General features: G+C 43.8%; 1 protein-coding gene across 1 annotated transcript; it reads left to right on the forward strand.

Annotated features, from left to right (window-relative positions):
• Positions 1–27,297: 27,297 nt before the first annotated feature.
• MC2R (melanocortin 2 receptor) lies at positions 27,298–59,474 on the forward strand. The gene is made up of 2 exons (XM_040433915.1): positions 27,298–27,315; positions 58,542–59,474. The coding sequence occupies exons 1-2, from the start codon at positions 27,298–27,300 to the stop codon at positions 59,472–59,474; spliced, it is 951 nt and encodes a 316-aa protein (XP_040289849.1).
• The last annotated feature ends 12,615 nt before the right edge of the window (positions 59,475–72,089 follow it).

Here is a 72,089-nt window from a genome sequence, read left to right on the forward strand (position 1 = left end):
ACCCCTGTGATGATGTCACTACTAGAGCTGGGAGGAGTTCCAACTGCTCTGTTTACTTTTGGTTTCCTTCCTCCCAGCTGTTCCTCATGCGTTTGATTTCCCTCTCTTTATATCACCCCTCCTCCTATTGTAGGGCGTGGATTATAGTTCTCATTTCAGTTGTAGCTCTTGCTTTAGTATCTTCACTTGTAGCTATCAGTTCACTGGACCTGTGTTCTGCTGCAGCAAGCACTCCGGATATTGCCAGCTGTCCTTGGATCCGTCTTCTCTGCGGCTGCAACACCTTCAGCTAAGTGTACAGACATTGTTGTGTACCTGGTTGTTTTCTGACTGGATCTGAGGTGGCCACGGTTCCCTCCATATACTGAGTAGGGCATCGGTGGCCGTGCCCCTTCCACTATTGTAGGGGTTACAGTGGTCATCAGTCTTAGGCACGTGGGCATGCCTCGTTCCGCCATTTGGATCCGGGCATGTGCTTTAGCAGCATAGGGAGAGCTTTGAGGGTCTGACAGGGATGACCCTTTATCCTCCCTAGTTTGGGTCCGGTCAGTAGCTCTTTTACTGTGTATACTATTGTTGCTCACATACAGCCGTGACATTATAATCCACCAAAACCGTCCTTTTTTGACATGGATCCGCTTTCTGGCCTGGTTGACCGCATGCAGGGTCTTTCTTTGGAAGTAGCGGATCTCCGTCAATCTATGACTCAGCTTCAAGCATTGGACTCTGCTCCGACCCATGGAGTCTGTTGCGAGCCAAAGGTCTCACTTCCGGAAACGTTCTCCGGGGGCAGTGAGAATTTTGTTCGCTTCAGAGAGGCATGCAAACTCCATTTTTGCTTGTGTCCCCACTCCTCTGGTAAGGAGGAGCAGAGGGTGAGGATTGTCATCTCCCTGCTCAGGGGTAATGCTCAGACTTGGGCTTTTTCGCTGCCATCAGGGGATCCCTCCCTTCGATCCGTGGAAAGTTTTTTTGTGGCCCTGGGGCAGATTTATGATGACCCGGATCTTGTTGCTCTGGCCGAATCTAACTTACGTGTTTTATGCCAGAACAAACTGTCTGCGGAGCTTTATTGTTCTGAATTTCGGAGATGGGCAGCTGATTCGGGTTGGAATGATGCTGCACTCAGGAGTCAGTTCTGTCATGGTCTCTCAGAGAGATTGAAAGATGCGTTTGCTTTCCATGAGAGACCAATGTCCTTAGAGTCTGCCATGTCATTGGCGGTACGCCTTGACAGGCGTCTAAGAGAAAGAAACGAGACCTCTCTGTCCAGCCATTGTCAGTCTAGGGGCAGTGGTGCGGACTCATTCAGTGTGCAGGGGCCTCATCCTGTCTCGCTCCCCTCTGAGGAGGAGCCAATGCAGCTAGGTCGACTTGCCCCTGATAAAAGAGGATTTAGTCCTCAGAGTATGGTGTGTTTTTGTTGTGGGGGCATAGGTCATTTGGCAAATGTTTGTCCGTTTAGGAGATTCTTGAACTGTACTAAGAGCGATAATAAGAGAAAAACCTCAAAAGGTAAATCATCAAATTCTGCTTCATCTGCTACTTTGGGCAAAGTTGATGTAGGAATTGATGCTTTTCCTCTGACCTGCAGTTCCCGTTTTCTCCTGTCTGCCAGGGTGGCGCTAGAGAGCAAAGTCATTTCTTGTGAGATTTTTGTCGATAGTGGAGCGGCCATCAATCTTATTGACACTCAATTTGTAGCCATGCATGGTTTTCAGGTTTGCACATTAGAAAAGGATATACCTGTTTTTGCTATTGACTCTGCTCCACTCTCGCAGAGATCTCTGAGGGGCATTGTTCACAATATCCGGCTAGCTGTAGGTGACACTCATGTGGAGGATATATCTTGTTTTGTCCTTAACGGATTGCCTTCTCCTCTAGTTTTGGGGTTACCCTGGCTCACTAGACATAACCCCACTATTGATTGGCAAGGAAGGCAAATAAATGAGTGGAGTGACTTTTGTAGAGAGAATTGTCTCACAGCGACTTTTGCAGAGGTGTCTACTAAAACTGTGCCATCATTTCTCTCTGATTTCTCGGACGTGTTTTCCGAGAGCGGTATTCAAGAGCTACCTCCTCACCGGGAGTTTGACTGTCCCATTAACCTCATTCCCGGCGCCAACATAGAAACATAGAAACATAGAATGTGTCGGCAGATAAGAACCATTTGGCCCATCTAGTCTGCCCAATATACTGAATACTATGGATAGCCCCCGGCCCTATCTTATATGAAGGATGGCCTTATGCCTATCCCATGCATGCTTAAACCCCTTCACTGTATTTGCAGCTACAACTTCTGCAGGAAGGCTATTCCATGCATCCACTACTCTCTCAGTAAAGTAATACTTCCTTATATTACTTTTAAACCTTTGCCCCTCTAATTTAAAACTGTGTCCTCTTGTGGTAGTTTTTCTTCTTTTAAATATGCTCTCCTCCTTTACCGAGTTGATTCCCTTTATGTATTTAAAAGTTTCTATCATATCCCCTCTGTCTCTTCTTTCTTCCAAGCTATACATGTTAAGGTCCTTTAACCTTTCCTGGTAAGTTTTATCCTGCAATCCATGTACTAGTTTAGTAGCTCTTCTCTGAACTCTCTCTAGAGTATCTATATCCTTCTGGAGATATGGCCTCCAGTACTGCGCACAATACTCCAAGTGAGGTCTCACCAGTGTTCTGTACAGCGGCATAAGCACTTCACTCTTTCTACTGCTTATACCTCTCCCTATACATCCAAGCATTCTGCTGGCATTTCGTGCTGCTCTATTACATTGTCTTCCCACCTTTAAGTCTTCTGAAATAATTACTCCTAAATCCCTTTCCTCAGATACTGAGGTCAGGACTGTGTCAAATATTCTATATTCTGCCCTTGGGTTTTTACGCCCCAGGTGCATTATCTTGCACTTATCCACATTAAATTTCAGTTTCCAGAGTTCTGACCATTCTTCTAGTTTTCCTAAATCCTTTTCCATTTGGCGTTTCCCTCCAGGAACATCAACCCTGTTACATATCTTTGTGTCATCAGCAAAAAGACAAACCTTACCAGCGAGGCCTTTTGCAATATCACTTATGAAGATATTAAACAAAATCGGTCCCAGTACAGATCCCTGTGGAACCCCACTGGTAACATTACCTTGTTTTGAATGTTCTCCATTGACTACAACCCTCTGTTGTCTGTCACTCAGCCACTGCCTAATCCACTCAACAATATGGGAGTCCATGCTCAATGACTGCAGTTTATTGATAAGTCTTCTATGTGGGACAGTGTCAAAAGCCTTACTAAAATCTAGATATGCGATGTCTACTGCACCTCCACCGTCGATTATTTTATTCACCCAGTCAAAAAAATCTATAAGATTTGTTTGACATGATCTCCCTGAAGTAAACCCATGTTGTTTTTCATCTTGCAATCCATGGAATTTTAGATGTTCCACAATCCTATCCTTTAATAGGGTTTCCATTAATTTGCCTACTATTGATGTCAGACTCACTGGTCTATAGTTGCTCGATTCCTCCCTACTACCTTTCTTGTGAATGGGCACGACATTTGCCAATTTCCAATCTTCCGGGATGACTCCTGTTACTAATGATTGGTTAAATAAATCTGTTAACGGTTTTGCCAGCTCACCACTAAGCTCTTTTAATAATTTTGGGTGTATCTCATCAGGCCCCTGTGACTTATCTGTCTTCACCTTAGACAGCAAACTTAGAACATCTTCCTCTGTAAAGATACATGCATCAAACGATTTAATAGTCATTCTTTCTAGTGGAGGTCCTTCTCCTTTTTCTTTTGTAAAAACTGAACAGAAGTATTCATTAAGGCAGTCGGCTAGCCCTTTATTCTCTTCTACATACCTTCCGTCCTTTGTTTTTAATTTAGTTATTCCTTGTTTTAATTTCCTTTTTTCATTTATATATCTGAAGAATGTCTTACCTTTTTTCATAGACTGAGCTAGTTTTTCTTCTGCCTGCGCTTTAGAAGTTCTTATAACTTGCTTGGCCTCTCTCTGCCTAATCTTGTAGATTTCCTTATCTTCATTGCTCTGGTTTTTTTTATAATTACAAAATGCTAGCTTTTTATTTTTAATGATTTGGGCCACTTCTGCTGAGTACCACAGTGGTCTCTTCCTTTTTTTGCTTTTACTGACAAGTCTAATGCAATTTTCTGTTGCCTTCAATAGTGCACCTTTTAAGTAGTCCCATTTCTCCTGGACTCCATGTAATCCGTTCCAGTCTGATAAGGACTCATTTATGACTAATTTCATTTTTGAAAAGTCTGTTTTTCTAAAATCTAAAACTTTTGTTTTTGTGTGGTGGGACTATTTCACAGTTCTTATATTAAACCACACTGACTGGTGATCACTAGATCCCAAGGTTTCGCCTACAATGACATCATATACCGAATCCCCATTTGTGAATACCAAATCCAAAAAGGCCTCCCTCCGGGTTGGCTCCTCAACCACTTGTTGTAGAGATAACCCCAGTAGGGAATTTAGAATATCTGTACTCCTGGTAGAACTTGCTATTTTGGTTTTCCAGTTTATATCTGGAAGATTGAAATCTCCCATAATGATAACTTCTCCTTTCATTGTCATTTTAGCTATTTCTTCAACTAGTAGATCATCTAGTTCTTTAACTTGACCAGGTGGTCTATATATCACACCTACACGAGTTACTGCATGGTTAGCAAACTGCAACGTAACCCAAACTGACTCTATGTTGGCCTCACCAACTTGTATTAGGTTAGATTTAATGCTATCTTTCACATACAGGGCCACTCCTCCTCCTTTCTTGCCTTCTCTGTCTCTTCTGTATAAAGAGTACCCTGGTATGGTTATGTCCCAGTCATTTCTTTCATTAAACCATGTCTCCGTAACAGCCACTAAATCTACATTCTCAGATGCCATTATTGACCCAAGTTCATTGATTTTTTTACCTAAACTGCGAGCATTTGTAGACAGGACTCTGAGCTTATCATTTCTTAACCTCTGTGCTTCTGACCTGTTCTGGCATTGTTTCGGGGGGCAATTGGACTCTTTTATTTTCACTCTTTTGCCCCCCCTTCCTAGTTTAAATACTCTTTCGCAAATTCTTGGAGTTGTTCACTAAGTACATTTGTTCCTTTGAGAGAAAGATGCAAACCATCTTTTTTGTACAGTTCCTTTCTATTCCAAGTAGAGCTATCATGAGAAACAAAGCCAAATCCTTGCTCTTGACACCATTTACCAAGCCATATGTTGAACTCCTTTATGCGCCTTTGCCTATCATTCTGAACATTATGCACAGGCAGAACTTCAGAAAATGAAATGGTGGATGCAAAATCCTGTACGTCATTACCAAGTGTGATAAAAGATTTTTTCACCTCTGACACTTCATTGCAAGCCAGGTCATTTGTCCCTAGATGGACAAGAACATCCACGTCCCCTTCCTGCTTTGCTTGCTTAACAATATTAATAATACGTCTTCTATCTCTTCTAGCAGTAGCCCCAGGGAGACATCTCACAAAACCATTTTCTTTAAGCTCCACACTTCTTATGATTGAATCACCCAGCAACAGCTGCTTCCTTTGAGACTTCACTTTATCTTTTTTGTTGCATACATTAGACATAGGAGTCGATGGTTTCTCACCCTCTGTGCTTGAGTCCATATCCATGTTGTCCTTACATTCTGAGAGTGCTGCAAATGAATTATGGAGAACCACCGACTGTGGGACATGTCTTCTATCCACCACTCTAAGACTTCCAGAACCTACATTAACCCATCTGCCATTTCTGGGGGTCCTCTGTGGCAGTGGCATTGCAGCAGTCCTAGCTGGAGTTTGTTTAACAGATAATTTAAATATTTCAGCTTTCAAAAATGCAATTTCCTGCTGCAGTAAGGAGAACTGTCTACAGATCTGACAGCATCCGAATCTCCAAAGAGTGGAACATGAAATAAATGCACAACAATTCCTGCACTGAACCAAGTCTGCCATTTTAAAGAGGAGAAAAAAAAAAATAATAATAATTTGTAACTTTAAATCAAACAAATCTTACTTTTTTTTTTTTTTGTATTGTTTCCACCTTCCAGCCTACCTCCTGACTATCTCCTGCAATATCTCTTTACTAGTACTTAATGTAGTACTTGAAGCTAGTACTTGCAGCTAATGAATTAGGCCAGCTAATGAGTCTGTCTCTATATATACACACACTCCTTCCCAAACTCCTCCCCCAGCAACAAATGTAACACCTTAGTGAGCTAGGCTCATTAGCAAACGCACAATAGCAAACAGCTGGCCTAATTCCTTACCTCTTCTCAAGCAATGATCAGCAAAAACAACACAGATGAGCCAGTTGGAGACTCTAAGCCAATCTCTTGCAGTATCTCTTGAATCTCTTCAGTCTCCTGCAATATCTCTTTACTAGTACTTAATGTAGTACTTGAAGCTAGTACTTGCAGCTAATGAATTAGGCCAGCTAATGAGTCTGTCTCTATATATACACACACTCCTTCCCAAACTCCTCCCCCAGCAACAAATGTAACTCCTTAGTGAGCTAGGCTCCTTAGCAAACGCACAATAGCAAACAGCTGACCGAATTCCTTACCTCTTCTCAAGCAATGATCAGCAAAAACAACACAGATGAGCCAGTTGGAGACTCTAAGCCAATCTCTTGCAGTATCTCTTGAATCTCTTCAGTCTCCTGCAATATCTCTTTACTAGTACTTAATGTAGTACTTGAAGCTAGTACTTGCAGCTAATGAATTAGGGCAGCTAATGAGTCTGTCTCTATATATACACACACTCCTTCCCAAACTCCTCCCCCAGCAACAAATGTAACACCTTAGTGAGCTAGGCTCATTAGCAAACGCACAATAGCAAACAGCTGACCGAATTCCTTACCTCTTCTCAAGCAATGATCAGCAAAAACAACACAGATGAGCCAGTTGGAGACTCTAAGCCAATCTCTTGCAGTATCTCTTGAATCTCTTCAGTCTCCTGCAATATCTCTTTACTAGTACTTAATGTAGTACTTGAAGCTAGTACTTGCAGCTAATGAATTAGGCCAGCTAATGAGTCTGTCTCTATATATACACACACTCCTTCCCAAACTCCTCCCCCAGCAACAAATGTAACTCCTTAGTGAGCTAGGCTCCTTAGCAAACGCACAATAGCAAACAGCTGACCGAATTCCTTACCTCTTCTCAAGCAATGATCAGCAAAAACAACACAGATGAGCCAGTTGGAGACTCTAAGCCAATCTCTTGCAGTATCTCTTGAATCTCTTCAGTCTCCTGCAATATCTCTTTACTAGTACTTAATGTAGTACTTGAAGCTAGTACTTGCAGCTAATGAATTAGGGCAGCTAATGAGTCTGTCTCTATATATACACACACTCCTTCCCAAACTCCTCCCCCAGCAACAAATGTAACACCTTAGTGAGCTAGGCTCATTAGCAAACGCACAATAGCAAACAGCTGACCGAATTCCTTACCTCTTCTCAAGCAATGATCAGCAAAAACAACACAGATGAGCCAGTTGGAGACTCTAAGCCAATCTCTTGCAGTATCTCTTGAATCTCTTCAGTCTCCTGCAATATCTCTTTACTAGTACTTAATGTAGTACTTGAAGCTAGTACTTGCAGCTAATGAATTAGCGGCCAAGCTGCCAAAAGCACGCCTCTACAATCTCTCACAACCGGAAAGAATCGCAATGCGAACTTATATCTCCGAGAGTCTCGAGAAGGGGCATATTCGTCCCTCAAAGTCACCTGTGGCCGCAGGTTTTTTTTTTGTTAAAAAAAAAGATGGCTCTCTGAGACCTTGCCTAGATTTTAGGGAGCTGAACCGTATCACGATTCGCGATCCCTATCCCCTTCCTCTTATCCCGGACCTCTTCAACCAAATTGTTGGGGCCAAGGTGTTTTCCAAATTGGATTTGAGAGGCGCGTACAACCTGGTCAGGGTCAGAGAGGGGGATGAATGGAAAACGGCCTTTAATACCCCTAACGGGCATTTCGAGAATCTCGTTATGCCTTTCGGCCTGATGAATGCTCCGGCCGTCTTTCAGCATTTTGTTAATAGTATTTTCTACCATTTAATGGGGAAATTTGTATTGGTGTATCTTGATGATATTTGGATTTTTCCCCCTGATGTTCAGACCCATCAGGATCATCTTTTTCAGGTTCTGCAGATTCTGCGGGAAAATAAATTGTACGCCAAGCTGGAGAAATGTCTTTTTATGGTATCGGAGATTCAATTTCTGGGTTTTCTCCTCTCTGCTTCTGGTTTTCGCATGGATCCGGAGAAGGTCCGTGCTGTACTTGAGTGGGAGCTTCCTGAGAATCAGAAGGCATTGATGCGCTTTCTGGGTTTTGCGAACTATTACAGAAAGTTCATTTTGAATTATTCCTCTGTTGTCCAACCCCTTACTGACATGACAAAAAAGGGGGCGGATTTTTCCTCTTGGTCGGAGGAGGCGCTTGCAGCCTTTTCTAAGATTAAAGAGAGTTTTGCGTCTGCTCCCGTCTTGGTGCATCCCGATGTTTCCTTACCTTTTATTGTTGAGGTGGATGCTTCCGAGGTGGGTGTGGGTGCGGTTTTGTCCCAGGGCCCTTCTCCTGCCAAATGGCGACCCTGTGCCTTTTTCTCTAAAAAAACTCTCCCCGGCAGAGAGAAACTATGATGTGGGAGATAGGGAGTTGTTGGCCATCAAGTTGGCTTTCGAGGAATGGCGCCATTGGTTGGAGGGGGCCAGGCACCCTATCACCGTTTTTACCGACCATAAGAATCTGGCATACTTGGAGTCGGCCAGGCGTATGAATCCGAGACAGGCCAGATGGTCTCTGTTCTTCTCCAGATTCAATTTTGTTGTTACATTCCGACCTGGGATAAAAAATGTGAAGGCTGATGCTCTCTCTCGCTGTTTTCCGGGAGGAGGAAACTCCGAGGACCCGGGTCCCATTTTGGCGGAGGGGGTAGTTGTTTCTGCTCTATATTCCGATTTGGAGGCCGAGGTCCAGGCTGCCCAGACTGAGGCACCTGCCCGTTGTCCTTCTGGGAAGTTGTTCGTGCCTCCTGAGCTACGTCACAAACTCTTTAAGGAGCATCATGATACGGTTCTTGCTGGTCACCCCGGGAGTAGAGCCACGGTAGATCTCATTGCTCGGAGATTTTGGTGGCCGGCTCTTCGTAAGTCGGTGGAGGGTTTTGTGGCTGCTTGTGAGACGTGCGCTTGCGCTAAGGTCCCTCGTTCACGGCCTTCAGGTTCCCTTCTCCCATTACCCATACCTTCCCGTCCTTGGACACACCTGTCCATGGACTTTATCACGGATCTTCCTCGTTCCTCGGGGAAGTCGGTGATCCTGGTGGTGGTGAACCGTTTTAGCAAGATGGCTCATTTCGTACCTTTCCCTGGTTTACCCAATGCTAAAACGTTGGCGCAAGCTTTTGTCGACCATATTGTTAAATTGCACGGCATTCCCTCTGATATTGTTTCCGATAGAGGCACGCAGTTTGTGTCCAGGTTCTGGAAGGCTTTCTGTTCTCGCCTGGGGGTTCGGCTGTCCTTCTCTTCTGCTTTTCACCATGGTCAGACTGAGCGCCTCAATCAGAATCTGGAGACATATTTGCGCTGTTTTGTGGCAGAGAACCAGGAGGATTGGTTTTCATTTCTCCCTCTTGCTGAGTTTGCTCTGAACAACCGTCGTCAGGAATCTTCTGATAAGTCACCATTCTTTGGTGCATATGGGTTCCATCCGCAGTTTGGGACATTCTCGGGAGGGGCTCTTTCTGGTTTACCTGAGGAGGAGAGATTTTCCTCGTCTTTGTCTATCATTTGGCAAAAGATTCAGAGTAATCTTAAAAAGATGAGTGAGAGGTATAGGCGTGTGGCTGAAAAGAGACGTGTGCCTGGTCCGGACCTGAATGTGGGTGATCTGGTGTGGTTGTCTACAAGAAATATTAAACTGAACTTTCCCTCCTGGAAATTGGGTCCCAAGTTTATTGGGCCTTATAAAATCTTGTCAGTCATCAATCCTGTTGCCTTCCGTCTTGATCTTCCACGGGTTTGGAAGATACATAATGTATTTCACAGATCTCTCTTAAAACCATATGTCCAGCCCACGGTACCCTCCTCTTTGCCTCCTCCTCCGATTTTGGTTGATGGCAATCTGGAGTTTGAGGTTTCCAGAATTGTGGACTCTCGCATTGTCCGCGGTTCTCTTCAGTACCTCGTTCATTGGAAGGGTTATGGTCCTGAGGAGAGGATGTGGGTTCCGGTGTCGGACATTAAAGCCACTCGCCTCATCAGGGCATTTCATGGGGCTCATCCTGAGAAGGTGGGTCCTGGGTGTCCGGAGTCCACCCGTTGAGGGGGGGGTACTGTCACTACCAGAGCTTTGGGACGTTCTCACAGCTCTGTTTCTCCACCCCTGTGATGATGTCACTACTAGAGCTGGGAGGAGTTCTCACTGCTCTGTTTACTTTTGGTTTCCTTCCTCCCAGCTGTTCCTCATGCGTTTGATTTCCCTCTCTTTATATCACCCCTCCTCCTATTGTAGGGCGTGGATTATAGTTCTCATTTCAGTTGTAGCTCTTGCTTTAGTATCTTCACTTGTAGCTATCAGTTCACTGGACCTGTGTTCTGCTGCAGCAAGCACTCCGGATATTGCCAGCTGTCCTTGGATCCGTCTTCTCTGCGGCTGCAACACCTTCAGCTAAGTGTACAGACATTGTTGTGTACCTGATTGTTTTCTGACTGGATCTGAGGTGGCCACGGTTCCCTCCATATACTGAGTAGGGCACCGGTGGCCGTGCCCCTTCCACTATTGTAGGGGTTACAGTGGTCATCAGTCTTAGGCATGTGGGCATGCCTCGTTCCGCCATTTGGATCCGGGCATGTGCTTTAGCAGCATAGGGAGAGCTTTGAGGGTCTGACAGGGATCACCCTTTATCCTCCCTAGTTTGGGTCCGGTCAGTAGCTCTTTTACTGTGTATACTATTGTTGCTCACATACAGCCGTGACACTTGGGACCTGTCTGCATCTTTTTTCATGTGCCGTTCTTTATTTAAAACTTCACTTTTATTTATATGTATTCAATAAAACTTTTCTCTAATAACACCAAATATTGTGACAGGCTAAAACTCTCAGTGGCAACAAATTATCTCCCTCTCTTGATCAGAAAACTTCTGCTGTTTATATTCCTTCACAGCAGCGTGCTCAAATCTGTTAATCAGTAGCAGCTTCAGCCTCAAGCGATCCGGCTGTTCCTACCTAGCTATATTGCTATACTTGCTGTAATTTTACTCCTCTTACGGAGCTCCCTGTCTGACTCTCACTGATACTAAAAACACACACACATTTACATCCTGCCTCCCGACATGTTTTGCTGGACACCCAGCGACTTCAGAGGATTGTGCAGGTATATGTGTTGGGGGCGGAGACCATCCTTTAAAGGTTCGGTGTCAAATCATACTGCTTCTTTTGTGTCCATCTCTTCGTCATTGTGTTCGTCACCGGCTCTAGTAGGTTAGAATATCTAGAGGTTACCACCTCTTAGCCGCGTCACTACGTACCTCTCACTCCCTCTCTCAATGTCCGGAGAGGTCCGCTCGTGTGCGCGTCAACTTAGAGACTTCTCTTTTCTCCTTCATTTCTTGGGGAAAACTGCACTTGCTCGTCAACTTAGAACTAGAAGTTTTTGTGGGGTTCGTAGTGCGCATGATTTATGTCTTAGTCCTCACATCTCTTTTAGTGTTCCCTCTTCACCTTATATTTAGTCCACTTATCTGCTCATAGGATCTTTAGTTTGCCTCTTTTTTCTATTTCAACAGTTTAAAGATATGGTGACTTATAATGGATAACATATACCCGCATCCATAGTCACACTTTCTATCATCTAAAATTGTTCTTAGATATAGATCCCAGGTCCTTGATTCGGACTATTCTCTATATACACTCACCTAAAGAATTATTAGGAACACCTGTTCTATTTCTCATTAATGCAATTATCTAGTCAACCAATCACATGGCAGTTGCTTCAATGCATTTAGGGGTGTGGTCCTGGTCAAGACAATCTCCTGAACTCCAAACTGAATGTCAGAATGGGAAAGAAAGGTGATTTAAGCAATTTTGAGCGTGGCATGGTTGTTGGTGCCAGATGGGCCGGTCTGAGTATTTCACAATCTGCTCAGTTACTGGGATTTTCGTGCACAACCATTTCTAGGGTTTACAAAGAATGGTGTGAAAAGGGAAAAACATCCAGTATGCGGCAGTCCTGTGGGCAAAAATGCCTTGTGGATGCTAGAGGTCAGAGGAGAAAGGGCCGACTGATTCAAGCTGATAGAAGAAAATGTTGCCTGGTCTGATGAGTCTCGATTTCTGTTGAGACATTCAAATGGTAGAGTCCGAATTTGGCGTAAACAGAATGAGAACATGTATCCATCCTTTGATGGCTACTTCCAGCAGGATAATGCACCATGTCACAAAGCTCGAATCATTTCAAATTGGTTTCTTGAACATGACAATGAGTTCACTGTACTAAAATGGCCCCCACAGTAACCAGATCTCAACCCAATAGAGCATCTTTGGGATGTGGTGGAACGGGAGCTTCGTGCCCTGGATGTGCATCCCTCAAATCTCCATCAACTGCAAGATGCTATCCTATCAATATGGGCAAACATTTCTAAAGAATGCTATCAGCACCTTGTTGAATCAATGCCACGTAGAATTAAGGCAGTTCTGAAGGCAAAAGGGGGTCCAACACCGTATTAGTATGGTGTTCCTAATAATTCTTTAGGTGAGTGTATATTCCCCTGCTCTATTATACTCCCCTGACTCCCCTGATATATCCCCAGATTCCCCTGATCCCTGATTCCCCTATTGTGCTCCCCTCATACACCCTTACCCCTGTACCCTTGGTATCTAATCCCCCTGTGTTCCCCCAGGATCCCACATATACCCCGCTAGCCTGGTATTACCCCTGATACCCCTTCCGGCTGCTCTGTTTACCCCCGCTGCAGCAGTGTCTGTATTTACCCCTTGTAATTTCCCTGTAGGGATAGTATATTGTTGGGATTGGGTGGACTCCGGATAAAGTGAATGTATGTGTATTATAGTTAGATACTGGGGAGGAATTGGCATTGTGTTAGCGTAGACAGAACTGTATTATTAGTGTGTTATAGTGTGTGTACTTACATTGCTGTGTGTTGCCATAACTATATATACCTATTTCCTTGATATAGATATATATAGTTATAAACATAAATATTCCTTTGTAGTAGTAAGGCGCGGCAGCAATAGTTGTAGTGTATTGTTGGTACTGTATTATTGGTGTATTACGTATGGTATGTTCTGTAAGGATTAATAAATACTGTAATATTTATACCTATTGTGTAACGTGTGGTTACTAGCGGTAGTTAGTAAGGCGCATGCAGCTAGTTTAGTGATTAGTGTAAGGCAATCAGTAGCGATTTGTTGTTAAGTAAGGCATAAATAGGCGGAGTTATCATAAGACGACTCACGCCTATTTATGAATATTAATTATTGAGATTTGCATAAATATCAATAATTAATATCCCCTTTAACAGCGGTGAACTGTATTTCTTATTGATTACATCATAGGGTGCATACAACTTTTTTTTATTACAGTTTTATTGGATGAAACGTGATCTAAAATAAAGATTTGGATCCAAACTATAGACCACTGTATCAAAATTGGAGGTTTTCTTTACAACAGTTCTTCAGTCCACTCACTCTGCACCACAACTCCATTCAAGCGGATGGATCTTGCACCCTGCACAGCTATTGTGAAGGGAAAACCCACTGTCATTCTGAGGGCTACAAACAGTCCCCTGCTGAGGATAATGTTAAGGCATATTCTAGCAAAAGGTTGGACAACCTAGCAGAGCTGCCGATCAGCTCTTCCTGGGTACAATACCTCTATAGAGGGGCTGTTTTCCCATGTAACTGGGGCTCCCATGTCAGCTAAAACCATCATCAATATCTCGCCATTCACACACAACTATATATATATATATATATATATATATATATTATGGTATATATCAAAATGACTGAAACTAAATCCAGAAGCTATTTTAATAATTTATTTTGCTGTCAATTTACTCATTTAAGAATAAGGAGATATAGTGTGAAAAAATAATGTTTTAAAATGTTTTTTTTTCTCTCTGAATAAAATAATTAAAAAAAAGTTCAATATTATTTTGGTAGTCAAACAAATAAAAAAGTTACAACTGTTAAATGACCACGTGTGCTAAATCACAACAAAATGTCTTGTCCTAGTCAACTCATTACGGGGTTAAAGAGGACCTTTCACCACTCCTGACATGCCTATTTTAATAGCTACATGCATTCCCAACCAGTTCTGGAGCCTCTATTCTTATGTTTGTATGTTGTGCCATTCCTTTATTATTTGCACTAAAAGTTATGAATGAATTGTTAGCCTTCAGTAAGGGTACAGAGGGGAGGTAACCAGTTGGGGTGTGTACCTGCACAGTCTGACAATGGCAGCACTGATTGGATAGAGGGAGTATGTGCAGGTACACCCCCCCAACTGGTTGGGAATGCATGTAGCTATTAAAATATGCATGTCAGGAATGGTAAAAGGTCCTCTTTAAAGGGCTTCTACCACCAGAAATACTGTTATGTAGCTGACTGACATTAGCGATGCGCTAATGTCAGCACTACATAACAATATGTTTCTAACATTTGTCCCTGCAGCCGTTTTTGTAAAATAACCACTTTTGTAATATGCTAATGAGCCTGTAGGTGCTATGTGGGCGTAAAATCAGTAAGTGAAGGCCGCTCTCCTGATGCCGGCTTCCTCACTGTGACGTAGTCGGCGCAGGCGCAGTGAGGAATCCAGCACCAGGAGCACATCATTAACTCACTGCGCCTGCGCCAAAACCAGAAGTGAACGGCGCAGGCGCGGGAATTCGTCAACGATGCGGTGGACCATGGCATCAATCAAGAGGAGCTGGGCGGGCAGAACAGAGGACCTGGGCGGGATAAAGCGTGAGTGGACGGAGCCTCTAGGTGCTGATTTTACACCCACATAGCACCTAGAGGCTCATTAGCATATTATAAATGTTAGAAACATACTGTTATGTAGTGCTGACATTAGCGCATCGCTAATGTCAGTCAGCTACATAACAGTAATTCTGGTGGTAGAAGCCCTTTAAGTATCTTCTGTCCAACAGACACTTGTTTTAGTTTCTACATATGCTAGGCTGTCCTTGAATCAACCTCAATCAGCAATGAGGTTTATTTTGTATATATGTAGCTGAGACTGCTTGGGTTATTACCGAGCAACATGGTCATTCTGGGCAATAATGTTGAACACACAATCTGCTGTAAGTTAGTTTTATTTCACTGGGTAATAGTAATGTTATTATCCACAATAAACAAACTCAAAAGAATGGGGTGGTATTAAACAAGCAGGAAGTGCTCAAACCCACATGCAGTTGCGCATATATATAGGGGAGCAAATCCTGCACTTGTGGCCTGTTGCTAATGACGATCCCCAGCAAAAATGCATACAGTGGAGGATGCCCGCAGCGAACCACAAGTACCACAATAGGCATTTTTGCTGGGGATCGTCATTAGCAATGGGCCACAAGTGCAGGATTTGCTCCCCTATATACACTCACCTAAAGAATTATTAGGAACACCATACTAATACGGTGTTGGACCCCCTTTTGCCTTCAGAACTGCCTTAATTCTACGTGGCATTGATTCAACAAGGTGCTGATAGTATTCTTTAGAAATGTTGGCCCATATTGATAGGATAGCATCTTGCAGTTGATGGAGATTTGAGGGATGCACATCCAGGGCACGAAGCTCCCCTTCCACCACATCCCAAAGATGCTCTATTGGGTTGAGATCTGGTGACTGTGGGGGCCATTTTAGTCCAGTGAACTCATTGTCATGTTCAAGAAACCAATTTGAAATGATTCGAGCTTTGTGACATGGTGCATTATCCTGCTGGAAGTAGCCATCAGAGGATAGATACAAGTTTTTATTCTGTTTACGCCAAATTCGGACTCTACCATTTGAATGTCTCAACAGAAATCGAGACTCATCAGACCAGGCAACATTTTTCCAGTCTTCAACAGTCCAATTTTGGTGAGCTCGTGCAAATTGTAGCCTCTTTTTCCTATTTGTAGTGGAGATGAGTGGTACCCGGTGGGGTCTTCTGCTGTTGTAGCCCATCCGCCTCAAGGTTGTGCGTGTTGTGGCTTCACAAATGCTTTGCTGCATACCTCGGTTGTAACGAGTGGTTATTTCAGTCAACGTTGCTCTTCTATCAGCTTGAATCAGTCGGCCCATTCTCATCTGACCTCTAGCATCCACAAGGCATTTTGGCCCACAGGACTGCCGCATACTGGATGTTTTTCCCTTTTCACACCATTCTTTGTAAACCCTAGAAATGGTTGTGCATGAAAATCCCAGTAACTGAGCAGATTGTGAAATACTCAGACCGGCCCATCTGGCACCAACAACCATGCCACGCTCAAAATTGTTTAAATCACCTTTCTTTCTCATTCTGACATTCAGTTTGGAGTTCAGTAGATTGTCTTGACCAGGACCACACCCCTAAATGCATTGAAGCAACTGACAAGTGATTGGTTGACTAGATAATTGCATTAATGAGAAATAGAACAGGTGTTCCTAATAATTCTTTAGGTGAGTGTATATAGATATATAGAGCAGGGGTCACTTCCCTCAACAACCGCACAAAAATATGGTGACATAAAGCACACTTTTTTATTTTATTTTTTCAAGTACTAAAATGTAAGAAAATTTTTGAATGGCTGTAATTTTACTGACCTGCAGAATAAGGTTATCATGTCATTTTCAACACCATTTTCACCACCATAACAACAGTTCCCAAAATCAATGACAAAATTGTGTTTTTGTTTTTTTCTATTCCACCCCACAGACAATTATTTTACAGTTTCAGAATACATTGTACACAATGATAAATGGTGCTATTGAAAAAATACAACCTGTCCTGCAAAAAAAAGCCCTCAGAAAACTAAGAATGCTACTTTCACACTAGCGGTAAACTTTTTCCACTGACGGAACAGCCGTGAGATGACTGGATCTCTGGCCGAACCCATTTACAGAAAATGGGTCCGGGCGAACGGTAGTGCAAACGGTAGTACAGATCCGGCAGGCTGTTCCCTTGCCGGAAAAGTTTACCACGAGTGTGAGAGTAGCCTAAATCTGTTGAAAAAAGACATAAGCCCTTCAGGTTCAACCAAGGGATAGGTGGGGATGCGAATCCCAGAAAGGAAGTGAGACTCAGATTTCTACACATTTTCATAAGCATTAATATCATTTACTTTTAAGAATTCATCTAAGCCCTTTTTTTTTTTTTTTTTAATTTATATTTTTATTGTAAGTTTTTAAAAGAACAAACAAAAACAGAAATGTGGGGTAACAAAGTACCATGGTATAGGCGCGCAGGCCTTGCTATAGTAATTGTCAAGAGTACAGACTTTGCGATTATAGATACATGTCAAATGCATGTCAAATGCGCAAGAGGATCTACTAAAGTCATGGTGGGCAAAAAGACGAGTGAACAAATATACAAGTAGGTAAATGGACCAGTAGTCAATAGTTAGAGCTGTCTAGAATTGTTATCAGGACACCGAACAACTTTTTTCATGGGAAGAGCAGCTAGAAATTCACTCCAATCGTACCAAGGCATGATTAGACTCTGACAGCAAGGCAGTGTGTAGTCATTATATGGATTAGATGCGTTTAGGGCGATTTTTAAACATTTTGCGCACTTGTATTCAGTGGTTATAGTGTCAGAACCTCCAACAGGTTCTATTAAGGAGTCTAGGGTTTGGGTGATCTAAAAGTTAACCACAATGTCCATTTTTTGAGGAAGACCCTGTGGGTACGGGATTCCCATGAGGAGAGTTCCTCAAATCTATGGATCTGGTCTATTTTCTGTATCCATTGATCTAGGGTTGGAACTGTTGTCTGGAGCCAGAATTTGGGTAGTAGGAGGCGAGCCGCAATAATCATCTGTGTAAATACAAATGGTAACTTAGCTTTCCCATTGTCTTGGGGGAGTGATAGGAGAGCGGACTGCGGTGAAGGCAGAAACCCTGTTCCACAAACCTTGTTTGCTGTAGCGAAGATGTCCTCCCACCACCTCTGTATGGGAGGGCATGTCCACCATATATGGAGGAAGGTGCCCCTCTCCACCAGGCATCTCCAGCACCTATCAGTGGTCGAACCAGCATATCTTGATATCTTATCCGGGGTGTTATACCACCTTGTGAGAATTTTGTAACTGTTTTCCCGGATCCTGACACAGCGGGAGACACCGTGGGGGGAATCTAGGAGCTTGGGCAGTGAGTCAAAGGAGATTGTGATGTCTAGGTCTAATTCCCATTGTCTGACGAAGGATGGTTTAGCTAGCATAGGGGATAGACGTAGTTTGTTGTACAGCCGAGAGGTGAGTGTTCTGGGCAATGTTTGTGAGATAGACAAGGCCTCAATCCATACTAAGGCGCGAAGGAGGTCTCCTGCTTTGATGTGCTGTTTTAAGTAAGCCCTAAGGTAGGTTACTGGGATGAAGTCACATGGGTGAGGGTTAAGTAGGGCATTCATGTCCCTAGAGTCCATCCAATCTCCAGACGGAAGAGCTAAGGATATTAGTGGTATTGAAGAGGACAGCAATCCTGGTGAGGTGGCATTCCTTAGTGTATGGGGAGCTGTATTCAGTGCGTCTGATATTGTAAGTGTAGGCGAAGGGAAAGGGATGGAGCAGTGTGTATGTGATAGCCACTTCCATGCTTCTAGTGTGGCACGAATAATTGGATAAGCCGACATATGGCGAGAGAGAGCGGTTTCCTGACCCAATAGGAGTGCCCTAGCTGACATATTCAGTATGTCTATTTCCATTTGTGCCACTGTGGAGCGTGGGGACGGACTTAGCCAGGTTAGTGCACGAGATAGAAGGATAGCCCTCCCATATAATTCAGGGCTTGGAAGGCCTATTCCTCCTGCATGTCTGGGCTTGATGAGGAGAGAATGGGGCAACCTTGCTCTCCTCCCGCTCCAGATGAAAGAGCCAAACTTCCTCATTATCGAGACGTAATAATGCTTGGGAACAGAGATGGGGAGAGCTTGTTGCAGGTATGTGAGTTTGGGAAGAATCAAGGACGAGAGGATGTTTTTTCGACCAAACCAGGATAGAGTTGGGTTGGCTCGGGCAAGGTTATCAATGGAGTCGAATATAGATTTCCTCAGGGGAATATAGTTAAGGGAGAAGAGCTCCGATATGTCGGGGCTAATTTTAATCCCTAGATACGTAATGTTAGGGGATGACCAGTTAAATGGGGAGTCCTTCATTAGAAGAAGTCGGGTTGGTTGGGGGATACCTAGGCAAAGGACCAAAGATTTATTGGCATTGATTTTAAAATCAGATATTGAGCTATACGCCATGAGGTGAATCTGCAATTTAGGGAGGGATGTTTTGGGATTAGTTGTCATTACAAGGACATCATCCGCAAAAGCGGCGATTTTCTGTTCCCTGCCTCCCAAACATAGACCCCTTACCTCCTGGTCCAATCTTATGTTTGCCAAGAGAGGCTCCAGGGCCAAGACGAACAAGAGAGGGGATAAGGGGCAGCCCTGACGAGTCCCATTCCCGATGGGGAAAGAAGGCGATGTATTACCATTGACTAGGACTGAGGCTGTAGCTTTTTCATACATCGAGAAGACTGCCTTGATATAGGGATCAGGTAGGCCAAATCTCACTAAAGCTTGTTTCAGGTATAACCAGTTGACTCTATCGAATGCTTTTTCAGCATCCGTGCTGAGAAAGAGCAAGGGGGAGGCGAGTCGTTTTGCATGACAGAGGGTGTTGATAACTCTTGAAGTGTTATCCTTGCCCTCTCTATTGCGGACGAAGCCCACCTGATCTCCATGAACAAGGTGAGGGAGTATGATAGCGAGTCTGTTAGCTAACATCTTGGCCAGGAGCTTGAGGTCTATGTTTAGGAGGGATATGGGCCTGTAATTGGCACACAGTCTAGTGTCCTTCCCTTCTTTGGGGATAAGAGTAATATGTGCCGCGGTCATATCTCTTGATAATGGAATTCCCTTAAGGGTCTGGTTGCATACATCTAGCAAATGAGGAAGGAGTATTGTCTGGAAAGTTTTGTAATAGGCCAGTGGTAGGCCATCTGGGCCTGGACTTTTCCCTGTTGGCATTTGATTCATTGCATTCTTTAATTCTGTTAGGGAGAAGGGGGCTGAGAGGTATGTTTCCTGATCTGAGTCGATTCTAGGAAGTTTGGCTGTCTCTAAAAAGGAGGATGTCAAGGAAGTGCGGTCTTCAGGGGTTGTTGATGGAGGTAAGTTATATAAATCATTATAAAATGAACGGAATTGAGCAGCAATTTGCTCCACTGAGAAGGTGGGAGTCCCTTCCTGTGATAAAAGTTGATGGACAAAGTTTGTGGATCTCCTCCCCTTAATTCTGCTCATTACAAATTTGGTGGCCTTATCCCCGTGAGCAAAAAACTTGTGTTGAGAGCTCATGTGGTATTTAGCGGCTCTAGTAGCTAGTAGGGATTTGAGTTTTGCCCTATATTCAGATAGCTTTTGGAAAAGAGCATCAGAGGCCTTAGCTTTATGTCTTATCTCATGTAACTGGATATTTTTCAAGGTTTCGTCTATTTCTTTTTCCCTCGCTTTCTTAAGGTATGTGCCCAGGCTAATGAAGAACCCTCTAACCACAGGTTTATGTGCATCCCAGAGTGTATTGGCCGAAACTGCGGGGCTTTTGTTGAGAGAGAAGTATTCAGCAATTTGCTTATAAATCCGATCAACTGATTCTTGGAATCCAAGAAGTGTTTCGTTTAAGCGCCAATTGAAGCTCGAGGGCATCACTCTAGGGGCCTTAACTGAGAGGTAAATTGGGGAATGATCTGATATATGGATAGTTCCAATGGACGTCTCACTGCACAGATGTAGGTGCTCCTTAGAGATGAACAAGTAGTCTATTCTGTGGTATGTTTTGTGTGTTGAAGAGAAAAAAGTGTAATCTGATATGTTCGGGTTGAGGGACCGCCAGGCATCTACCAAATGTAGGTCCCAGAGCGTATTCCTAATACTTTTAAGGAAACTTTTAGAGTGAGACGATTTGCGTGTGGAGATATCTAGTTGAGGACACAGGGCTACATTAAAGTCACCTCCAACAATTACTATACCCTCTTTGAAAGCCTCTGTGATAGGGAAGATGTCGGAGAACCATCGGGGTTGGCCAGTATTGGGGGCGTATAGGTTGACAAAAGTATATGTTTGTGGTCCTATGGAACCCTTAAGCAGAATATATCTGCCTTCAGGATCCATATTCTGGCTGATAAATTTGAAGGGAATTCTCCTCTGGAGCCCTATACTGACTCCGCAGGAAGCTGAGGAGTTACTCCCACAATGGTACCAGTTAGAGTAGTGCGAAAATCTCATATCTGGGTAGTGGTTAAACCGTAAATGCGTCTCCTGGAGGAAGACCACCCCCGCCCCGGCTTTTCTCAAAATGGCAAAGACTTGGCTCCGTTTAGAAGGGGAGTGGAAGCCCTTGACATTATAAGAGGCCACTGAGATGTCAGCCATGATTCGCTATATGTGTGGGTTTACCTTGTAGCTGTTGTGGCCCTCTCCCAGGAGACGCATTGAAACCGCCATAGAACCTCCTTCCTTGTATTCCTGGTGTCGCTCGTGTATCAGGTGCAATCCTCTCTGACTTGTAAGTCAGGTACCTTGGGTTAGGGGAAAAAAGAGGAGGTAAAACAAAACATAGTGAACAAACAGGGGAAACACACATAGACATAACACTTGATGTCTAAATCTAGTGGGGGTTACTTGGTCTGTAGACCGTTTAAGAGAACGTTTGACGCCCTATGGTATGCAATGGTGGAGCAGAGTCAGACCGCATGCAATAGTGAACTAAGTGGACTCTGGGCGTTAATGTTTAGGCTATAGGACTTTGCGCTAACAGTGGGAACTCTAGAACCTAGTAAAGAAAATGTCAGTTAAAGAGACAGGGTTATTTATATCAACAATATTGTATAAAAAAAGTCTCTCTAGTGATCTTGTGAAAGGCTTCTCGGAGTGAGGTGATGACCACTCTTCTTAGAGCGAGATGACTTTGGCGTGCGCAGAATCTCGAATGGTGCCGCTTTAGGTATTTCGGGTAAGGAGCCGAGATCTTGAAAAAGTTCCCAATTTTCAATCCTCATGGGAGGCACATTAAGGATCTCAAATGCAGATGTGAGGTCTGTATACGACGAGATGTTCACTCTCTTTCCAGCGTATGTGAAGGATATTCCAAAAGGAAAGGACCAGCGGTAAAGCACTTTTTTGGAGCGAAGCCAATCTGTTAAGGGCTTAAGGGCTCTACGTTTCTTTAATGTGGATGGAGCTAAGTCCTGGAAAACTTCTATTTTGAATCCCTCAAGCGCCAGATCAGGGTGAGCACGAGCGGCCTCCAAGGACAGCTGTTTTGACTTGGAAATTCAGGTATTTACAGATAATGTCTCTGGGTGGTTCGTCCGGCTTGGGCTTAGGTCTGAGGGCCCTGTGCGCTCGTTCTATAGTTATCTCATGAGGGAAATCAGGCCCCAATAGCGATCTGCTAATTTCGGTGATGGACGCTGAGACCTCCCCTGGGGTAACCGACTCTGGCACCCCTCTGAATCTGAGGTTGTTCCTACGTCCTCTGTTTTCTTGATCCTCTAAGGAACAGTCGATGTCATTCAAATATAAGGCACATCGACGGAAAGAGTCCGTTACAGCGGTCTGGTGATTCAGAATTTCTACCTGGTGATTCTCCAGGCTCTCCACCCGGTCTCCTATTTGTCTCACCTCGCTCCTGCAGGCAGATAGTTCCGCTAGTATTGGCTCCATGATTCTGCTCAGGGCCCGATCGAGGTATTTCCTTGTGACCGGAAGATCTGAGCTGGTTTGCACTTCTTCTGAATCGCTTTCATCCTCCGGTGGGGCAGGGGCGCGCTTCTGTGCTTTGGCCTGCGGAGTCGGCGCCATCTTGGGTTCTCTGGCAGCCACTGTGGCGGCGGCTTTCTTTAGGAATTTTTCCATTTCGCCTCCTGTAATCTGTGTTTTGGAGGGTGTCGGGGTGTCCACATACTTGCTGTTCCTGATCTTGACCATCTCCGTCTTTGTAGGCTAATGTTTGCAGGCGTCAGGGACGAATCTCTTCATAGAGCACGGAGCTATGCGACCATCTTCATCCGGCGCTAGCTCTGCCCCCCATCTAAGCCCTTTTTAAATATGCCCCCTGTTCCTGTTGTGATCACATCCTGAGGAAGTCTATTCCAAAGATTTATATTTCCTACATTAAAGAAGCCTTGATGCCTCAGGAGACTGAACTTTTTCTTCTCCAGTCGAAGGCAGTGCCTCCTTGTCTTTTGAGAGCATTTTACATATTTTTTGTACGGTCCATTTATATATTTGTAATCATGTCCCCCCTTAGACGTCACTTCTCAAGACAATTTTTTTTAAATTATTTTAATCTTTCTTCATAACTAAGACCCTTCATGCACCTTATCAGTTTAGTCCCTCTCCTTTGTACTTTTTCCAGTTCCAAATCATGCTTTCTATGGACTGGTGCCCAGAACTGAACTGCATATTCCAGATGAGGCCGCACCAATGCTTTGTAAAGTGGTAATATTACATCCCTGTCCCGCAGGTCCATGCCTCTTTTTATGCATGACAGTATCCTGGTGGCCTGTCACCGCCAGTTCTGTGAGAAGCTCTGGCAGACATTCTTCTCTACCTCTTGTATGATGTTCTTTGTTTTGGTTTCACTTTCTCATCTCCTTTCCTTCTGCCAGGTGTCACTTATTTAGACATAATCGTCTTCCTTTATATTCCCTCCCGTACTGCCTCACTTTGCGGTTTATACTACTTCCTGGATGAAGTGTTCACTGATGGAGGCTGCGTCTGCTGTTTGCTCAGATAAGTCCTTTACTTTATTGTGTTTGCTTGCTGGCTTGATTCTAGGTGACCCTGACTTCCTCCGTATTAAGTGCAGGGAGCCGGTGGTCGTGTCCCCTCACTATTATAGGGTTTTCAGGTGTCACACAGGCTTAGGTATGTGGGCATGCAATCGTCTACCATCGAGACCCTTGTATGTGCATAGCAGTCAGGGAGAGCTCTTAGGGTTTTATAGGGCTCACCTATAAGCTCCTTAGTTTGGGATCAAGCCAGTCGCTCGTTTATTTATTAGTTCCAGCTATCTGCAAATCTCATCCATGACATGGCCTTAGAAGCAGCTGATTGACATTGTATGCTGTTATTTAATCTACCATCTACAAGGACACCCAAATCCTTCTATATAACTGACTCTCTGTGTTGCATCACCTTGGATATGATGCACTTAGATTATTACTGCCCAAAAGCATAACTTTATATTTATCCACATTGAACATCATTTGCCAAGTTGATGACCAATCACTCAGTGTGTCCAAGTCAGCTTGTATTTTATGGACATCTCCACAGACTGCACAGTACTACATAGCTTAGGCTACTTTCACATTAGCGTTTTCAATTCCGCTATTGAGATCCTTCATAGGAAGAAAACGCTTCAGTTTTGTCCCCATTCATTGTCAACGGGGACAAAACTGAACTGAACGAGAGGGAATGCACCAAAATGCATTCCGTTCCTTTTGGTTGCGCTCCCATCACGGACAGAATAACGCTGCAAGCAGCGTTTTTTCTGTCCATGATGTGGTGCGGAGCAAGACGGATCTGTCCTGGCACACAATGTAAGTCAATGGGGACGGATCCGTTTTCTCTGACACAATAGAAAACGGATCCGTCCCCCATTGACTTTCAATGGTGTTCAGGGCGGATCTGTCATGGCTATAGAAGAGATAATACAACTGGATCCGTTCCTGACGGATGCATGCGGTTGTTGTATTATGGTAACGGAAGCGTTTTTGCAGTTCCATGACGGAGCCGCAAAAAACGCTAGTGTGAAAGTAGCCTTAGTGTCATCTGCAAAAATAGAAACAGAGCTTTTGAGAAAGGCATAGCTCTAATACACAACCGCCACATCATCAAATTCTTATTCAGTGAAAGTAAACAATGAAGGTCCCAAATGACTTAGAGATCTTTAAAAATAGTGAGTTAGATAGATAGATAGATAGATAGATAGATAGATAGATAGATAGATAGATAGATAGATAGATAGATAGATAGATAAAAATCCAATAACTTATCACAGGGACCTGGAGGATGTGTCTTCAACAAGCTACTGTACTTTGTCTGAGAAAGACATTTCGATACAGGGTGAAGACAGTGAAGCAAACCTTTGCCTGCCCTGAATGAAGGAAAGCCTAGTAAGAGGTCCGAATTTCCACAAAGGAAAATGTTTGGTGAAATAAAACTTTAGAAATAATGCTTTAACAATTTCTAAACCACAACAAGGTTGTGTGCTTACATGTGTTAGCAGGATAGAATACAAACCTTTTAAAATATACAAACTGCTCAGTCATGAAATTCATTTTAATACCTTGATTCAATTGAGCATTTCATTGAATGACTCATGCTTAGACTCCTTCCACTTACCGGTATATAGGATTGTCATTAAATAGTCATTTTCACAATGTATAGTATGCAGCAAGTTAATGGCTTCTTGCCAGAACAACATTTCTTATTGAACATCAATCTAAAAAGACAGTCAAGGCTGTGAAAACAAGATGTGAACCATTTGCCTTGACGGATTTTTCCACTAAGTTAATACTATGTACAGTATTAGTGCTTTTATTTCTAAGCAAGATTTCCATCCAAGAGCACTGCGCTGTTCACTGAAGTGGTATACACCTACAGATTAAGGTATGTTACAGAACTGAACTATCTAATTTGTTATAGTCTGGGTTTCATATGATTTTGTATATTCTTTAAACTTAATTTATAGTGTAACATTTTAAATCGCTACACAGTTTGCTATTCAATGGTTAAGTCATTTGTGTGAGAACATTAATAAAAGTGTTCCATGTCTGTATCTGATTGATCATTGTTCTCAGGTATCATCTTCACATCCACTTAAAATTCATGTAGCTATAGTATTCTATTGGAAATACCCATCAATATTGAATTACATTATTGCTCAGCCCATGTTCACTTTTCAGTTATACCTCTTCATTCATATTAAACAGTTTCACAAGAACAGCAGAAATTAAATAAATGCATTAATATCTCTAAATATGTGGCAATTGTAATATTCCTAGTAGTGTTGAACGAATGGAAGTTAACTAAGTAGACTTTGATCCCAATTTCAGGAAAAATATGATTCGCCATGAAGCCGAATTTTCTTGCGCTTGTTAGTAACAAATCAATTTTTTCTGAAATGGCGGTAAAAAAACCATCCTCACCTCATACACTTGCTCGCGAAGAGGCCGTTGCGACCATCTAGATTGAAGAAACCGCGTGAAATCTCACAAGTGGTGACATCACCATGCCCGGACAGCGTGATGACGTAGTGACGTCATCGTGTCAGCGTGCAGGATTTTGAAAGGCTTCAATATTTCTGTCAGATGCCGTGATCAGCATGGAACGTGGCATCTGCGGGGTTCAATGATGGGGGGGTGGCACAATCGCCGCTCCCTATCATTGCACCTGCTACATGTAATGGAATGCGATTCATGACAAAGTAATTCATAACAAATTGAATTTCTTTGTAAAATTTGGCGAAGCAGCCAAATCAAATTTTTCATAACTTCACTCCTACCTGGGCTACTGCAACATCCTCTTCTGTGGCCTCCCATCTAACATACTTGTGTCCCTCCAACCCATCCTCAACTTTGCTCCCTGGGTAATCTATGTCTCCCTTCATTTCTCCTCCTCCTCCTCCTCCTCTCTTCCAATTAGTAATGACATACAAGGCTATCCACAACCTGTCTCCTCCTTACATATCTAACCAACTCTTTCAATACACTCCAACATGTAATCTCGAATCCTCCCAAGGCCACCTTCTTTGTTCTCCTCTTTTCTGCCACTCACACAAGATTTCTCATGTGCGTCCTCCATACTCTGGAATTTATATTCCAGCAAATCAGACTTTCTCCTGCCATCCAAACTATTAAAAGCAACCTGAAAGCCTCTTCAGGAAAGTCTATGACCTACAATAAACCTAGCTGTCACAAAATGCTCATATGAGCAGATTCTACCTCATGTATTGTCTTCTTCCCCCTCACTTTGTAATGCAGTGATGTTAAAAAGGAAGTTTACGTTCTGAGAGTGCAATGGAGCAGCCGAGGCAGGTAAGGCCTGCCCTGCCCAAGAAGGGGGCTTTGCTAAACTCCCCCCCACACCACAAATTTGCAATTTATGTGGTCATGACTTTGGAATGCTTCTACTTATCCAAGCAATTATTATTTTCTTGTACTTTAAGTAAGTGAGAATTTCTGGATGATAAATTTTTATTTTATTTTTAAATACAATATCAAATTTAATAAAAATTTTACAGAATTTGCAATTTTCCAAATTTCAATTTCTTTTCTTTTAAGACCTGTAGTCCTACCCTAGATAGTCATACCTCATAAGATACTTTTGGGGTCATTTATGAAAACTGGCTCATCCACCTCCTAAGAGCCTTAAAGGGGTTGTCACTTCAGAAAATAGCATTTAGTATGTGGAGAAAGTTAATACAAGGCACTTACTAATGTATTGTGATTGTCCATATTGCCTCCTTTGCTGGCTGGATTCATTTTTGCATCACATTATACACTGCTTGTTTCCATGGTTACAACCAACCTGCAATCCAGTAGAGGTGGCCGTGCTTGCACACTATAGAAAAAATCACCAGCCTGTGTACGGTCATAGACACCAACAGTTTTTCCTATAGTGAGCAAGCACAGCCACGGCTGATGGATCGCAGTGTATAATGTGATGGAAAAATGAATCCAGCCAGCAATATGGACAATCACAGTACATTAGTAAGTGCCTTGTATTAACTTTTTCTACATGATAAATGTCACTTGCTGAAGTGACACAACCTCTTTAAATCTACACCAGCTCCCTTGCTGACGTACATTTAAATAGTTTTCGACGCCAAAAACTGGTGTAGAAAATGATAAATGAAACGGGCCCACCGGCCCAACCTCTTCCCCACCCAGAGTAAGGGGAAGAAGTCGCAGATTTGTCCGCAAATCCCCTTTGTTACCAAATCTGCACCAGATATAAGCCACAAATGGTGTATATCTAATCCTAAATGACCTCTTTTATTTTTTGGAAATGTTAAAGGGCCAAGCAGCAATTTTCAAATCATATTTTTATCAATTCAGTGACGTTGAGAGGCCTACATTTTAGACTCCCCAATGAATCACCCCATTTAAAAACCCCTTAGACTATTCAATACAACATTTATGAAGTGTATTAACCCTTTCGGTGTTTCACAGGAATTAAGGCACTGTGGAGGTGTAAAAGTATCCTTTTTTGGGGGCGAAACAGGTGATAAAATAGATTTACTACTCCAAATGTATTACCCTAATTCTGCAATTTAAAAAAATATCCTATATGTGGCCCTAGATTGCTACATGACACAAATAATAGCTTCAGAATTGAAGGAGAACTTAGTGGATTTTGGGGCCCCCAATTTTTTACAAAGTTTTTCAAGTTGCAAATGACCCTATTTTGAAAACTAGACCTCTCAAGGAATAAATATAGAGGTGCTTTGAGCATTTTGAACGCACAGATGTTTCATAAAATATATTAGAATTGAGGCATGAAAATCAAATATTACTGGTTAATAATAATATTTAGTTTCAGCTCAACAGGTTTTATTTTTGCAAGGGTTAACTGGAGAAAAAATCCCCAGTAATGGTTATGCCATTTCTGTAGAGTATGACCATACCCCATTAGTGGTTGTAACCTGCTATTTGGGCAAACATCAGGGCTCAGAAAGGAAGAAGCACCATTTATCATTTGAAACCTAGATTTTACTAAAATGGGCTTGTTCGCCATGTTAAACTTGCAGCACCCCTGAGGTACCAGTACAGTGAAAACCACAATAAAAAAAACATTTTTCAAAATACACCCACTTAAGGAATCATCAAGGTATGTAGTGATTGTTTAACCCCACAGATATTTTATAGAATTTATTAACATTTTCTAATACTACAGTATATTGCTTTAGTCACAACTTTTTCATTTTTGCCAGGCTTAAAATGAAAAAAAAAGCACCAAATAATCTGTTACACAATTTCTCCAGAATACAGAAATACCCCATCTGTGGTTATAAACTGATGTTTGGGGACAAGGCAGAAGTGATGAAGTGGGATCTGGATTTACTAACATGGAATTAGCGGAAATGATTTTTAAGATAACTTTTTTATTTTTTTTGTTGACTGACATGTGTGAGGGCTAATTTTTTGCGGGACCAGCTGTAATTTGTATTAATACAATTTTGGAGAACATTTAGCGTTTTGATCGCTTTTATCACATTTTTGGGGAATTGGGCAAAAATAGCAATTCTATCAGTGTTTTTTCATTTTTATTTTTTAAGGGGTTCACCATGCATTATATATTATATAACTTTATTTTTCAGGTTGATTAGATAATGTAAATACCAAGGGGGTCATTTAATAAACAGAAATACACCCAAAGTAGGCGTATTTCTAGCGCAGTCTGCGACTTTTCTCTGCTCACATAAGTTGTGTGAATTCAGCCTTACAGGTGAATGCACCAGGTATAAAGAACCGTGCAGTGACCCAGGATTCTAGTATAGAGTGAAAGCACGCACTCCTTTTACACCGTCGTTATCTGGTTCCACATAGATTTCTACAGAACCTGTCCTGTTACACGCTAAAACAATTAGTGTCCCCCTGACAGACAGCAGAGGATGTCAGCAGTAAGTTTGTGTTGACGTTCCTGTTTATTTTGCCCTTCTTCTCATCCGTCTTAAGAACAAACTAAAAAAAATGGATCCAGTCTTTTGAACATCCCCATTCACACGGTCAGGATTCGCTCAGTAATCCATCAGTATTGCTAAGGCCAAAAAAAGCAGGAGTGAATCCAAAACAGAGATGACACGTGATTGGAAAGTTTGCATGTATTCTGTGTTTGGTACCCACTCCTGCTTTTGGTTTTGAAATCATGAGCATATCCTGCTACAAAAAAGGGACTGTGTGCACCAAAGACAAGATCCATCATGTTTCTAATTTTTTTATCATTCTGACAGATCAGAAGAAGGGTAAAATAAATGGAAATCTCAAGAAGGCAAACAGAGACAATAGTGTCCCCGTCAAAGCGTGGGGAGGGTGGCAACAGCATGAAGAGTCAACATAGTGGCCCAGTGACAGAGTAGTGAGGGTGGCATCAGCATGAGGAGTCAACACAGTGGTCCAGTGACAGAGTAGTGAGGGTGGCATCAGCATGAGGAATCAACACAGTTGCCCAGTCACAGAGTGGTGAGGTGGCAACAGCATAAGGAGCCAACACAATGGCCCAGTGACAGAGTGGTGAGGGTGGCAACAGCATGAGGAGTCAACATAGTGGCTCATTCACAGAGTGATGAGGGTGGCAACAGCATGAGGAGTAAACACAGTGGCCCAGTCACAGAGTGGTGAGGTGGCAACAGCATGAGGAGTCAATACAGTGACCCATTCACAGAGTGTTGAGGTGGCAACAGCATGAGGAGTCAACACAGTGGTCCAGTGACAGAGTAGTGAGGGTGGCATCAGCATGAGGAGTCAACACAGTTGTCCAGTGACAGAGTAGTGAGGGTGGCATCAGCATGAGGAATCAACACAGTTGCCCAGTCACAGAGTGGTGAGGTGGCAACAGCATAAGGAGCCAACACAATGGCCCAGTGACAGAGTGGTGAGGGTGGCAACAGCATGAGGAGTCAACATAGTGGCTCATTCACAGAGTGATGAGGGTGGCAACAGCATGAGGAGTAAACACAGTGGCCCAGTCACAGAGTGGTGAGGTGGCAACAGCATGAGGAGTCAACACAGTTACCCAGTCACAGAGTGGTGAGGTGGCAACAGCACAATGACTCAACACAGTGGCCCAGTGATAGAATAGTGAGGGGACAACAGCATGAGGTGTCAACACAGTGGCCCAGTGACAGAGTGCTGAGGTGGCAACAGCATGAGGAGTCAACACAGTTGCCCAGTCACAGAGTGGTAAAAATGGCAACAGCATAAGGAGTCAACACAGTTGCCCAGTGACAGAGTGGTGAGGGTGGCAACAGCATGAGGAGTCAACACAGTTACCCAGTCACAGAGTGGTGAGGTGGCAACAGCATGAGGAGTCAAAACAGTGACCCATTCACAGAGTGTGAGGTGGCAACAGCATGAGGAGTCAACACAGTGGCCCAGTCACAGAGTGGTGAGGGTGGCAACAGCATGAGGAGTCAACAGTTACCCAGTCACAGAGTGGTGAGGTGGCAACAGCATGAGGAGTCAATACAGTGACCCATTTACAGAGTGTGAGGTGGCAACAGCATGAGGAGTCAACACAGTGGTCCAGTGACAGAGTGGTGAGGGTGGCAACAGCATGAGGAGTCAACACAGATTCCCAGTCACAGAGTGGTGAGGTGGCAACAGCATAATGACTCAACACAGTGGCGCAGTGATAGAATAGTGAGGTGGCAACAGCATGAGGCGTCAACACAATGTCCCAGTGACAGAGTGGTGAGGGTGGCAACATCATGAAACATCAACACAGTGGCCCAGTCACAGAGTGGTGATGTGGCAACAGCATGAGGAGTCAACACAGTGGCCCAGTCACAGAGTGGTGAGGGTGGCAACAGCATGAGGAGTCAACACAGTTACCCAGTCACAGAGTGGTGAGGTGGCAGCAACATGAGGAGTCAATACAGTGAGCCATTCACAGAGTGTGAGGTGGCAACAGCATGAGGAGTCAATACAGTAACCCATTCACACAGTGAGGTGGCAACAGCATGAGGAGTCAATATAGTGACGCATTCACAGAGTGTGAGGTGGCAACAGCATGAGGAGTCAACACAGTGGTCCAGTGGCAGAGTGGTGAGGGTGGCAACAGCATGAAGAGTCAACACAGTTTCCCAGTCACAGAGTAGTGAGGTGGCAACAGCATAATGACTCAACACCGTGGCCCAGTGATAGAATGGTGAGGTGGCAACAGCATGAGGAGTCAACACAATGGCCCAGTGACAGAGTGGTGAGGTGGCAACAGCATGAGGAGTCAACACAGTTACCCAGTTACAGAGTGGTGAGGTGGCAACAGCATCAGGAGTCAACACAGTTGCCCATTCACAGAGTGGTGAGGTGGCAACAGCATGAGGAGTCAACACAGTGGTCCAGTGACAGAGTGGTGAGGGTGGCAACAGCATGAGGAGTCAACACAGTTGCCCAGTCACAGAGTGGTGAGGTAGCAACAGCATAATGACTCAACACAGTGGCCCAGTGATAGAATGGTGAGGTGGCAAAAGCATGAGGTGTCAACACAGTGGCCCAGTGACAGAGTGGTGAGAGTGGCAATATCATGAAACATCAACACAGTGGCCCAGTCACAGAGCGGTGAGGTGGCAACAGCATGAGGAGTCAACACAGTGGGACAGTGACAGAGTGGTGAGGGTGGCAACAGCAAGAGGAGTCAACACAGTGGCCCAGTCACTGAGTGGTGGGGTGGCAACAGCATGAAGAGTCAACACAGTGGCCCAGTCACAGAGTGGTGAGGGTGGCAACAGCATGAGGAGCCAACACAGTTGTCCAGTGACAGAGTGGTGAGGGTGGCAACAGCATGAGTAGTCAACACAGTTACCCAGTCACAGAGTGGTGAGGTGGCAACAGCATGAGGAGTTAATACAGTGACCCATTCACAGAGTGTGAGGTGGCAACAGCATAAGGAGTCAATACAGTGACTCATTCACAGAGTGTGAGGTGGCAACAGCATGAGGAGTCAACACAGTGGTCCAGTGACAGAGTGGTGAGGGTGGCAACAGCATGAGGAGTCAACACAGTTGCCCATTTACAGAGTGGTGAGGTGGCAACAGCATAATGACTCAACACAGTGGCCCAGTGATAGAATAGTGAGGTGGCAACAGCATGAGGCATCAACACAGTGTCCCAGTGACAGAGTGGTGAGGGTGGCAACATCATGAAACGTCAAAACAGTGGCCCAGTCACAGAGTGGTGAGGTGGCAACAGCATGATAAGTCAACACAGTGGCCCAGTCACAGAGTGGTGAGGGTGGCAACAGCATGAGGAGTCAACACAGTTACCCAGTCACAGAGTGGTGAGGTGGCAACAGCATGAGGAGTCAATACAGTGACCCATTCACAGAGTGTGAGGTGGCAACAGCATAATGAGTCAATACAGTGACTCATTCACAGAGTGTGAGGTGGCAACAGCATGAGGAGTCAACACAGTGGTCCAGTCACAGAGTGGTGAGGTGGCAACAGCATGAGGAGTCAACACAGTTACCCAGTCACAGAGTGGTGAGGTGGCAATAGCATGAGGAGTCAATACAGTGACCAATTCACAGAGTGTGAGGTGGCAACAGCATGAGGAGTCAACACAGTGGTCCAGTGACAGAGTGGTGAGGGTTGCAACAGCATGAGGAGTCAACACAGTTGCCCAGTCACAGAGTGGTGAGGTGGCAACAGCATAATGACTCAACACAGTGGCCCAGTGATAGAATGGTGAGGTGGCTACATCATGAAACGTCAACACAGTGGCCCAGTCACAGAGTGGTGAGGGTGGCAACAGCATGAGAAGTCAACAAAGTTGCCCAGTGACAGAGTGGTGAGGGTGGCAACAGCATGAGGAGTCAACACAGTTACCCAGTTACAGAGTGGTGAGGTGGAAACAGCATGAGGAGTCAATACAGTGACCCATTCACAGAGTGTGAGGTGGCAACAGCATGAGAAGTCAACACAGTGGTCCAGTGACAGAGTGGTGAGGGTGGCAACAGCATGAGAAGTCAACACAGTTGCCCAGTCACAGAGTGGTGAGGTGGCAACAGCATAATGACTCAACACAGTGGCCCAGTGATAGAATGGTGAGGTGGCAACAGCATGAGGAGTCAACACAGTCGCCCAGTGACAGAGTGGTGAGGGTGGCAACATGATGAAAAGTCAACACAATGGCCCAGTGACAGTGTGTTGAGGGTGGCAACAGCATGAGGAGCAAGCACAGTGGTGAGGTGGCAACAGCATGATGAGTCAACACAGTTATCCAGTCACAGAGTGGTGAGGTGGCAACAGCATGAGGAGTCAATACAGTGGCCCATTCACAGAGTGGTGAGGTGGCAACAGCATGAGGCTTCAACACAGTGGTCCAGTAACAAAGTGGTGAGGGTGGCAACAGCATAAAAAGTCAACACAGTTGCCCAGTCAAAGATTGGTGAGGTGGCAACAGCATAATGACTCAACACAGTGGCCCAGAGATGGAATGGTGAGCTGGCAGAAGCATGAAGAGTCAACACAGTGGCCCAGAGACAGTGTGTTGAGGGTGGAAACAGCATGAGGAGTCAACACAGTGGAGAGGAGGCAACAGCATGAGGAGTCAAAACAGTGGCCCAGTCAGAGTGCTGAAGGTGGCAACAGCATGAGGAGTCAATACAGTGGCCCAGTCACAGAGTGGTGAGGGTGGCAACAGCATAAGGACTGAACACAGTGGCCCAGTGACAGAATGGTGAGGTGTAGGGTTGAGCGAACCCGAACTGTAAAGTTCGGGTTCGTACCAAACTTTAGGATTTTTGGACCCCGGACCCGAACATTTCAGTAAAAGTTTGGGTTCGGTGTTCGGCGCCTTCTTGGCACTTTTGTAAGGCTGCAGAGCAGCCAATCAACAAGCGGTTAACTGTCTGACCTTAGAAGCCATCACAGCCATCCCTACTAATGGCATGGCTGTGATTGGCCAGAGCAGCATGTGACCCAGGCTCTATATAAGCTTGAGTCACGTAGCACTGCACGTCACTCTGCTGTTACAAGTGTAGGGAGAGAATGCTGCTGGACTTGTGATTTCAGTGAGAGAATAGGAGAGAATCTAACTCAGCAATCTACAGAGAAATAGTTGTGTGGGTGCAGGGCACAATCGTTTTACCCTGCCCTGAGCCCATTGAAAACTTTTATAATTCTGTTAGGGCTCTTTCACACTTGCGTTGTCCGGATCCGGCGTGTACTCCATTTGCCGGAATTACACGCCGGATCCGGAAAAACGCAAGTGAACTGAAAGCATTTGAAGACGGATCCGTCTTCAAAATGCGTTCAGTGTTACTATGGCAGCCAGGATGCTATTAAAGTCCTGGCTGCCATAGTAGTAGTGGGGAGCGGCGGAGCAGTATACTTACAGTCCGTGCGGCACCCGGGGCGCTCCAGAATGACGTCAGAGCGCCCCATGCGCATGGATGACGTGTCCATGCGATCACGTCATCCATGCGCGTGGGGCGCCCTGACGTCACTCTGGAGCGCCCGGGGAGCCGCACGGATGGTAAGTATACTGCTCCCCCGCTCCCCACTACACTTTACCATGGCTGCCAGGACTTTAGCGTCTTGTCAGCCATGTTAACTATTCAGAAAAAGCTAAACGTCGGATCCGGCAATGCGCCGAAACGACGTTTAGCTTAAGGCCGGATCCGGATTAATATCTTTCAATGGGCATTAATTCCGGATCCGGCCTTGCGGCAAGTGTTCAGGATTTTTGGCCGGAGCAAAAAGCGCAGCATGCTGCGGTATTTTCTCCGGCGAAAAACGTTCCGTTCCGGAACTGAAGACATCCTGATGCATCCTGAATGGATTTCTCTCCATTCAGAATGCATTGGGATAATCCTGATCAGGATTCTTCCGGCATAGAGCCCCGATGACGGAACTCTATGTCGGAAGAAAAGAATGCAAGTGTGAAAGAGCCCTTAGTTAGGTGGGCGGTGGCGGCGGCCATTTTATGCAAGCTCAGTGCACCAGCACTGCATCTGAGCTTTTGGGACATTGCAAATCACAATTTTTTTTTGGCAAACTACATCATCTGGATTAGTCAGTGTGCAATTTGAGCTACAAATACACCCATGATTTTCTGGGGTTTTAAAAACACACTTTTTTGCCCAAAAACTGTATTTTCCTGATCTGCAAGTGTTAAATTCAAGTTTAATATATATAGCTTTCATATTCTGTTACCAAAAAACACTTTTTTGGCAATCTACATCTGGATTAGTCAGTGTGCAATTTAAGCTAGAAATACACCCATAATTTTCTGGGGTTTTAACCACTTCAGCCCCCCTAGCTTAAACACCCTTAATGACCAGACCACTTTTTACAATTCTGCACTACACTACTTTCACGGTTTATTGCTCGGTCATACAACTTACCACCCAAATGAATTTTACCTCCTTTTCTTCTCACTAATAGAGCTTTCATTTGGTGGTATTTCATTGATGCTGATATTTTAACTTTTTTTGTTATTAATTAAAATTTACCAAACTTTTTGCCAAAAAATGTCATTTTTCACTTTCAGTTGTAAAATATAAAAAAAAAACTACATTTCTATATAAATTTTTCTCTAAATTTATTGTTCTACATGTCTTTGATAAAAAAAAATGCAATAAGTGTATATTTATTGGTTTGGGTAAAAGTTATAGCGTTTACAAACTATGGTACAAAAATGTGAATTTCCGCATTTTGAAGCAGCTCTGACTGTCTGAGCACCTGTCATGTTTCCTGAGGTTCTACAATACCCAGACAGTACAAACACCCCACAAATGACCCCATTTCGGAAAGCAGACACCCTAAGGTATTTGCTGATGGGCATAGTGAGTTCATAGAACTTTTTATTTTTGTCACAAGTTAGCGGAAAATGATGATTTTTTTTTTCCTTACAAAGTCTCATATTCCACTAACTTGTGACAAAAAATAAAAACTTCCATGAACTCACTATGCCCATCACGAAATACCTTGGGGTGTCTTCTTTCCAAAATGGGGTCACTTGTGGGGTAGTTATACTGCCCTGGCATTTTAGGGGACCTAATGCGTGAGAAGTAGTTTGAATTCCAAATGTGTAAAAAATGCCCTGTGAAATCCTAAAGGTGCTCTTTAGAATTTGGGCCCCTTTGCCCAACTAGGCTGCAAAAAAGTGTCACACATGTGGTATCGCCATACTCAGGATAAGTTGGGCAATGTGTTTTGGGGTATCTTTTTACATATACCCATGCTGGGTGAGAGAAATATCTCTCTAAAAGACAACTTTTCCCTTTTTTTTTAATACAAAGTTGTCATTTGACAGAGATATTTATCTCACCCAGCATGGGTATATGTAAAAAGACACCCCAAAACACATAGCCCTACTTCTCCTGAGTACGGCGATACCACATGTGTGACACTTTTTTGCAGCCTAGGTAGGCAAAGGGGCCCAAATTCTAAAGAGCACCTTTAGGATTTCACAGGGCATTTTTAACACATTTGGATTTCAAACTACTTCTCACGCATTAGGGGCCCTAAAATGCCAGGGCAGTATAAATACCCCACAAGTGACCCCATTTTGGAAAGAAGACACCCCAAGGTATTCCATGAGTGGCATGGCGAGTTCCTAGATTTTTTTTTTTTGGCACAAGTTAGCGGAAAATGATGATTTTTTATTTTATTTTTTTCCTTACAAAGTCTCATATTCCACTAACTTGTGACAAAAAAATAAAAACTTTCATGAACTCACTATGCCCATCACAAAATACCTTGGGGTGTCTTCTTTCCAAAATGGGGTCATTTGTGGGATAGTTATACTGCCCTGGCATTTTAGGGGCCCTAATGCGTGAGAAGTAGTTTGAAATCCAAATGTGTTAAAAATGCCCTGTGAAATCCTAAAGGTGCTCGTTAGAAGGTATTCGCTGAGGGGCATATTGAGTCCGTGGGAGATTTTATTTTTTGTCACAAGTTAGCGGAAAGGGAGACTTTGTGAGAAAAAACAAACTAACTTGTGCCAAAAAAAAAAATCTTCTATGAACTCGCCATGCTCCTCACGGAATACCTTGGGGTGTCTTCTTTCCAAAATGGGGTCACATGTGGGGTATTTATACTGCCCTGGAATTTTAGGGGCCCTAAAGCGTGAGAAGTAGTTTGAATTCCAAATGTGTAAAAAATGCCCTGTGAAATCCTAAAGGTGCTCTTTAGAATTTGGGCCCCTTTGCCCACCTAGGCTGCAAAAAAGTGTCACATGTGGTATCGCCGTACTCAGAAGAAATAGGGCAATGTGTTTTGGGGTGTATTTTTACATATACCTATGCTGGGTGAGAGAAATATCTCTCTAAAAGTCAACTTTTCCAATTTTTTTTATACAAAGTTGTCATTTGACAGAGATATTTCTCTCACCCAGCATGGGTATATGTAAAAAGACACCCCAAAACACATTGCCCTACTTCTCATGAGTACGGCGATACCACATGTGTGACACTTTTTTGCAGCCTAGTTGGGCAAAGGGGCCCAAATTCTAAAGAGCACCTTTAGGATTTCACAGGGCATTTTTTACACATTTGGAATTCAAACTACTTCTCACGCTTTAGGGCCCCTAAAATTCCAGGGCAGTATAAATACCCCACATGTGACCCCATTTTGGAAAGAAGACACCCCAAGGTATTCCGTGAGGAGCATGGCGAGTTCATAGAAGATTTTTTTTTTTGGCACAAGTTAGTTTGTTTTTTCTCACAAAGTCTCCCTTTCCGCTAACTTGTGACAAAAAATAAAATCTCCCACGGACTCAATATGCCCCTCAGCGAATACCTTGGGGTGTCTACTTTCCAAAATGGAGTCACATGTGGGGTATTTATACTGCCCTGGTATTTAAGGGGCCCTAAAGCGTGAGAAGAAGTCTGGAATATAAATGTCTAAAAATCTTTACGCATTTGGATTCCGTGAGGGGTATGGTGAGTTCATGTGAGATTTTTTTTTTTTGTCACAAGTTAGTGGAATATGAGACTTTGTAAGAAAAACTAAAAAATCAAAACAAAAAAACAATTTCCGCTAACTTTTGACAAAAAAAAATCTTCTATGAACTCGCCATGCCCCTCAAAAGTGATCTTTTTATAGCGCCGCTGTGATTTTACGGTGTTTTTGCAGTGATCAGAATTTTTTTTATTTCTGTCACTGCGGTGGGTCGGAATGAACGCAAGTGTGCGCACAAGATCAGGCCTGATCGGGCAAACACTGCGTTTTTTGTAGAGCCTATAGAACATGTCCTATTCTTGTCCGCAATTGCGGACAAGAAAAGGCATTTTCTATATAGTTCTGGCAATGTGCGGATCCGCAAAATGCGGAAAGTACATTGCCGGTGTCCGTGTTTTGCGGATCCGTAATGTCTGTGTTTTGCGGATCCGCGGATCCGCAAAACACATACGGACGTCTGAATGGAGCCTTACAGGGGGGTGATCAATGACAGGGGGGTGATCAGGGAGTCTATATGGGGTGATCACCCACCTGTAAGGCTCCATTCAGACGTCCGTATGTGTTTTGCGGATCCGCGGATCCGCAAAACACATACGGACGTCTTAATGGAGCCTTACAGGGGGGTGATCAATGACAGGGGGTGATCAGGGAGTCTATATGGGGTGATCAGGGGTTAATAAGGGGTTAATAAGTGACAAGGGGGGTGTAGTGTGGTGGTGTTTGGTGCTACTTTACAGAGCTGCCTGTGTTCTCTGGTGGTCGATCCAAGCAAAAGGGACCACCAGAGGACCAGGTAGCAGGTATATTAGACGCTGTTATCAAAACAGCATCTAATATACCCTTCAGGGGTTAAAAAAATCGCATCTACAGCCTACCAGCGAACGATCGCCGCTGGCAGGCTGCAGATCCACTCGTTTTCCTTCGGTTCCTGTGAACGCGCGCGCCTGTGTGCGCGCGTTCACAGGAAATCTCGCCTCTCGCGAGAGGACGCGCCGGCGCGTCCAGGAGGAATAACAGGGCCGCCGCCAGGACGCAATCCTGTGTACGGCGGTCTTGTAGTGGTTAAAAATGCACCTTTTTTTTAAAATAAAACTGTATTTTCCTGATCTGCAAGTGTTAAATTCAAGTTAAATATATACAGCTTTCATATTCTGTTACCAAAAAACACATTTTTGGGCAATCTACAACATCTGGATTAGTCAGTGTGCAATTTAAGCTAGAAATACACCCACAATTTTCGGGGGTTTTAAAAACACACTTTTTTTGTTGTAAAAAAACAGTGTTTTCCTGATCTGCAAGTGTTAAATTACAAGTTTAATATATACAGCTTTCATATTCTGTTACCAAAAAAAGAACTTTTTGGCAATCTACAGGGTGGGCCATTTATATGGATACACCTTAATAAAATGGGAATGGTTGGTGATATTAACTTCCTGTTTGTGGCACATTAGTATATGTAAGGGGGGAAACTTTTCAAGATGAGTGGTGACCATGGCGGCCATTTTGAAGTTGGCCATTTTGAATCCAACTTTTGTTTTTTCAATAGGAAGAGGGTCATGTGACACATCAAACTTATTGGGAATTTCACAAGAAAAACAATGGTGTGCTTGGTTTTAACGTAACTTTATTCTTTCATGAGTTATTTGCAAGTTTCTGACCACTTATAAAATGCAACCCTCTTCTCCCACTCTTCACACACTGATAGCAGCACCGCAGGAGAAATGCTAGCACAGGCTTCCAGTATCCGTAGTTTCAGGTGCTGCACATCTCGTATCTTCACAGCATAGACGATTGCCTTCAGATGATACGAGATGTGCAGCACCTGAAACTATGGATACTGGAAGACTGTGCTAGCATTTCTCCTGCGGTGCTGCTATCAGTGTGTGAAGAGTGGGAGAAAAGGGTTGCATTGACAATCCAACACAATGGGCAGCACATTGAACACATTTTGTAAGTGGTCAGAAACTTGTAAATAACTCATGAAAGAATAAAGTTATGTTAAAACCAAGCACACCATTGTTTTTCTTGTGAAATTCCCAATAAGTTTGATGTGTCAAATGACCCTCTTCCTATTGAAAAAACAAAAGTTGGATTCAAAATGGCCAACTTCAAAATGGCCGCCATGGTCACCACCCATCTTGAAAAGTTTCCCCCCTCACATATACTAATGTGCCACAAACAGGAAGTTAATATCACCAACCATTCCCATTTTATTAAGGTGTATCCATATAAATGGCCCACCCTGTACAACATCTGTATTAGTCAGTGTGCAATTTAAGCTAGAAATACACCCATCATTTTCTGTGGTTTTAAAAACACACTTTTTTGGACAAAAAACACTATTTTCAGGCCTTGTAGCATCAGCACGTGTGAAATTACAGGCTTATAAACTGCTGTCAAATTCAGTTGTTAAAAAAACACTCCTTTGGGCAAAAAAAATACCGCCATTTGGAGCACCAATATAGAATTCAGGCCTACACTGTTTCAGGCCGTGTAAGATTCACCCTCGACATACAGGGGTTTGATTCAGGCATTTGAAATACCGCCATTTGGTGCACCAATATTGAATTCAGGCCTACACTGGTTCAGGCCGTGCGAGATACACTCTCTACATACAGGGGTTTGATTCAAATATTTGGAATACGGCCATTTTGGGCAAAGAAGTCTTTAAATCATGCCTACATTGGTTCAGGCCGTGTGAGATACACCCTCTACATACAGAGGTTTGATTCAGGCATTTGAAATACCGCCATTTGGTGCACCAATATTGAATTCAGGCCTACACTGTTTCAGGCCGTGTGAGATTCACCCTCTACATACAGGGGTTTGATTCAGGCATTTGAAATACCGCCATTTGGTGCACCAATATTGAATTCAGGCCTACACTGGTTCAGGCCGTGTGAGATACACCCTCTACATACAGGGGTTTGATTCAGCCATTTGGAATACGGCCATTTTGGGCAAATACATTTTTAATTCAGGCCTTCACTGGTTCAGGCCGCGTGAGATACACCCTCTACGTACATGGGTTTGATTCACGCATTTGAAATACAGCCATTTGAAATACAACCATTTTGGGCAAAGAAATCTTTAATTCTGGTCTACACTGATTCAGGCCGTGTGAGATACACCCTCTATAAACAGTGGTTTGATTCAGGCATTTGAAATACAGCCATTTTGGGCAAAAAAAATCTTTAATTGAGGTCTAGTCTGGTTCAGGCCGTGTGCGATACATCCTTTACATACTGTCGTTCTATACTACTATTAATTAAACACCCATTTAGGACAAGATCCTAAATTCAAAAAATATGAGGAGAACGTCAAATAAGGGACGTGGCCCAGGTTGTAGTGCTGCTGGTGGAGCTCCTGTTGCAGGGAGAGGACGTGGTCGATCTGTGCCAGCTACACGCACAAGTGAAACCCCTTCCTCAGGTGCGAGTAGGCGACAAAACCTGCAACGGTATTTAGTCGGGCCTAATGCTGCTCTATGAATGGTAAGGCCTGAACAAGTACAGGCGATAGTAGATTGGGTTGCTGACAGTGAATCCAGTTCCTTCACATTATCTCCCACCCAGTCTCCTGCTGAAAGACCACAGTTGGCACCTGCAGCCGATGTCCATCAGTCTTTCACCTCACCCCCTTGCAAATCAGCCAAGCAGTCTGAGCCCCAAGTCATGCAGAAGTCTCTTCTGTTTTTTGATGACTCTGTTAGCAGGGTTTTCCAGGGCCATCCACCTAGCCCTGCCCCAGAAGTGGAAAAGATTGAGTGCACCGATGCCCAACCACTTATATTTCAAGATGAGTACATGGGAGGACCATCGCAGCACGTCTCGGATGATGACGAAACACAGGTGCCAACTGCTGGGGCTTTTGAAAGTGTGCAGACCGACAAGGAAGGCAGGGGTGAAGACTGGATGGAGGATGATGTAGAGGACGATGAGGTCCTCGACCCCACATGGAATCAAGGTCATGGGAGTGACCTATGTAGTTCAGAGGAAGAGGCGATGGTCGCACAGAGCCACCAGCACAGCAGAAGAGGGAGCAGGGTGCAAAAGCGGAGCGGTTGTCCTCTAGACAGTACACCTGCTACTGCCCACAGCAGCAAGGGCCCTGATAGGAATCTCTGAGTCCCACTTGGTACCCCTGGCACCAAACTTCTAGTATCGGCTTGGTTTGAGTCCCTTTCTGACGTCAGGAGAGCGCTTCACTCAGTAGGTAACGAAAGACACAACAGTGATGTACTGAATGAACACTCTGAGGTTTATTTTTAATGCACACAGGTTATATAGAGGGGGCTTTACCCTCTTTATTAGCATATCATCGTATGTTATGTATTTAACCTATCATATTAACACGTTTCATTCTACGCTCAGAGAAATAGAAACAAAAACGGAACTTCCATATTAGGAATATTGTCCGGGAGTAGTGCCAAAGAGATAAGATTCAGGGTTACAGAGAATAGAAACCTTACAGTATATTAGTTTCACAGCAATCAGAGTTAGTACCTAACATAGAAACAAAACTTCTGCAAAAAGCAGAATTCATTTTGACATAATAAAGAACATGGATTCCTTTCAAATCCCCTCTTAAGAACCTTTAGTGGATCACACTACATGGTTCTTTCCTTTCTTGTCCTTTTTCTCTCTATATGATATTACAGTAGGTAATTCTTATACCCATCTGGGCTTCGATCCTCCTGGGGTACAGTAGTCTGGTATAATGACATATTAGAGAGCCCTTTTTCTAGCATTCGTCTCACACAGGGAATAACACATAATATTACTACACCTATTACTACAATTACTATTAGTATGACAATCCCTAGTTGCATGAGACCTTGTTTCCAATTTGTGAACCACCCAAAGTAGTGATCCCATGGATCATTTATACCTGAGTTCTTTTTCAGTTCTACTGACAGATCTTCAAGCTTCTTTATAGCTATTGTGACCTTACCAGTGGGGCCAGTATTATTTGGTATGTATGTGCAGCAGGAGGTTGGATCAGTCAATACTCGGCACACCCCGCCCTTCTCTGCAAGAATCATATCCAACACCATTCGATTCTGGAATGTCATGATTGAGTCCGCTTGTAGTTCTTCTGCTACCCCTAGAAATGCATCTCTGGTATAGTTTACAAACCTTTGCTGATTGTAGTATATGTAATTTATCCAATCAACATTTTTATTCACAGTAATGATGGGAAATATTGATTCAAATCCGGCAGCTACTTGATCTCTAGCTTTGAACTCATCTGGGACCACTCTTGGAACACCTATTGCATCTATATACACATGGGGATCAAAACTTGAAAGGGGGCTGCTTCTTTTGTTTATATTTAGCACCCCTTTGTCTGTAATATCTGATTCAGTAAAAATGTGCATGTTCATTATAACTTTGGCAAGCGCACATTCACCTTTCCAGGCACCTTCCAATCTGGATCTTATTTTTCCATCTCCACAGATCCAGTACACATCTCCTATGGAGTACACTTGGTTCTGAGTGAGGGATATGTTCAGATTGCTGTATTTGTGACAATAACCTTTGGTGAAATTCTGTACATTCCTCCCATGTGTACTCCCCTTGTAACATGTGTAGTTACCTGGATATACCTGGATGCCTGCCCCTGGGCGAGGATTTTTTAACAAAAGAGGGTATTTTGATTTCCATTCTGTACATACACTGTGGTTATAAGACATATTAACAAAAAGAGTCAAAAAACATTCTTCAACACTTTCTGGTAACACTAGGGGTACGGTACCTAGGTGTGGCTTGGTAGCACCGCATATGTAACAGTTACTTTTATTCACAGAGGCTGCACTATACTTCATCCACTCCAGCCACAAATTAACATCAGAAAAACCCATCCCCATGGCCAAAGTATCCTCATATGTGGGATTAGATATGGCCCTTAGGTTTTTTAGAGAAACTATATGCGGGGCTAGTGGGTTTTTGGGGACACCTGTGATGGGCTGGTATTCCTTAGACTTATACATATCTCTAAGTTTGAACATTTGTGTTACCTGAGAAGTCTCAGCTCCCCACATTTTATGGAAGTACCATCCCAATACATAATCTCCTTCATCATATTTACCAGGGTTGTCTATTGTCAATACAATTTTCATTTCCGCTGACCTTTTTTTGCAAAGATTCAATGAGGAGGTGTCCACATAACACGTCCCTCTCTCAAGGAGTGTCATTCTAGTCAAAAGGGACTTAGAATTTTTATCCCTCCTTTTGAGGGCTCTTTCTGGTTTATATCCCCATTCTGTCCCTGTATTCCATCCCACTGATCCCCTGTATCCACAACCTTTTCCCCAGTATGAGTCTGTTACACATATATAGGCCTGTCCTTCTACATAGTCGTTGGAACAATAGTTATAATATGAACATGTTTTCAATATATCACAAAGGCAAAAGGTGTAGGTAGCTACGTGAGTGTTAGATGAATTATACCAAAAGGTGATGACGCCGCCCTTGCTAGTTGCGGCTACTTCTCCCTTACTACTAATTGGTAAAATCAACAAGATTATTGAAGCAATCTTAGTCAGTACATTCAACCATTTCCCAGAAAGGCGTGAGGAGCTCATCATGTTGGGGGTCAGGGCTGTCTGCCCCCGTTAGTACCTCTGGGCCTTGTTGGAGGTCAGGGCTGTCTGCCCCCGTTAGTACCTCTGGGCCTTGTTAGAGGTCAGGGCTGTCTGCCCCCGTTAGTACCTCTTGTCCTTCTTCAAGGCCAAGGCTGTCTGCCTCCGTTCCTGCCTCCTCTCTTGTTCTCACAAGCTTCACTCGGGTGGCGTGGATCCAAGTTGGAGAATGTTCAGTCAGCACGGCTGTTCTGGTTACTGCGACCACGGTAGTGGGTTGGCCATATGCGAAGTCACCTTGGGATTTTCCTTTCTTCAGTGTTTTGATCACTACCTCATCCCCCACCCTGTATGGGTGGGTGGGTTCCTGTGGAAGAGAGGGAAACTTACAAGCAACTTTTTCCTCAGTTTTATTATGAACCTGTATCAATTTGGTGACATTTTCTTCCCTTATTAAATCAAGATAACCTTCCTGCACTATCATTGGGCGTCTTGCCCAGGGGGTGGGGAAAGGCCTTCCCATGAGTATCTGTAAGGATTCTCAATGCTGTTATATCCTACCCCCTCTTTGCAGACTAATCCTGTCTTAGGATTTTTCTGCAATACTGGATAACACCAGTCTTGCTGTTCCTGTTCAGTGGAATATCTTTGAAGATCAGTAAGCATTTGTGACATCTCAGGGGTTGGAGGTGCCAAACATGGCATCTCCCAATGGTTACATGGACCTGTGGGGTTGCATTTGGCCACTCGTTTCGCCACCTTATCTGCCAGCGCATTGCCCTGTGAGACATGATCCTTACCATCTGTTGCCGTGAATCCTCTCCTCTGTCAAATCATACCATGGTCCCACACTACCCCATGTGCGTACCTACTATCATGTAAATGGTGACAGATCTATCAGTATGTAGAATACATGCTCTAGTGAGTGCAATGAGCTCAGCTGCCTGCTGTGTTGAGTGTGGATGCCCTTGAGTAGGCCTATAACATCATGTGTAGTGTGCAAAAATGGTGTAACGTCACATTGTGAAAGGAGTTGCCAACTCTACCATCATAGCACAGGCTGCAAGAGAACACAGACATGCCGGCATCCCTTGAACAGGGGTGGGCATTACCTTTGAGAAAAATACACAAGGACGCAACTTGCCTCCGTGTTCTTGTGTCAGTACACCCGCCATGGTTTTACAATTTTGTCGTGCAAACATGTGGAAGTTTGTAGTCAGGGAGGCCCAATCCTGGACTTGACATTAATGAACATTTCAGATAATCAAATGCATTGTACATTTCTGAAGACCATCTTATTAAATCAGGTTTGTCCTGCAGTGTTGCCTGTCTCAAGATATTATCATAGTAGGAACAGTCTGGGATCCATTGTCTGCAGTAGTTTATCATTCCAAGGAAGGATAGCATTTCCTTCTTGGAGAGCGGGGTGACCAAGCCCGCTACAGACTGAACTCTCCCTGGACTGATCCTCCTTTCCCCCTTTGTCAGGACAAACCCCAAGTATTCGACTTGCTGTTTACTCCATTGCATTTTCCCTAATGACACTTTGTGTCCACATTCAAACAACCATTGTAACAGTGATATACCATCCTCAATGTTGGCCTCCACTGACATACTGCACAACAGTAAATCATCCACGTATTGCAACAACACGGAACCTTGGGGGGGGTGCCATGGTTTTAACGTGGCTTGGAGGACTATGCTGTACACTACAGGTGAATCAGCACATCCCTAGGGCATTCTGCCCCAGGTCAGTTGACATCTGTCAAAGGAAAAAGCAAAAATTAGTCTGGTCTTCTTGTCAACTGGGATAGAAAAGAATGCATTTTTCAGATCTATCACACTGAACCAAACAGCGTCTGCTGGAATGGCAGATAGTAATTGAGTGATGTCAGGTACAACAGGGGCTATAGGCACAATGATGTTGTTGATGGCCCTTAAATCCTGTACAAAGCGGGTAGCACCATCTGCCTTTGTCACTGGATTCACGGGCGTGCTGTAGGGTGAAATCACCTCTTCCAGGATTCCCTTTTGTAGGAATTCTTTTATCATTGGCCTAAGTCCATCAAGTTTCTCTTTTGGCAGTAGGTATTGTTTCTGGAACACTGAAATGACACCTGGTTTTACAGTAGCTTTGTAAGGTGTGCAATCTATGAATCCTGTGTCATATTCATTTGAAGACCATAATGCAGGGTTAATGTTGTTAAGTTCTGGGTGGTTCTGTATGTTTGCAAGAATCAGTGGCACTGGTGTAGAGACTGGAATGAGATCTGAGTGTACTCTTATGCCCTGACTTTTGGCTGACACTTGTAAGTCAAGCATAATGAACAAATCTTTACTTAACACACTTGAGGTTGCACTGCTATCTACCATGAATCCTACTCTCAGTCATCTAAGTCTGTAGTGTACGGGGACTGTAATGCCCGTCACTACAAAAGGGTCACTTGGTGTGCTGTCGTCCCCCCTTACTTATGGGGAAGTTGGTATATGTCATCTTTATAAAATGTCATGTAATGTAATGCTATGTATTTCCCTGTTACTGTGAAACTTGCATGTACAGGCCTGCTAGGGGTGTCATTCCAGCTCTTAGTCACTAGAGGGAGCTAGGGAGCCCTAGTTTATATAAGGCCCAGTCAAGGAAGGAAAAGACAGTCTAGTCTAGAGTCTTAAGTGGGAGTCTAAAGCTGCAGCCTGTAGTTTGAAGTTGGAGCTTAGACTATGTCAGAGACAAGTCCAGGCCTGAAGCCTGCGGACCAGGAGAGGGTATTGCAGTCCCTGTAACCGGGTTCCAGATCCAAGGAGAAGGTTCCCCTCCTGAATTTATATATGCAGAAGCAGGAAGACCACTGGCGAAACAGCCTGGTTGTTCAGAAGTTTCTAGAGCCTGAGGAAACTGAGAGGGACAGAGGCAAGCAAAGAAAAGCAAGAGGTACTCAAGACAACAGAGGAGGTACTTTATAAGGATAAAACCAAGGATATACGCCAGAGCTAGGGCATTGGACCTTGGAGAAGAGTTTCTATGTTCCAGGATCAGTCAGGAATAGAGTGCAAGCTGCCTGTACTGCAAGTCCTGTGTTTTACACTCTGAAGTCACCTTGCTACAACTGTATTGCCTGCATCGACCGTATTGAAAAATCGACTGTATGCAAAGGAACTGCGTTTCCGTTAATGTCCCTATATATATGATAACTACTAAAGTTGGAGTTCTGCTTTAACATCACGTGTTCCTCAGTTATTCCTGCTATCAGCAAACGGCGTGCCACCGTTTAATTGGCACTGGCATCACGAACATTTCCTATCATCCCCTACCCTTGCAGAGAGTCAGCCGTCTCAGGTTAGTTTCCATTGCACTACAACACCCAGGAACATTTTTAAACACAACTTGAGTACGCTGCAAGTCCACCCCTTTTAGTCGGACGCTGTGGTCCACCTTCTGTCCATGAGAACAGAGCTCTGATGTGAAGCACAACACTTAACATGTAACACGTAACTTCAAACATTGAAACAAACAGATCTGACAATACAGACATGAACACACAAAGGGCCCATAAGAAACTTTTCATTAACTTCGATAAAAAAAATGTACAGCTTGATCAATGCTGTTGGCACCAATAAAAACCAAAAACTTCCAAGAAAAATAAAATTCTCAATGCGCATATTATATGAAAACAAATATCGTACTCCATACACATTCATATACATTTCATGTACTCATCTTCACAAAACAGCTCATAACCACGCCCTTACACATAAAAACTGAATTGCACACACAGCTCTCCTAAAGCATCCATTAGGGCTCTTTCACACTTTCAACTCCACTACAACTCAGAGCCACACCCATTCACATTCCACTGAATCATTTGTCTTCCAACCTAATCACACAATTGTCTTTGTTTCATCCCAAAACTTGCAACACAGACAAACAAAGTTTTCTGGGAAACAGCCACACCACACCCAGAATTGCTGATGGTCTGTCGCTGTAAGACAATATACATGTTATAATCATAAAGTCATTTTGTTAAACCCAAATAATTTTATATGTCAGGTGTTCTTAGTTAATGTTGTACATATATAATAATTCTTGTTAAAAACTGGATTCTCACATTACACTGCTGGGGAAAGAAAATTATTGAACAATTTTTGTCTTCTATAATAATATTACACATATAACATCACTTACTCTGCAGGATTCCCTACTCCTTTGTATCATGTAATCCATATCCTAGGACGGGTCATGGTCAAAATGTGGCCATGCTTCTTTGTCTCCCAGACAAAGACCCTTTATCATGTCCATGTGGTACGGGCTATTATCGCCGTCCCTGGGAAAAAGGGGCTAGCAGCTTGCATGAACTCAGTCCATCCAGCTAAGTTATCCACCCATGGGTTAAATAGGAAGTAATTTGTGGGACTACACCGTGCAACATAAACTTTGCATGTTTCTCCCGTCTCAGGTTTGGGATGATTTGTTTTAGACCCTTGTGACCCCATTCCGTCTGATATTTTAATGATGCTACTTTCCTAGGACTGGCTGCACTGAAGCGTTAAGGATTCGACAAATTAATGCTGTCAACTAGGCAAAGGACTCAGGTCTGATCAGAAAATATCAGAGTGTCTCATCAAACATATAATTTGTTGCTTTGGTCTGCCGCTTGTGTTCACCTATCTGCGGGTTAATGGATTGCTCCCAGCCGGGGGTGGGGCGTATTGCAGACCTCCGCAACACAGTAAAACAACAATGCAATGTCCTTAAAACTCTATGCAAATAGTGAACTTCAGTCCGTACACTTACCACCCGGACATCAGTATCCTTATCTCAACTCTAATAATCTTATACTTTAAAACAACGTTAAAAGAGTCAAACCAAGCTCCATCCTTGTCTCCCTGAGACAATATTATGTAGTGCGCACTATATTTTCTCTGAGTGATCCTCACGGTGGACTCCCGGAGTCCTTGGGTCACTCCCCCAGACTCCCGGAGTCTGTACCCTGTATCCCTGATACAGTAATTATACTAGAAGTTGTAGGTTCTACTTACTAGATCGAGACGTGGTCCTCGGATCGGCCAGAGGACAATAACAGATGCCTTCCTTACCGAACACAAGGAAAACCTTCTCGATCCCCGGACATGAGCCCCCAAACTGATAGGAATCTCTGAGTCCCACTTGGTACCCCTGGCACCAAACTTCTAGTATCGGCTTGGTTTGAGTCCCTTTCTGACGTCAGGAGAGCGCTTCACTCAGTAGGTAACGAAAGACACAACAGTGATGTACTGAATGAACACTCTGAGGTTTATTTTTAATGCACACAGGTTATATAGAGGGGGCTTTACCCTCTTTATTAGCATATCATCGTATGTTATGTATTTGACCTATCATATTAACACGTTTCATTCTACGCTCAGAGAAATAGAAACAAAAACGGAACTTCCATATTAGGAATATTGTCCGGGAGTAGTGCCAAAGAGATAAGATTCAGGGTTACAGAGAATAGAAACCTTACAGTATATTAGTTTCACAGCAATCAGAGTTAGTACCTAACATAGAAACAAAACTTCTGCAAAAAGCAGAATTCATTTTGACATAATAAAGAACATGGATTCCTTTCAGGCCGAGCACACCAAAGCCAGCTGCAAGGAGTTCCCTGGCGTGGCAGTTCTTCAGACAATGTGCTGACGACAAGACACGAGTGGTTTGCACGCTGTGCAATCAGAGCCTGAAGTGAGGCATAAACATTCTCAACCTGAGCATAACCTGCATGACCAGGCATTTAAGTGCAAAGCACGAGCTGCAGTGGAGTAGATCCCTAGCCCTAAATGCCAGCATTTCTAAATTACTGGCCTTTGAAATGCTGTCATTCCGTCTGGGGCAGATGGATAGTTTAAAGGCCTTATGGCGGTGGCTGTCCCACAGTATGTCGTGCCCAGCCGCCACTACTTTTCAAGGACAGCCATCCCTTCCCTGCACAACCAAGTAGGGGACAAAATCAGGTGTGCACTGCGCAACGCCATCTGTGGCAAGGTGCACCTGACTACAGATACGTGGACCAGTAAGCACGGTCAGGGCCGTTATATCTCCATAACAGCACACTGGGTAAGTGCAGTGGCGGCTGGACCTGAGGCGGAGAGCAGTTTGGCGCATGTCCTTCCACCACCAAGGATTGCAGGGCGCTTCAGTTTGTCTCCTGTTGCTTCCTCCTCCTACTCTGCTTCCTCATCCTCTACCAGCTCCTCATCCAGTCAGGTTAACACCTTCACCACTAACTTCAGCACAGCCAGGGGTAAACGACAGCAGGCAGTTTTAAAAATTATCTGTTTGGGGGACAAACCCCACACCGCGCAGGAGCTGTGGACAGGCCTTGAACAACAGACCGATGAGTGGTTTGTGCCAGTCAGCTTCAAGCCCGGCCTGGTTGTGTGCGATAATGGGCCAAATCTCGTAGCAGCTCTGGGACTAGACGGTTTGACACACATCCCTTGCCTGGCGCATGTGCTGAATTTGGTGGTGCGAAGATTGCTTAAAAATTACCCCGATATGTCAGAGTTGCTGCATAAAGTGCGGGCCGTCTGTGCGCGCTTTCGGCGTTCTCACCCTGCTTCTGCCCGCCTGTCAGCGCTGCAGCGTAACTTCGGCCTTCCTGCTCACCACCTCATATGCGACGTGCTCACAAGGTGGAACTCCACCTTGCACATGCTGGCCAAACTGTGCAAGCAGTGAGTCGCTCTGGTGAACAGCACCACTTCACCACCAATGACTTGGCCTCCATGCGATACCTGTGTTCCTTGTTGCGCTGTTTTGAGTACTCCAGCAACATGGCCAGTGCAGTTCTCAGCGTTACTATCCCACTTCTATGCCTCCCTGAAAAAACGTTGCTGGCGATGATGGAAGAGGATGTGGCACAGGAGGAAGAGGGATCATTTCATAGGGTTTCCGGCCAGTCATTCACAAGTGGCTCAGAGGGTGGATTCCTGCACACACAAACGCCAGGTACACAATTGTCCAGCCAGGGCACAGTTCTGGAGGATGACGAGGTGGAGAATGAGAAGGAGGAGATGGAGGAGTAGGAACTATGTTCACAGCAGGGTGGCACCCAGACCAGCTCATGGCCATCACTGGTGCGTGGCTGGTGGGATACAGAGGACACAGACGATATACCTCCCACAGAGGACAGCTTTTCGTTGCCTCTGGGCAGCCTAGCACACATGAGCGATTACATGCTGCAGTGTCTCCGCAACAACAGCTGAGTTGCCCACATTCTAACTTGTCCTGATTACTGGGTGGCCACGCTGCTGGATCCCCATACAAGGACAACGTACTGTCCTTAATTTGTGATCGTAAGGTGCGCGAGTACAAGCGCACGCTGGTAGACGCGCTGCTGGTGGCATTCCCACCTGACAGCGGGGGCACAGTGGAAGCACAAGGCGAAGGCAGAGGAGGAGGAAGAGGTCGCCAACGCAGCTGGGGCACCACCAGCATCTCAGAAGGCAGGGCTAGCATGGCCGAAATGTGGAAAAGCTTTGTCAGCACGCCACAACAACCAATACCACCAGCTGATATGGAACGTCTTAGCAGGAGGTAGCATTTCAGCAACATGGTGGAGCAGTATGTGTGCACGCGACTACACGTACTGAATGACGGGTCTGCCCCCTTCAACTTCTGGGTCTCCAAATTGGGCACATGGCCTGAGCTTGACCTTTCCGCCTTGGAGGTGCTGGCCTGCCCTGCAGCCAGTGTATTGTCTGAACGTGTGTTTAGCACGACTGGAGGGGGTTATCACAGGTTATATTTCCGAATGTTTTGGGGTGTACCATAATTTCCAAAAATAAAAATAAATTTAAAACCAAAAAGCAGTGTAGGCTACCTCCTCCACCGCCGCTTCCACCTACACTGCCACATCCACTGCCTCCTCAACCTCCTACTCCATATGGACCTCGTCCTCCTAGATCAAGATAATTATTTTTTATTTTTACGTATTTTATGTTATTTAAAGTGATTTCCCTGTCCACATTGGTTTGCAGAGCAGTTGCAATGCTCTTAACCACATTTTGATGCCATTTGCAGCCCTCTAGTTCTTTTCATGACATTTTAGAGCCATTTTAGTGCTCAAAATTTCGGGTCCCCATTGACTTCAATGGGGTTCGGATTCGGGGTCAAGTTCGGGTCCCGAACTCAAACTATTTTGTGAAGTTCGGCCGAACCCGTCAAACCCGAAAATCCAGGTGTCCGCTCAACTCTATATATTATAGTTATATCACAACCCTCAATCAGTTTTTTCGGGGGGCAACAGGTATATCACACCAGTTGCAATTAGTTATTCCAATAGCTTTTGTCCCTCTATATAGCTGCGGTATCGCAGCCGAACCGCACACAACTGCTGCACAATACAAATGCACTATAATATACTTTGTATTTTAGAAAGTATATTAAAAGCATATCACAACCCTCAGTATATCACACCTATCGATAGCACACATATACCCGTCCTTAAAAGGACTTTTGTTGCCCTATTAGCTAGCGTTTGGCCTCTCTAACAGTCTGTCCCTGCTCCACAAAGCAACCTCTCCCTACACCTGCAAAACACAGAATGTAAAATGGCTGCCAGATCGGTTTCTGTTATAGGCTGGGGGTGTGTCCATGTGCTGAAACGTCTCAATTTGCTGTCCTGTCCCACCTGATGGATGTAACATGGGTCAAAGTTCGGCGCAATGTAAAACAATATAGCTCATGCGAGCATCGCCATATGTTAGCATGTTGGCGAATCGCGAGCGCGCAAAGTTCACTGCGAAACGACCGCCGACGAACCGCAAGGCCATCTCTACTAATAAGCCCTTTTTTTTCCTACTAATACAAGCCAAAAATTGCTTTAAAAAATATAACTCCACCGCACAAGGGCAAGTAAGGCGTAGAAATATTTCCTTGTAATAAACCATATTAATTGCTGTATCAAACAGCACTTGCACCCCAATAACAAGAACGGTTTGCTGAAATTACAGAGCTATATAATGGAAATTTGGGTGCCCAGTCAGTGCAGCATAGTGTAATAGGATTTTTCCTATTACCCATGCTGTAACCTCTCCTACTGAACCCTGTTTAACATAAATGCTGCTGAATGATTCCTCCCTATCCTTTCACTACACCTTGAATAGTCTTTCCCTGCACTTGTAAATCGTTTTTTTTAGTACAATGACGTTTTTTCTACCACTGTCCCTAGCGCCTACTGACGTCTCTCCCTGCACTAAGTACACTGGAAAATGGCAGAATCCAATTCTAGGGTGGGACAGGGGAAAGGAATGATAAAAAATTATTGGTTGTTTTTAGAGGTGAGCAAATTTTTAAAAAATTCGATTCGGCTGGTTCGCCAAATTTTTCAGAAAAATTTGCTTCGTTCTAAATTTATTCACGGCGAATAACATAAAAAAACTGTTATTTCCGGTCTGCAGAGAGCATTTATAGGGGTGTAGAACACTGTGCCTTGCAGTAACACACATAGGGAGTCTGCTGCGGTAGTGAGACAATACTGTGAGTCAGTATGACAAGCACATGACAGGTGACGCTCTTAGAGTCACTGCAAACTTCACTTATTTGGGCAGTCACAGGGCTAAAACTGACCAAATAACTCAAGTATCAACTCAGCCTTACGGGTAGATGTTAGTGTCAAGAAGAAGCGCACTCGTTTTACACTGTCGTCAGCTGATTCCACGTAGATGTCTACAGAACCTGTTCTATTAGACGCTGTTGACGTCACTGATTATTTTGCCCTTCTTCTGATCCGTCAGAACAATAACCCCCAAAAAACTAATCCTGTCTGTGGAGCATCTGCCTTCACTCGGTCAGCATTTGCATGTCTTCTATGTTTTCTACCCACTCCTGCTTTTGGCTACCAATTCATAAGCCAATTCTGATGGTACCATACAGCCCTTAAGCTGCTACACAGACAGGATCTGTTGTGCGTCTTATTTTTCCTTCCATCTGACAGATCAGAAGAAGTTTCAAATAAATGATGATGTCAGCCAGGCCGAAAGCCAAAATAGTGGACCAGTCGTGAAGTGGGAAAGGGTGGGAACAGCATGAGAAGTCTACAGAGTGGACCTATGACATAGTGGTGAGGTGGAAGCAGCATGAGGAGACCACACTGTGGCCCAATGACAGGATCTGGAGGTGGAAGCAGTATGAGGAGGCCACAGAGTGGCACAATGACCGAGTCTGGAGTTGTCAGCAGTATGAGGAGGCCACAGAGTGGCACAATGACTGAGTCTGGTGGTGGCAGCAGCATGAATAGGCCACAGAATGGCACAACGACAGAGTCTGGAGGTGGCAGCAGCAGCAACATCAGGAGGAGACCACAGAGTGGCACAATGACAGAGACTGGAGGTGGCAGCAGAATCAGGAGGCCACAGAGGGGGACAATGACAGAGTGTGGAGGTCGCAGCAGCATGAGGAAGCCACAGAATGGCACAATGAAAGAGTGTCGATCGACCAAGATACTTCTGGGGGAGCCTGCCTGGCATGAACAGGCCTCTAGTAGCTACAGACAATGACAACACAAAGCGTCAAGATAGCTTTGAGCCCGGAAGAGTCACGAAGTTCATCAAGAAACGTCACTAAAGATTTTACCGCATATAACCACAATGCTGAGCGCAGAATAAATTTAGTTTTTCGACCGAAATACTTCAATAAAGATTTTACAGCATATAACCGCAGCGCTGACCACTGAATTAATTTTGTTTTTCGACCGACATACTTCAATAAAGATTTTACCGCATATAACCGCAGTGCTGACCACTGAATTTTTTTATTTTTTTTGACCGACATACTTTAATAAAGATGTTATCACATATTACTACAGCGCTGAACGCTGAATAAAATTAGTTTTCCCACCAAAATGAATCACAAAAGATTTTACCGCATATTACTACAGCGCTGAACGGTGAATAAGATTTGTTTATCCACCGAAATACGTCACTAAAGATTTTACCGCATAGAACGGAGCATGGAGATGGATAGGGTGTTCGGATTCCCCCCGCACTATATGGACGTCTCAGAAATGAACCGCTGCTCCAGACAGCAGCTCCTGGGAAGCTCATGGAGCGTCGCGATCATCCGGCATTTATTCGCTCTGCTGAAGGATGATTTTGAAAGTGTGTAGAAGCCACACGGGGCCCCCAAGCCCCCAAAAGATTTTACCGCATATTACTACAGCGTTGAACGCTGAATAAGATTTTTTTTTCCACTCAAATAAGTCATAAAAGATTTCACCACATATAACTGCAGCGCTGAATGCTGAATACAATTTGTTTTTCGACCGAAATACATCAATAAAGATTTTACCACATATAAGTACAGCGCTGAACACTGAATAAGATTTGTTTTTCCACCAAAATAGTTCACAAAAGATTTTACCACATATAACCGCCGCACTGACTGACTGCTACCACCACTACTTCCGTGAACCCCTGCACCACTACTTCCCGGGTATGTAGGCTGCTGCGAAGCAGGTGCTCTACCCGGGGCACGTTTGGCTGCCGACCTCCCACTGCTGCCACCCTGCTGACTCCCAGCAATGCTTTCAACACATATAACAGCCGACGTGAACTGAGAATATATTTTTGTTTTTGTACTGAAATAGGCCACTAAACACTTTCAAGACATATAACCGCCGTCGATGTGAACTGAGAATGCATTATTCTGTTTGTACTGAAATAGGCCACTAAACGCTTTCAACACATATAACCGCCACCAACGTGAACTGAGAATGCATTTTTCTTTTTGTACTGAAATACAAAATAACACATATATCCGCCGCACTGACTGACTGCTACCGCCACTACTTCCGTGTACCCCTGCACCACTACTTCCCGGGTAGGTAGGCTGCTGCGAAGCAGGTGATCAACCCTGGGCATGTTTGGCTCCCGACCTCCCACTGCTGCCACCCTCCTGACTCCCAGCCATGCTTTCAACACATATAACCGCCGACGTGAAATGAGAATATATTTTTCTTTTTGTACTGAAATAGGCCAGTAAATGTTTTCAGCAGAAATAAATGCACCAGTGAAGTCCGTATTTATTTTTCTTTCATCCATGGCTCCATTCCTACTCCTCACAATCCTTTGATAAGCTGTAGGACAAGTGGATGGAGCAGGAGCCTCCCTGCTGTGTCCTCTCTGCAGAATGACAAAAAGATTGTTTTTCTCTGCCACCTTGGTTAAGACTCGCTCCTCAGCTGACCACCAGACCAAGATAGAAGAGATCACCAGAATATTGTGTGTTCTCTGCAGGATTAATTCAAGAATGTTTATTTCAGATATATGCAGAAAATTCTAGATTTTTCTAGCTAAGTGTTTCTTTAAAGCCCAAACTAGGCTTTGTCCTTAAGAGGTTAATGCTATAGCATAACACTAGGACCTCTTATAACACAACAGAAAAAATGTCCCTTTGACAGATGTCTTGGTCAACCATTGCAGGGTACTGAAACACAGCTTTGTCCAAGTAACCATAGTTTATTTGTAGTTGTCTGCAGAGTGACTGACTGGGTCTAGTGCTGAGAAAGGAAAATCAGCAACTGGAGGCACAACATTTGCCTGTTGCTGCTTCTCCTTCATTTTGAGGATTGTTGGGGTATATTCTAGCGATATGCTATTACTGACTAAAGTAGTAAAACCCTTTCAAACAGCACACACAGGCTGACAGGTCCTCTTCAGCAACAATGTATTACCATTTAACAGATTATTTTGCTTATCTGACAAAACCTCTCATTTTATTACAAAAACTACACGCACACTATTTACAGTGGTTGCCCAGCTTTTTCCCCCCTTAAACAGCTCCATCCTTGTCAATTGACTTTTTCTGGTTTTGCAGCTCACCCCAGTTGTGATAAATAAAGCAAACGACAATAGCAAACACAATCTATTGATGTATCATTCATAAGGTGTGCACCTACTGACAGGAATATGACAGCAGCAAGTTGTGAAAATTATTATTCTTTATTTCCCATTAAAAATATTTTGTATTGTTTTACAGTACAAGTGGAAGTGCATTGTGAAACATCATCTTAAATCAGCCAATCCTGAAGATGGATAGAGCTACAGAAATGCATGAAAATATTGGTTATGTAAATGGGACTTCCATTCCTCCAAATCATACTCAATGCTTAACCATCAATGTCCCGGAAGAAATCTTCTTTACTATATCGCTGTTAGGTTTATTGGAAAATGTCCTTGTTTTCACTGCTGTAATCAAAAACAAAAAACTCCATTTGCCCATGTACTTTTTTATTTGCAGTTTGTCATTTTCTGACATTCTAGGAAGTCTATACAAAATTCTAGAGAACATTATGATGATTTTGGCTCGCCATGGTCATCTTCAAAAGAAAGGTGCAATTGAGAAAAAGATGGATGATATTATGGATTGGTTTTTTGTACTGTCTTTACTTGGATCAATTTTCAGTCTGTCTGCTATTGCCGCAGACCGATACATTACCATCTTCTATGCCCTTCGTTATCACAACATTATGACTATTAGAAGAGCTTGGATCATCTTAACTGTCATATGGGTATTAGGTGGTGGATGTGGAATAGTTATAGTTATCTTCTATGATTATACCATTACAGTAATGTGTTTTACTTCTATATTTTTTTTGCTGTTAGTCTTTATAGTATGTCTTTACATCCATATGTTCCTTTTAGCACAATCACATGCACGGAAAATATCTTCACTCTCTGGACAATGGAATTCTGTGCAGCAAAAGACAAATATGAAAGGGGCTACTACATTGACTATTTTGTTGGGTGTTTTTATCTGTTGTTGGTTTCCATTTATTCTTCATCTCTTCTTATTCATCTTTTGCCCTCAAAATCCTTATTGTGCTTGCTATATGTCAACAATGTATGTAAATTGCACACTTATATTGTGCAACTCAGTGATTGACCCTTTCATTTATGCATTCCGAAGCCCAGAACTGAGGAGCACCTTTAAGAAAATGTTATGTTGCTAGATGTTTAGAAATTAATAAAATGTATATGATAGATAGAACATACAGTATAGACATGAGAATGTCAAACTTCATTTGGAACACGTGAATAAAAAGGGGATATGCCGCACAAGAGTGACTAGGGAACAACGTGAGGTGCACCCACTAACAGATGACACCCAATCTGAAAGAGGAAATAACGTAATAATGAATAACAGTGGGGCACTCTCTATAGCAATGAGGACAGTGGATGATAGTACATAAAATGTATTAATAAATCTAAAATGAATCGTTCACAGTTGGTTAAATAAATCGTTCACAATTGATAAATATAGCAGCATAGATGATAATGTTAGGCATACTTAAAACAACAATATAAGTAAAATAAATAGGAATAAAGATAAAAATGGTAATCCGTCAATAGGTACCTAGCATCAAAAAATTATATGTACAATGTGCTCTGGGTATACGCAGTTAATTTCAGTTATTGTTTGTATCAATTGGACTCCAATCAGAGGTGCAGGTTGATGCTGGCTATATGCAGAGCGGCGTTCCACTCCTTAACCTGAGACAGCGGCGTCCCGCTGTGAATTTTGAAAAGCGATCGCTTATTATCGTAGACACTTGATGAAGGGGTCAATTTCTTAAACCCCGAAACGCGTTTGGTACGGACCCCCACGATTGGATTACAGACACATATTTTCGATCTATTTAGGAGAAGCATAATTTATTATTCCATTGATCCGATAACGCCAGCCGCGGGAGGTCTCTGCTGTACAAGGGAAATCTACTTTCAACGAACCTACGTGGACTTCCGGTGTTGACGTGGGATCCTCTTGAAGAGTAACAGCCCTCGGGACCGGAGCACCGACACACACAGAAGGCGCACCGAGACTAGGGTAGGCGATTTCATCGAAGCCCTCTGCGTAAGATCGAAGTGTCTACGATAATAAGCGATCGCTTCTTGAAATTTACAGCGGGACGCCGCTGTCTCAGGTTAAGGAGCGGGACGCCACTCTGCATATAGCCAGCATCAACCTGCACCTCTGATTGGAGTCCAATTGATACAAACAATAACTGAAATTAACTGCGTATACCCAGAGCACATTGTACATATAATTTTTTGATGCTAGGTACCTATTGACGGATTACCATTTTTATCTTTATTCCTATTTATTTTACTTATATTGTTATTTTAAGTATGCCTAACATTATCATCTATGCTGCTATATTTATCAATTGTGAACGATTTATTTAACCAACTGTGAACGATTCATTTTAGATTTATTAATACATTTTATGTACTATCATCCACTGTTCTCATTGCTATAGAGAGTGCCCCAGTGTTATTCATTATTTCATTCGGAACATACTATAAAAAGTTGAGATGTTATATGAAATAGATGCTCATGAAAATAAATAATATATAAAGCAGAAATAATAATGCTATGAAAATCTGATATTTGCTTTACAGAATATAAAGATCCTAGCCAGCATGGTATGGGCAGCTTTTAAAAATATTCATGGCAGATAATCTGGGGCATCATTTTATTGATTCATTTCATAAGCAACAGAAACATTTATGGGAAGTTGGAGAGTAGAGATGAGTGAATTCCTTCAAAATTCAATCCGGCTGATTCGCCGAATAAAAAAAAAAATAATTCACTTTGTGACGAGTTACTTCGACACAAAGTGCATTTTTTTGTAAATAGTGGGTGCAATGACATGGAGCTGCAATTGCACCGCTCCCCATTATTTTACCCCTCAGATGCCGCTTTCATAGATGATCTGAGAGTAAAATTAACAAAAAAAAAAATCATACTTACCGACTCCTTTTCCTCGCGATGGGCTCGCCACCCCCATCTTGCTACAATATCTGGCTCAAAATCTCAAGTGACCCGAGATGGGCGTAGTCAATCAAGATTGCGGTGGCAGGCCCATCGTGAGCAAATGGAGGAGGTAAGTATGATTGTTTTAGTTTTTTACACTATTTCAGGTTAAATTGATTCACTACCATGAGGAAATTTGGCTTTGCGGCTAATCAAATTTATCCTCAAATTCACTTTGTTGGATTTGATTCGTTCAACTCTACTGGAGAGTCATTTCAACTTCTTTATTTATCTCATAGGAATTTTAGAATAAAACCAGAGTATCTAATTTTAAAGGGAACCTGTCACCTCCTAAATGCACGTAAACCCGCCAGCAGTACCTCAGGGTAGCCCGCAGTGTGATACTAATCATACTTTTCATCCTGCAGTCCGATGCTGCATAAGGTCAGAAAACGATCTTTTATTCTCCGTCCGCACTAATTTGCATGTTAGCTTGAAGTCAAGGGGGCAGCGGCCTCCTTGCTTCAAGTCAAGGTAACCACACCCCCTCTTGCCTCTGAGTGACAGGCCGCAATTCGGCTACGCTTTCCAAAGTCTTGCGCATGTGTGGTGCCCTCTGTTTTACTGCGCGATCCCATGTCATGGCATGGGATCGCGCAGTAATATAGAGGGCACAGGGCATGTGCGAGACATCGGAAAGCAAAGCCGAATTGCGGGCTGTCACTCAAAGGCAAGAGGAGGCGTGGTTAACTTGACTTGAAGCAAGGAGGCCGCTGCCCCCTTGACTTCAAGCTGACATGAAAATTAGTGCGGACGGAGCATAAAAGATAGTTTTCAGACCTTATGCAGCATCGGACTGCAGGATGAAAAGTATGATTAGTATCACACTTTGGGCTACCCTGATGTACTGCTGGCAGGTTTACATGCATTTAGGAGGTGACAGGTTCCCTTTAAAGGCAGCAAAGTAACATAAAGTATGCACAAGGAGTTCAAATAGTGCTAAACTCACCTATATACGGTATCTTATGCAAAGGAGGCATAGCATCTATTTCAGTGTTTTTAGGCCCGGGACTACAGACTGAGATCTTTCTCAGTTCTTTTAGTAGGGTGCCTGTTTTCAAAGTTGCAAGTGGGGGAGTAAACACTGATCTTCTTGTTAGGCGTTGTCAATAGAGATGAGCGAAGTTTTAAAAAATTCTATTTGGTTGCTTCAACGAAAAAAAATCTAATTATTAAAATTTTTTTCTTTGATCCAAATACATTAATCACAAAGCACGTTAAAATCAGGTCTATCCCGACCTGGAGTTAAACTTTAGGGAGAATGTATCCTGGTGTACATCACTGTGCAGTGCTGCAACATGCATAGCTAGTAGTGTTGATCGAGCACCAAAGTGCTCGGGTGCTTGAGTAGAACACCTCGGGATGCTCGGGTGCTCTACCGAGCACCCGAGCACAATGGAAGTCAATGGGAGAACCCGAGCTCTGAAGAGGGGAGGGTGTCTGATTCACATGAAAAGGTCAGAAAGGAGTGCCTCATTCACATTGTGGTGCAATTGTTCAGGTAGTGGGAACTGGCACTCTAATACACCCTTTAATACACATAAAGGAGGGCATCATACACACCATTGAAAAACTATGATTGATAGCCTTCTGGTGACCCTCAAAAACATTAGGAGCAAGAGCCTGCTGGTGACCCTCTAAAACATTAGGGGCGATGGCCTGCTGCTGATCTGACCATGAAAAAAGTTATGGGCGAGGGCCTGCTGCTGATCTGACCATCAAAAAAATTAGGGTTGAGGGCCTGCTGCTGAGCTGACCATCGAAAAAATAATGGTTGAGGGCCTGCTGCTGAGCTGACCATCGAAAAAATTATGGTTGAGGGTCTGCTGCTGAGCTGACCCTCTAAAATATAAGGAGCGAGGGCAGCCTAATAATCATGTTGATATGATGGAGGAGGAGGATGAGAAAAGTAAGATTGAACCATATACACTTTTTTGTGGTGGAAGGGGTGCATGGGAATACAGTGTATTCAATACACCATAAAAGCCACATTTAAAGTGCCTTTATGTTCAGCCGCTTTCCTCTGGTGGAGTAGAGAAGTCAGGGGCAATCCAGGCCTTGTTCATTTTGATAAGAGTCAACCTGTCAGCATTTTCAGTTGACAGTCGGATGCGCTTATCAGTTATTATGCTCCCAGCAGCACTAAATACCCGCTCTGACAAAATGCTGGTGGCAGGGCAGGCCAGCACCTCCAAGGCATAGAGCGCCAGTTTATGCCACGAGTCCAGCTTGGACACCCAATGGTTGTAACGCACAGAGGGATCATTGAGGACGCTGATACGGTCTGCTACGTACTCCTTTACCATCTTCTAAAACTTTTCTATCCTTGTGCCACTAGGCCGCAAATCAGGGTGAGGTTGCTGGTGGGGTGTCATGAAACTGTTTCAGGCCTTGGAGAGTGTTGCCTCGCCTCTGTAGGAACTGCTGTGTGTTCCCCTAGTCTCCCCTCCTCGGTTGCCCAAGGAACTACGTACAGTACTATGCTGCCAGCGTTGTCAGCTGGAAATTTTTGGAGCAATTTTTCCACAAGGACCTTCTGTTATTGCAACATTTGCTAGTCCTCTTCACCACAGGAATGAGAGATGAGAAGTTCTCTTTGTAGCGGGGGTCCAGAAGGGTAAACAATGAGTAATCGGTGTTGGCCGAAATGCGTATAATGCGTGGGTCACAGGAAAGGCAGACTTCGCTGTCCTAATCAGGAGGATGACTCTCAATCTCCTAATCGTCTTCCTCCTCTTTGGCCCATCCACGCTGAACAGATGGAATACACCTGCTGTGGGTACTACCCTCTGTAGCGGAGGCAACCGTCTCCTGCTCCTCCTCCTCATCATCCAATTCGCGCAGAGAAGATGAACGGAGGGTGGTCTGGCTATTACCCTGTGTACTGTCTTTCCCCATTTCCACCTCTTCCACATGCTAAGCGGCCTCCTTCATTGTGAGCAGCAAGCGTTTCCACAGAAGTGGGATGGTTACGCAGATAATAGCGTCATCGCCGCTCACCATCTGTGTTGATTCCTCAAAGTTGGGTAAAATCTCACAGAGGTCAGACATCCATGCTTACTCGTCGCTTGTGAAGAGCGGAAGCTGACTAGAAAGGCGACGACCATGTTGCAGCTGGTATTCCACTACTGCCCTTTGCTGCTCACAAAGCCTGGCCAACATGTGTAAAGTGGAGTTCCAGCGCGTGCTCATGTCACACAACAGTCGGTGAGCTGGCAATTTCAAACACTGCTGTAGCATTGTCACACTTGGCACACCTTCACCAGTAGCTCAGGCAAATTGGGTAGGTTTTGAGAAACCGTTGAACCACTAAGTTGGACAAGTGGGCTAGGCATGGTATGTGTGTGAGCTTGCCGAGTTCCAAAGCCTCCACCAAGTTACGGCCATTATCAGACACAACCATGGCTGGTTCTAGGTTGAGTGGTGAGAGCCACAGCTCAGTCTGGTCCCTTATACCCTGCCACAGCTCTGCGGTGGTGTGCTGTTTGTCACCTAAACATATTAGCTTAAGCAGGGCCTGTTGCCGCTTCCCCACTGCAGTGCTACACTGCTTCCAGCTATTGACTGATGGCTGACTGGTGCTGTAAGATGATAATTCAGAGGTGGAAGTGGAGGGGGAGGTGGAGAAGGAGAAGGGGGGGGTGCAGCCACTAATGTAGGTGGTGGCGGAAATACTGATGGAAGTAGGGCCCGCAACCCTTGGTGTCAGTAACACCTGTGCCATCCCAGGGTACGACTCGCTCCCGGCCCCCACAACGTTCACCCAGTGTGCAGTCAGGGAAATGTAGCGTCCCTGGCCACAAGCACTTGTCCATGTGTCAGTCGTTACATGGACCTTTCCAATAACTGCGTTGGTCAGGGCACGGGTGATGTTACGGGACACATGCTGGTATAAGGCGGGACCGGAACGCTGGGAAAAATAGTGGCAGCTGGGGACTGAGTAACAAGGGACCGCCGCCGCCATCAGGCTGTGGAAAGCCTCAGTGTCCACAAGTCTAAATGGCAACATTTCCAGGGCCAGCAATTTGGAAAGGTGCACATTTAGTGCTATGGCTTGTGGGTGGGTGGCTGGGTATTTGCGCTTTCGTTCAAAGGCCTGGGGTATGGACATCTGTACAGTGGGACACAGAAGTGGATGTACAAGCTGATGGTGCTTGCGAAGGTCCAGGTGCATCCGGGCCTGCATCTTGGGCAGGGGATTGGCCAGCACGTAGCACAGGGGAAGACGAGGCAGTGGTGTGACCCACAGACACTGATTGTGGACCCAGGCGTTCGGCCCACCTATTAGGGTGCTTTGATGCCATGTGGTGGATCATGCTATTGGTGGTGAACTTGCTAGTGTTCACGCCCCTGCTCATTTTGGTACGGCACAGGTTGCAAATGACAATTCTTTTATCGTCCGCACTTTCCTCAAAAATGCACCAGAGTGCGGAACACCTAGCACTTGGCAAGGGAGATTGCCTCAAGGGGGTGCTCTGAGGAACAGCTGCGGGCCTGTTTGGTGTGGCCTATCTTCTCCCGTTTGCCACCCTACTGCCTCTTCCAGCCTGTTGCGGTGCTGCGGATCTCTCCCCCCTGTACTGCTGTCCTCGTTCGTCTTGCCACCTTCCCAGGTTGGGTCAGTGATCTCAACATCCACCACCTCCTCTTACACTTGCTCATTCCGTTCATCCTCCTGACTTGACCTAACAACAACCTAACTTATTGACAACTGTGTCTCCTCCTCATCATCAACCTATTGAGACACTAATTGCCGTTGACTTATTGGTAGTGTTGAGCGAACAGTTCGAGCATAGTTCGGGTCCGTACCGAATTTTGGGGTGTTCGTGACACGGACCCGAACCCGAACTTTTTCGTAAAAGTTCGGGTTCGTCGTTCGGCATGTATTTTGGCGCATTTTGAAAGGCTGCAAAGCAGCCAATCAACATGCATCATACTACTTGCCCTAAGATGCCATCGCAGCCATGCCTACTATTGGCAAGGCTGTGATTGGCCAAGTGCAGCATGTGACTCAGCCTCTTTATAAGCTTGTGCGCACGTCGGGACGTGCTCACTCCCGATGTGAATAGAACAGGGATAGACGCAGCTGATGCTAGGGCGAGAATAGGCAGGGATAATTGAATAACTGGAAGCAAATTTCTCTCCTCCACCTGTGATTCATCTGAACAACTGCAGCTGAGCTGCTTTTTTGATAGGGATTGGCTATTTTTAGAGTGGCCAGAGTGATTTTTCCATCCACATGTACCTGGGCTGACCGCCGGCCGCCATTTTGCGACTTGTAGTGCTGCAGCAGAAGCTGCCACAGTGTGCATTCCAAAGCTCCAAACAAGTCAGACATCTACACCTGGGATTCAGACCAATAGCGATTTAGCAGCACAGTCCAAGGCTATTTTTTTTAAAGGTTGTGCAGACCATTTTGTGGCACATGTTACTGGGCTGATAGGCGGCGGCCATCTTGGGACTAGTGCTGCAGCACAATCTCTCCCAACGTCCATTAATCACTTGTAATAGTGGTCTGTGCCATAGAAATCCTACATCAGGGACTTGGGTGTGCTTGTGTCACCCCTACTAATACCAGTCCACCTGTAATCCATACAGTGAAAAGCCATAAAGTATTCCAGTGAGGGAATTTTTTTTTTATTTAAAAAAGGCCAAGTTAGTTTATCTGGCGTTCAATATACTAGATACAGTTAGGCCTGCGTTTCATACATCTGGAATTAGCAAACTAATGTGCTGGGGTTGGGAAAACATATATGTACCCATACTAGAATCTGTCAAAGAAAGCGGTACTCACATATAACAGTCATTCCATCTGTAATCCATACAGTCAAAAGACTGAAAGTATTCCAGTGAGGGAATTTTTTTTATTTAAAAAAGGCCAAGTTAGTTTATCTGGCGTTCAATATACTAGATACAGTTAGGCCTGCGTTTCATACATCTGGAATTAGCAAACTAATGTGCTGGGGTTGGGAAAACATATATGTACCCATACTAGAATCTGTCAAAGAAAGCGGTACTCACATATAACAGTCATTCCATCTGTAATCCATACAGTCAAAAGACTGAAAGTATTCCAGTGAGGGAATTTTTTTTATTTAAAAAAGGCCAAGTTAGTTTATCTGGCGTTCAATATACTAGATACAGTTAGGCCTGCGTTTCATACATCTGGAATTAGCAAACTAATGTGCTGGGGTTGGGAAAACATATATGTACCCATACTAGAATCTGTCAAAGAAAGCGGTACTCACATATAACAGTCATTCCATCTGTAATCCATACAGTCAAAAGACTGAAAGTATTCCAGTGAGGGAATTTTGTTTATTTAAAAAAGGCCAAGTTAGTTTATCTGGCGTTCAATATACTAGATACAGTTAGGCCTGCGTTTCATACATCTGGAATTAGCAAACTAATGTGCTGGGGTTGGGAAAACATATATGTACCCATACTAGAATCTGTCAAAGAAAGCGGTACTCACATATAACAGTCATTCCATCTGTAATCCATACAGTCAAAAGACTGAAAGTATTCCAGTGAGGGAATTTTTTTTATTTAAAAAAGGCCAAGTTAGTTTATCTGGCGTTCAATATACTAGATACAGTTAGGCCTGCGTTTCATACATCTGGAATTAGCAAACTAATGTGCTGGGGTTGGGAAAACATATATGTACCCATACTAGAATCTGTCAAAGAAAGCGGTACTCACATATAACAGTCATTCCATCTGTAATCCATACAGTCAAAAGACTGAAAGTATTCCAGTGAGGGAATTTTTTTTATTTAAAAAAGGCCAAGTTAGTTTATCTGGCGTTCAATATACTAGATACAGTTAGGCCTGCGTTTCATACATCTGGAATTAGCAAACTAATGTGCTGGGGTTGGGAAAACATATATGTACCCATACTAGAATCTGTCAAAGAAAGCGGTACTCACATATAACAGTCATTCCATCTGTAATCCATACAGTCAAAAGACTGAAAGTATTCCAGTGAGGGAATTTTTTTTTTATTTAAAAAAGGCCAAGTTAGTTTATCTGGCGTTCAATATACTAGATACAGTTAGGCCTGCGTTTCATACATCTGGAATTAGCAAACTAATGTGCTGGGGTTGGGAAAACATATATGTACCCATACTAGAATCTGTCAAAGAAAGCGGTACTCACATATAACAGTCATTCCATCTGTAATCCATACAGTCAAAAGACTGAAAGTATTCCAGTGAGGGAATTTTTTTTATTTAAAAAAGGCCAAGTTAGTTTATCTGGCGTTCAATATACTAGATACAGTTAGGCCTGCGTTTCATACATCTGGAATTAGCAAACTAATGTGCTGGGGTTGGGAAAACATATATGTACCCATACTAGAATCTGTCAAAGAAAGCGGTACTCACATATAACAGTCATTCCATCTGTAATCCATACAGTCAAAAGACTGAAAGTATTCCAGTGAGGGAATTTTTTTTATTTAAAAAAGGCCAAGTTAGTTTATCTGGCGTTCAATATACTAGATACAGTTAGGCCTGCGTTTCATACATCTGGAATTAGCAAACTAATGTGCTGGGGTTGGGAAAACATATATGTACCCATACTAGAATCTGTCAAAGAAAGCGGTACTCACATATAACAGTCATTCCATCTGTAATCCATACAGTCAAAAGACTGAAAGTATTCCAGTGAGGGAATTTTTTTTATTTAAAAAAGGCCAAGTTAGTTTATCTGGCGTTCAATATACTAGATACAGTTAGGCCTGCGTTTCATACATCTGGAATTAGCAAACTAATGTGCTGGGGTTGGGAAAACATATATGTACCCATACTAGAATCTGTCAAAGAAAGCGGTACTCACATATAACAGTCATTCCATCTGTAATCCATACAGTCAAAAGACTGAAAGTATTCCAGTGAGGGAATTTTTTTTATTTAAAAAAGGCCAAGTTAGTTTATCTGGCGTTCAATATACTAGATACAGTTAGGCCTGCGTTTCATACATCTGGAATTAGCAAACTAATGTGCTGGGGTTGGGAAAACATATATGTACCCATACTAGAATCTGTCAAAGAAAGCGGTACTCACATATAACAGTCATTCCATCTGTAATCCATACAGTCAAAAGACTGAAAGTATTCCAGTGAGGGGATTTTTTTTATTTAAAAAAGGCCAAGTTAGTTTATCTGGTGTTCAATATACTAGATACAGTTAGGCCTGCGTTTCATACATCTGGAATTAGCAAACTAATGTGCTGGGGTTGGGAAAACATATATGTACCCATACTAGAATCTGTCAAAGAAAGCGGTACTCACATATAACAGTCATTCCATCTGTAATCCATACAGTCAAAAGACTGAAAGTATTCCAGTGAGGGAATTTTTTTTATTTAAAAAAGGCCAAGTTAGTTTATCTGGCGTTCAATATACTAGATACAGTTAGGCCTGCGTTTCATACATCTGGAATTAGCAAACTAATGTGCTGGGGTTGGGAAAACATATATGTACCCATACTAGAATCTGTCAAAGAAAGCGGTACTCACATATAACAGTCATTCCATCTGTAATCCATACAGTCAAAAGACTGAAAGTATTCCAGTGAGGGAATTTTTTTTTTATTTAAAAAAGGCCAAGTTAGTTTATCTGGCGTTCAATATACTAGATACAGTTAGGCCTGCGTTTCATACATCTGGAATTAGCAAACTAATGTGCTGGGGTTGGGAAAACATATATGTACCCATACTAGAATCTGTCAAAGAAAGCGGTACTCACATATAACAGTCATTCCATCTGTAATCCATACAGTCAAAAGACTGAAAGTATTCCAGTGAGGGAATTTTTTTTTTATTTAAAAAAGGCCAAGTTAGTTTATCTGGCGTTCAATATACTAGATACAGTTAGGCCTGCGTTTCATACATCTGGAATTAGCAAACTAATGTGCTGGGGTTGGGAAAACATATATGTACCCATACTAGAATCTGTCAAAGAAAGCGGTACTCACATATAACAGTCATTCCATCTGTAATCCATACAGTCAAAAGACTGAAAGTATTCCAGTGAGGGGATTTTTTTTATTTAAAAAAGGCCAAGTTAGTTTATCTGGCGTTCAATATACTAGATACAGTTAGGCCTGCGTTTCATACATCTGGAATTAGCAAACTAATGTGCTGGGGTTGGGAAAACATATATGTACCCATACTAGAATCTGTCAAAGAAAGCGGTACTCACATATAACAGTCATTCCATCTGTAATCCATACAGTCAAAAGACTGAAAGTATTCCAGTGAGGGAATTTTTTTTTTATTTAAAAAAGGCCAAGTTAGTTTATCTGGCGTTCAATATACTAGATACAGTTAGGCCTGCGTTTCATACATCTGGAATTAGCAAACTAATGTGCTGGGGTTGGGAAAACATATATGTACCCATACTAGAATCTGTCAAAGAAAGCGGTACTCACATATAACAGTCATTCCATCTGTAATCCATACAGTCAAAAGACTGAAAGTATTCCAGTGAGGGAATTTTTTTTTTATTTAAAAAAGGCCAAGTTAGTTTATCTGGCGTTCAATATACTAGATACAGTTAGGCCTGCGTTTCATACATCTGGAATTAGCAAACTAATGTGCTGGGGTTGGGAAAACATATATGTACCCATACTAGAATCTGTCAAAGAAAGCGGTACTCACATATAACAGTCATTCCATCTGTAATCCATACAGTCAAAAGACTGAAAGTATTCCAGTGAGGGGATTTTGCTTATAAAAAATAATATATTTCATTGTGGTGCGAGTTGAATCGCAACAATGAAGAAAAATACTATTAAGGGACGAGGACGCGGTCGTGGTGGTGTCCGTGGAGCCTCTGTTGCTGGTAGAGGACGTGGCCGTTCGGCCCCAGGCGCACACAGTAGGGAACGAACTCCCTCAACTAGCCGGCAGAATGTACCGCAATATCTCGTGGGGCCCAATGCCGCTCTTAGGATGGTAAGGCCTGAGCAGGTACAGGCATTAATCGATTGGGTGGCCGACAGTGCTTCCAGCACGTTCACCACATGGTCTTCCACCCAGTCTTCTGCGGAAAGCGCACAGGTGGCACCTGAAAACCAAGCCCATCAGTCTGTCACATCACCCCCAAGCATATCAGGGAAACGGTCTGAGCCACAAGTTATGCAGCAGTCTCTTCTTCTGTTTGAAGACTCTGCTTCCAGGGTTTCCCAGGGGCGTCCACCTAGCCCTTCCCCAGTGGAGGAAGACATACCATGCACTGACGCACAACCACTTATGTCTCCAGATGAAGAGGACATGGGAATACCACCACAGCAGAGTCACCGACTCTCTGATGATGACGAAACACAGGTGCCCACTGCCGCGTCTTTTTGCAGTGTGCAGACTGAACAGGAGGAGGTCAGGGAGGGAGACTGGGTGGAAGACGATGCAGAGGACGATGAGGTCTTAGACCCCACATGGACTGAAGGTCGTGGCGATGACTTTCACAGTTCAGAGGAAGAGGTAGTGGTGAGACCGAGACAACAGCGAAGCCAAAGAGGGAGCAGGGGGCCAAAGCAGACGAGCCGCCGCCCCCAGAGTTCGCCTGCTACTGGACATCGCCAACAGGGACCCAGCCCCACAAAGGCAGCTTCAAAGAGTTCCCTGGCATGGCACTTCTTTAAACAATGTCCTACCGACAAGACCCGAGTGACTTGCACGCTCTGCCATCAGAGCCTGAGGCGAGGCATTAACGTTCTGAACCTCAGCACAACCTGCATGACCAGGC

This window comes from Bufo bufo, chromosome 5 (genome assembly GCF_905171765.1).
Source record: "Bufo bufo chromosome 5, aBufBuf1.1, whole genome shotgun sequence".
Lineage (NCBI taxonomy): Eukaryota > Metazoa > Chordata > Amphibia > Anura > Bufonidae > Bufo > Bufo bufo.